The sequence below is a fragment of the Pavona decussata genome, unplaced genomic scaffold, assembly GCF_977016875.1.
Source record: "Pavona decussata unplaced genomic scaffold, jaPavDecu1.1 SCAFFOLD_59, whole genome shotgun sequence".
NCBI lineage: Eukaryota > Metazoa > Cnidaria > Anthozoa > Scleractinia > Agariciidae > Pavona > Pavona decussata.
In genome coordinates, this window is record NW_028145481.1 from 171,859 (window position 1) to 242,757 (window position 70,899).

At 40.4% G+C, this 70,899-nt stretch overlaps 7 protein-coding genes across 7 annotated transcripts in view; 6 read left to right on the forward strand and 1 right to left on the reverse strand.

The window, feature by feature from the left end:
* Positions 1 to 3,202, forward strand: part of LOC146479262 (uncharacterized) — a 3,463-nt gene extending 261 nt beyond the window's left edge. The window contains exon 1 of the mRNA XM_085110893.1: positions 1 to 3,202. This exon is cut by the window's left edge and continues 261 nt beyond it. Coding sequence (XP_084967019.1) covers positions 322 to 1,065 — 744 coding nt within the window. The 5' untranslated portion in view covers positions 1 to 321 and the 3' untranslated portion in view covers positions 1,066 to 3,202.
* A 2,574-nt stretch (positions 3,203 to 5,776) lies between these two features.
* Positions 5,777 to 7,361, forward strand: LOC146479263 (uncharacterized). Its single transcript, XM_085110860.1, has 3 exons — positions 5,777 to 5,932; positions 6,371 to 6,436; positions 6,720 to 7,361. The coding sequence occupies exons 1-3, from the start codon at positions 5,777 to 5,779 to the stop codon at positions 7,317 to 7,319; spliced, it is 822 nt and encodes a 273-aa protein (XP_084966986.1). The 3' UTR covers positions 7,320 to 7,361.
* A 1,036-nt stretch (positions 7,362 to 8,397) lies between these two features.
* On the forward strand, positions 8,398 to 21,119 carry LOC146479264 (uncharacterized). The gene is made up of 2 exons (XM_085110894.1): positions 8,398 to 9,231; positions 19,112 to 21,119. The coding sequence occupies exons 1-2, from the start codon at positions 8,479 to 8,481 to the stop codon at positions 19,115 to 19,117; spliced, it is 759 nt and encodes a 252-aa protein (XP_084967020.1). The 5' UTR covers positions 8,398 to 8,478; the 3' UTR covers positions 19,118 to 21,119.
* A 2,967-nt stretch (positions 21,120 to 24,086) lies between these two features.
* LOC146479265 (uncharacterized) lies at positions 24,087 to 26,416 on the forward strand. Its single transcript, XM_085110895.1, has one exon. It carries the CDS (start codon positions 24,192 to 24,194, stop codon positions 24,993 to 24,995), a length of 804 nt encoding a protein of 267 aa, XP_084967021.1. The 5' UTR covers positions 24,087 to 24,191; the 3' UTR covers positions 24,996 to 26,416.
* A 2,191-nt stretch (positions 26,417 to 28,607) lies between these two features.
* Positions 28,608 to 31,148, forward strand: LOC146479266 (uncharacterized). Its single transcript, XM_085110898.1, has one exon. The coding sequence runs from the start codon at positions 28,898 to 28,900 to the stop codon at positions 29,780 to 29,782; it is 885 nt and encodes a 294-aa protein (XP_084967024.1). The 5' UTR covers positions 28,608 to 28,897; the 3' UTR covers positions 29,783 to 31,148.
* A 1,541-nt stretch (positions 31,149 to 32,689) lies between these two features.
* LOC146479267 (PIH1 domain-containing protein 1-like) lies at positions 32,690 to 42,248 on the reverse strand. The gene is made up of 5 exons (XM_085110897.1): positions 41,908 to 42,248; positions 38,448 to 38,702; positions 37,578 to 37,711; positions 34,974 to 35,117; positions 32,690 to 33,330 (listed from the first exon to the last, which is right to left on the reverse strand). The coding sequence occupies exons 1-5, from the start codon at positions 42,218 to 42,220 to the stop codon at positions 33,292 to 33,294; spliced, it is 885 nt and encodes a 294-aa protein (XP_084967023.1). The 5' UTR covers positions 42,221 to 42,248; the 3' UTR covers positions 32,690 to 33,291.
* A 42-nt stretch (positions 42,249 to 42,290) lies between these two features.
* LOC146479268 (centriolar satellite-associated tubulin polyglutamylase complex regulator 1-like) lies at positions 42,291 to 53,120 on the forward strand. The gene is made up of 10 exons (XM_085110896.1): positions 42,291 to 42,458; positions 42,572 to 42,600; positions 43,903 to 43,976; positions 45,214 to 45,344; positions 45,921 to 46,005; positions 48,067 to 48,152; positions 49,466 to 49,697; positions 50,414 to 50,523; positions 51,734 to 51,788; positions 52,550 to 53,120. The coding sequence occupies exons 1-10, from the start codon at positions 42,410 to 42,412 to the stop codon at positions 52,617 to 52,619; spliced, it is 921 nt and encodes a 306-aa protein (XP_084967022.1). The 5' UTR covers positions 42,291 to 42,409; the 3' UTR covers positions 52,620 to 53,120.
* Positions 53,121 to 70,899: the final 17,779 nt, after the last annotated feature.

Genomic DNA, 70,899 nt, shown 5'->3' on the forward strand with positions numbered 1-70,899 from the left:
ATGAATGAATTAAAACATCGCCGTGCTGCGCGCGTGCGAGGGTTGTTTATACACACATAAACTGTGATTGAAGAATATCAACCATTACTAAAGTTGGCGGGCAACTTCCGAAACCTATTTTCGAAACAGCACAGTGCTGATTGATAAGTCTATTATTATTTGCATATCTATTATTTCCTGTTATTAACACCTGCGTGGTGCGAAAACCGCTTTGTTGCCACTTGTCGCGTTAGTGTGTAAATGAGCAAAAGCGTGTGTGTTTACTAAAACGAATAACTTCATGGAAAACCATGGGTGGACGAAGCTTATTAATATCACAAGATGATGGCAGCCATTGAAGCCACAGCTTTGACGCTTCTGTTGATTTCAAGCGGAGTTAGGTCAGAGTTGACCTGTTCTGAGGAGCGCCAATGTCCTTACTCGAGAACTTGTTGCGGTTCCTTCTGTATCGCAGTACGGATTTGCAAAGTCGCGTGCACGAAGGACGATGACTGCGCTGTCTCGAGGAGCGGCGAGAGATGCGTTGATGGCTTTTGCGAGTGTTTATCGCGTTCATCTTGCGCCAACGAATCTATCAGGGGCGACTTTGGCATGAGTAAGTCATGTGAAGTTGATTCGGACTGTTCGCGTTCTGTCATGAACACGTCGTGTGTCAACCAAACATGTAACAGCTCTCTTGATACACCTACAGACGAAACAGAGTCAGTTTTGCCGCTAAACCCGGCTCTTCTGGCAATCGTCACAATCATCGGCGTCCTTATGTTCTCGTGTCTGTTTTGTTGTTGTTTGAGCAAAATGAAGAGCGAACGAAAGTCGATGAAGTCGCGAGAAGCTAAAGGCAAATTAAAGAGCCTAGGAATTGAGCCTTCTCGCGTCGAAAACGAGAAGTCGTCGCCACTATTAGAAGCCGAAAGCCAAGGTATTCCTTTGGAAGACAGGTCATCGTCAGGGAATCCGACAAATCATTCAATACGTCGGGAGAGAGACGGGGATATGCTTATTTCGGTTGTTATTGAGACAGGATTGCCTCCCATTAGCGAAGAAGATGAAGAGGAAAAAGATTGAATATATAGAAGAAGGCTGAGTTTGCGACAAAATGCTTAGAACAGCTGTGTTTACTTGACTGGTGAAAAATAATTACTGGGCCGTCAAATCGAGGTGAAAACTCACTTGATTTGTTGCCTTCAACGATAAACTCCAGTTAATGTCGAAGCTATGTTATAAACAGGAGAGTTTCCGTCGCGTTACAATAAAATATTCGACATTTGCGTGCGCTGTAGCACGGAATTTCATTAAAACTCTCTCTGATTGTCAATAAGGCAGCTTTTTGGCTGCGGTCGATAAGCATTGATTTTGGCAAACCACCGAAACAAAGTTCCCGATGCCTGAGGAATAATAAACCGCGTTTTTATCACTTGTTCGACCGCCGAGTACGTACTTAATATCGGCCAAGTACGGAATTAAAGTTGCGGTTAGGATATACATTGGGACACTTCCGTGTGGTTGCAAAAATTCCTGCATTGGTTCCCAAGTTTTTCAAAATTCTATTTATTGTACTAGGCTTAGCCTTACTTGCCTCTCGGGCAACAGCGGATACTGAACTGATAATTATTATTTTCTTCGCAGAGAAGAAATTTTCATGGTAGTAATTATCAGTGAACATAAGCTCTATGCAACATTTTCGTTTTCTACCCAGATGCTTTGGTCGAGTTCTTGCGATGGATCGGTGAAAACTGAAGATGGAATGAATGGATTTAAGTCGACTGAAAATATCAAATTTTCGTTGCGCAGATTATCAGCTGCTCGGCAAGAAATAGTAATGACAATAATAATAATATATTACAATAATCGTGTATGTGCCAACAGAAACGAGTAATTCAATCTATACGAAACGGATTTCGCTTATTGATAATTCCAGTGCCTTATCAATATTTCAGAAACAAGTTAAAACCTTGTGAAATAATTTCTTCCATGTAAAATATTTTCTAGTCATAACAACAGCTAAATCGATGCTGCCCATCCAATATGCGTTTGTTGCATCAATAGCGGAACTGATGTCGGTAACGAATGAAAAATTTTGACTTTAATACTTATACAAATGTCGTGAAAGACGAACGACTTTCAACAAACTAGACGAATTTATTAATTTAATTTTAAATACTACTGTCAATTTAAAATTCAAAAGATTTTTAAATTAAAGCCACTATTCATTAATACTACCGAGCTGTATATGATATTGAATCAGTTGTTTTCAAAGACTGAGAAAACCACGTTCTTTCTCAATAATCAACTACCGTATAACTTGACAACCAGTAAATAAAACGCCTTGTTACTACAATTCACTCTTAGTGTCATAAATCAGATAGATGGTTATAATATTCGTTGTGATTCATCACAATGAATTTCCCATTATATGTCTATCGTCTTCATTTGTTTATATACATGCAGAAAACTTCCCAGTCGATCACTTAATTTCTGTAAAATCTTCACTGAAATTAACAGAGTTAAACATTACGTGGAAAGCTACTCGGAAAAGCGTTCGGAATTTGTTTGGCCACACAAAATAGGGGCTGGTTTTATTCACTCAAAATTAAGTTTCAGTTGCTTATTCAATTTTTCCTCCTAAATTAATTTTATGGTCAACCGAATGTACATGTTAGAACCACCTGCAGCTTTGGCCTGAGCATAATATAATACACAGCATCACTGGAAAGCAATGCTGTTTTATTTATCTTTTATATCAGTAAGGTCATTCTTCAGTACCCAGTCTGGAGACCCAAACGTATAACCACTTGACATGTTGCGAGCAATCTATCTCTGCTCCTAAGTTTTGAAGCGCGCATACAGCATGCAATTCCTTCTTGTCTTCTGAGGTATTAAATTTGCATAATTTTCTTTACACATTTCAGTTCGCGCGTTGGGATGTAGTTAGGAAGAAAAATAAGTTTATACATGACTCACTGAGTGGGCTCAACCTTTCTACTCGAGAAAAAGTAATAATTAAGGATTAGATTCAATCAGTGAGCCAATTCATATTCATAATTTTCAATTTTGCTTATCATTTTCCTTGATTCTTTTGTACGTATTGAAAGACCCTTGAAACAGTATAAATTTCAAGTTCTAACTCTTGACTCTGAGTTCTCATCGGCTCACTCGCTCACTCACTCAATGAGCGGAATAAAAAAATCATCATTTAGATACACACTGTTTTATTTCTTTATTTAGTTTTGGCACACGTAAGTCCGGTCTTCACTGGTAATACAAATCAATCGACAAGCTGCGCAAGTAATGTCCAAGCCTTTCTTGAAATAATAATAATAATAATAATAATAATAATAATAATAATAATAATAATAATAATAATAATAATAATAATAATAATAATAATAATAATAATAATAATAATAATAATAATAATGATAATTTTATAATAATAATTATAACTCGAAAACCTGAACTCGAAAACCTTTAGCCTGAGGTTCGACTCCTGGGAGCACTCGGATTTTTTTTCCGAGAATGCCTGTGTCACTTACTGAAAAAATACATCATTCTCACTGATTTATTCCCCAGGCTTAACATATTCCATTGCACGTATGCCACACATGACATTCCAATCCTAGCAGTATGCACGGGATGTTTGTTCCATGAACCTAGTTTAATGGCCTTAGCTCCCACGAGTCTCCTGTAGCTCAGTGGTAGAGCATCCGAACTAGTTCTCGCAAGGTCTTAGCCGTCGACTCCTGATGGGAGCATTCAAACTTTTTTCCGAGTATGCCTGTGTCACTTACTGAATAATACATCATTCTCAATATTTATAAAGTCACGAACAATTCTTCAACATTTTATTATAGATATACCGGCTGATGTAATCACGATTACACAGTAAATTGTGGTTGCTATCATGGCAACCGCAAAATATTTTGCTGAATCTGAGATACACATCCCGGTGGTTCTTTCCGTAGGCTTTCGTGTCTTTTTCCGATGCTCGACACATCTTCGTTACTCCCAAGGGAGATTCGGTTATTCGTAGACAACAAGTTGAGTTGGGGGGTATCGTTTCGAAAGGAACTTCGGTGCTGCATCGGTGGGGAAGTGGTTTTATCAACTAAGTTGATAAGTAAATGTAAGAATATGAAACATATATTTTGGACTGCGGATGAAAGATAAAATAGAAGAAAGATCCTCGCAGTTACTACGCAACTTAAGCAGTTGTGAAGAGAAGTTGAAGTTGCGTAGTAACTGCGAGGATCTTTCTGCTATTTGATAAGTTGATCAAGGTAACTCGGCCACCATTCTAGAGCTGAGGTTTTAGCGTTGAATTGCCTTTCGTCAGAGCTAATCCAGTTGACAGTATCAGAATTATTTAGCCTGAGTAGCCTGAGGTATCTGTAACAAAAGTTTCGAACAGTTCACAAACATTTTGAGGCATGAGATGGGTGTGTTTTCAGTTCAGTTCAGTTTTATTTTGTCATTCTACACACATTACAAAATACTGAATATAAAATACAGGTTTTCGAGTCGAAGGTAAAAAATGGCGAGGAAACCTTAACGAAACCACGAGGCTTATATGAAATCGTATCAAGAAATGGTCTATTGTTCCGGCTCAACTTTGGGCATTGTGCCGTTAGACAATAGTCCTTTGTCCTTGGTAGCGCTGAGGGACTTTGACCGAAGCTAAGCGGAAAAGCTCACGACTGATCGGGAAATTGTCGGCGTGACAATTTAGCTGTATTGGGGTAGTGGGCAGAGTAAATTTGCACTCGTCAGGTCAATTGTCACTGGTGTACCCCAAGGAGGATTGACCACCGGTGCGCGCATACGCGCATCGGACTGATTAGAAAGTCGAGAGTTGAACAACAACAACAAAAAAATGTCCGCATGAGTCTCATTCAGATCGACCACCTCTCTCTTAATAAAATGCCTGGTATAACTCGAAGCACTAAAACATTTATATTTTATTGCGCGTAATCGAAAGCTTAAAGGCGATCAGGTGAACAACGCCCGGTGTATGACTTGAGGCGCTCAGCTGTGCTAATGGGTCTGTGTATCAATCATCGAATTGGAATTTGGACATTTCTCCTTCTTAAAACAAGCCTTATGCTAGCTGATTACATTTGATGATTAAGAATATTCTGATCAAGCATTTTTCCTTGTTTTCACCGAAGCGCTTGCAGTATGATGAGCTTGCGGTCGTTATGAAAAAAAATTACAGGTCTTGCGCGTGTTAATCTCTCTCCGAAAAACTGTCATAGTTCTAACAGTCTATGTAAACATATACTGTTCAAAAATTTTTTTTCTTGTTTTCGCCGAGCGTGCTGATTATGAGTTTTCCGTTTGTTTTCAGTCGAGCGCGCGGCGCTTCATAAAGGAAGTGTGATTTTTCTTCTTTCAATCAAGCGCGCGGCACGCAACTAAGGTGTGACTTTTTTTGTCATTGATTGCAGAGTAAGTCGAATAATACGTCTTGCTCGCTGGTAAATAGGTATCCAATAGCTTTTAAAGTCTTAAACCGAATCCTAACAGTCATTTTAAAAGAAATGGTGTTTAATTTTTGTTTTTTCAAGTTTTCTCACTGCGCACGCATTTACGCAAGTTGCATTGTGGATATCACGCGTCATGTCTGACACGTTAGTAAACATAAATAAACTTTCACAATAGAATACCGCATTCTCAGCCAATAAGCAATTGTATTTCAAAACATATTATTATGTGTAAGTTGGTGATGTGATTATCATTTATAACTGACCTTCGTGGAAGTTACATATCTGTGCTAAAAATGCCGAAGTATTACGAAGTTTCGAAAGTTTTGGCCGTGCGAACTGTCGATGGACATAAAGAATATCTATTGAGATGGAAAGGCTACGGGAGCAGAGCTGATAGTTGTTCTTTTGGTCTGTCTTTAAAGGCTTCGTACTGGGGAAAGAGGCGCGAGGTTCGCAGCGCTTCCAGGCATTAATCGCTGGCCAAATGCATGCTTTCATCTCCAGTGCACTTGCCACGCGTAGTGCGCCTCTGGATAAAGCGGTTGAATAGTTCTTTTGCCAGCAAACACTGGCAATGTCATACTTGTAACCTACACGGCAGCTTTTACTTTTGAGTACAACCCTCGCCCTACCAGCCATCCCACAGTAGCTATTTGCATCGAGATAATTATACCAGTACCACCTCCCTCGGGGAGAATTTGTCTTCCGATCGTTCAAATTTCCCGCTCGTATGGTAATCGGAAAATTTTGAAAAATCGCGCGAGTCTTTAGAAGCTGTTGCCGCCATTGTTCCCGTCATTGTTCCTAAAGGCCATATAGGGTCATTTTTAGGTCGTATAACAATGCCTATTGTTATCAAAGTTGATCCGCTTTTCTTGATACGTTAGGTTTCCTCACACTGGCTGAATGACAATGCAGGGATGAACAAGAGGCAGAAGATCGGAGAACAAATTGTATGTTAAAAAATTAATAGTTCTTAATAAAGAAAGACGCCAGAGATGTAGAGCTAGTGATCTCAGAACTGTGTTACGAAGTTTAACCAAAACATTAAACATGAAACAAACAATAGTTCTACGACTTTCACGGCGTTTGCTCGTTTCGACCTTTTCCGGTTATATGTGTATGCCAGGAGCTCATTACTGTAGATATGTATATTCCAATAAACTCACTTCAAGAAAAATTCTCCGAAATCGTGAAATTAATTGACAGGAATCTTTCCCTAGTTAATGTTGCAAGACTCTGAGAGCTGTCTACTATGCTCTTGTACGATCCAATTTAGAATACTACTCTCTCATATGGTCCCCTTGCCCCCAAAAGGGCATTGAAAAGCTGGAGAAAGTTCAAAAAAGGGCAACCAAATTTATCTTAAAGACTGAGGACTGCTATGCTGGCCGCCGAAAGAAATTGAATTTGTTATCAATGGGAAAAAGGCGATTGTTATCAGATGTTACTTTTTTATACAAAGCTCTTTACAGAATAATTGATATTGATGTAGGATCATCTTATGTAGATTTCTATAAGGAAACTGATCACTATTCGTTTATTAGACACAATGATAAGTTAACACTAAAGATGAGATATGCAAGAACGAATGTTCTTAAATATACTTATTTTCATAGAGTTGTGGGAACATGGAACTCCCTTCCCCTTTCCATTCGTGAGGCAACAGGTGTAAATTCTTTTAAAGCCTTAGTTAAAAAGTTTTTTTATGGATTAGTTCATTCTCGTAGTGTTTTTATTGTTATAACATTTAATATTTATTACTACCACATTTTAATTTGCATCATTATTTTCATCTTAGTACCATTGTCGATCTGCTTTAATACGCGGTCTTAGATTCTTTTGCATTTCATTTCTTGGCTTCTGTTTTTACGTGCGATAAATTTGTAAATAAATAAAAATAAATAAAAATTGCACTACTGCGTTTCCCGTCACTGTCCACTGGGGATCGAGTCATCACCGCGCCGGATGACTGCAGCAAAAAAGTGGTGGAACTAGTTAAACTTTTATCTGAAACAGGATACAGAGAGAGAGAAAGAGAAGGAGATAAAGAGGAGAAAGAGACAGGGGAACTGGACGATAGAAAGGAAGAAACTAAGAACGAAAGAACGAAAAAAAAACGAAACTAAGAAGGAAAAGTCTGGTTTCCATAAACACGTAACAACGTCGCAAACACCTTCACTTTGTGCGATTGTGTTTGCAATTCTGTTTTCCATATGCGTGATTGCTTTACCCAACCTTATCTCGTGACATTGTGAAAAAGGGCGCGAAAATCAAAGATGGCGGTTGTAAACAGAAGGTTTTTGCTCTTGACGGCACTTATTTCCAAGCATTGGCCTCTTCATTCTTGTCTTTAAAATACTAAGATTTTCTGTCATTTATGGCGGGGTATTCCCTTATGACATTCATTGAATTATTCACACTGTTTTGAGGAGTATCCTCGTCAATGACACAATCATACTCGGACGCCATTTTCATTACTTATACTTGCCTCTGATTCGTCAAAACGAATCACGTGGACAAAAATCGTCGCCGATTACTGTTTACGATTCCTGGTTTACCATTGTGTTTTCATAAAGTTGTTGCATCGCTTCCGCGTTGCTAATCGTCGCAAACAAGACGTAAAGAAAGAAAATTTTCTATCTCTTGCGTCTTTTTTGCGATCATTGGCGAACATCGGCGATTGGTTGGGGATGAACGTAAAAGGTGTTTCCATTTATGCAAACTGTTTGCGATCAAGCCATCGTGAGCTGTTTGCGATTGTTTACGACGGAGTTACGCGCATATGGAAACTAGGCTAAAAAAAAAAAAAAAGCAAAAAGCGCGGAGCTGAGCTTCAGAAGAGCTGAGCGAGCTGAGCAGGCTTTGAAAACCTGCGTAAGGACTGGGCTCTAACATAAGAAGCGGATTCGTCCCAGGTCACCGCAGTATGGAGAGAGTTCATCTTCTCTGATTTTTCCGCAGCTTTGCTTCATGATCAGTGTAGTCGTAAGATATGTACCGCAGACCTATTTTGTTTACTTTAACCCTTTTTCCAGTTCTTCAGAATCTTCTCAAGGTTGAAGTTTTCGTTTTTGCGTGCACGGATGACTTAGAATGTTACCACAACTCTTCATACACCGCCATTTGTTGTTCAGGCGTGTGTGAGCAATGGTGGAAATGCCCCGGCGGTTGTATTTCGGACGATACATGCAGTGGTGGGAAAGTCTGCTTCCGCCGTCGTTGCGTAGACGGTGACATTGAAGTTCCAGCATATTGTAGTGTTAATACAGATTGTTTGGAGGGCGAGGAATGTGAATCTGGACAATGCAAGCCCGCTCCGCTACCAGTCACGGACGACGAACCTAAAGAGGTCCATGTTAGCTTTCATTTCGATGCTGGTGTTGTTATTATTATTGGGGCCATCATTGGCGGTTTGATCTTTCTCATGGCAGTCAGTTATGGCTTGTACCGCTGTGCAAAACGATACAGAAGGCGAAGATCTTCACGAGGGAATTATTCACAACCGCGCTATGCTATTTCGTTCTCACCATCAAGGAACGAAGCTGCAGCGCTTGCACTTTACAGGCAACAGATCAGGGAACGGGCAGATATTTCTGGGAGAACTACATATTCTTATCCTCAAACACCGCCCCCTGAGTATGATTCACTTACGCTGGACAGTAATTTGGAAGTGGATTCGTCATCTCCCCCACCTTATGATCAGGAACAAGGAGGAGATACTTCCTCAAGGACATCTGAAGAACAGGTTTGAAAGTGGTTCATTTTGTTGTTAGTTTTTTTGGTTTGTGCGGGTGGTGGGGTTGGGGGGTGGGGTGGAAGTGAAGGAGCAGGAAAATGTGAGTGCCTGTATTGTGTTTTCATCAGAAACATAAGCAAAGCCTTGTGTAATGCTTGTGTAAAATGAGGATGTCAATAGCCGTTTTTATGCTAGAGACGTTAAAGTCGTCTAGACGCATTTAACATCTGAGACGTTAAAGCCGTCTGGTATAAAAACGGGACGCATAAAAGTAGACGACCTAACAGAGAAATGTCACAAAAATTTCAGGACTAAACGCTAACTGTGCTGGCCAGTCGTCTGTGGATGAGTCAGGGCTAAATGCGTCCCAGTAAGGGCTTCCCGTTTTTACACTAGACACATTTTTAAAGGGATACTCTAGACCCCAAAACAACTTTCCAAATTCAGAAAGCTTATGACCCAAATAAAAGATATTTACCAAAATTGGAGTTCGATCTCCGCTAGTTTGCCTAGAAAAACGAAAAGTTTCTCGCCATGGGATTCGAAGCGACGCTTGGGCCGAAAACCGGAAATGACGTAGAAAGAAGAACTCGCCAAACCTTTTCCAGTTAGATTCCCCTGGATTTCTTTAGCAAGATTCGGTAAATGGCTTGATTTTAAAATTCCAAAATAAAATGTATAGTTCGCTTTTTGAGGAAAATTCAATAACACCACATCGATTTATAGTTGCTTGATGCTTCATTCTAGTAACAACGGTGAAGGTCTTCATAATTGGCATTTCTTTCTGGTTTTGTACGGATGGTTCGGACACACGCGATTCAATTTGTTTGCTAACCCCACGACCTCTGCTCACTTTTCTGAAGACTGTTCTCAACCACGAATTATCATAGCTGTGTCTATGGAAAGATGAAAAGCTCACAAAATGCCATTTCAACCTTGTTTTAAAGAAGGACTATCAGAAAATAAGAGCATAGGCCCGATGGAGGACAGCACATCCAATGAAGTCGCTCGCACCAGACAGATCACAAAACAAGCTACTCCACTAGAACTAGGGTTCACTGTATGTTTGAAAAAAAATAAAAAAATTGTTATTGCAGTGCAGCCTGAAGAAAACAAGCATTAGCCGATAATGATACTTAAGCTTACCTTTCGAACACACGTAGTATTGCAGTTATTTCATTAACCTTGTTCAGTTCAGGTATGCGACTGTCATATTCGCGGTATACGCGGCGCAACAGGGCAAAATGACCAACAACGGTGAACACCGTTTTCTAAATCAGCATAATATCAAAGGTGACAGGCCTTGTTTTGCTTTAAAATGGAAAACAATGGAAAATTACCAGTCACATTACTTAGCGGAAAAAATCCCTGTAAAGTGAGCTCGAATGCAGTACTATAGAACGCAATATGGCATGAAAGGTTAAACTCGTTTAATATCCCAAAAGGCCCAGTACAACACAATCAGGATGAATCCAGAATTTATTTATGTGCTTAGTCTTCGTCGTAGTATTGCTGTTTGTACAGGTACCGATTCTGTAAAGTGTGAATTGTTATAATGAAAGCTGCCCACATCTCCAAGCTTTCGCTGAGCTTTGTACGCTGTGTCTCTATTAACTGCTATTAAACAGGCTAAAAAATATAACTAAATGACCAAACTAAACTAGATTTCAAATAACAATGCCGTACCATAAAAAGGAAACTTTAATGCTACTCAAAACTTATTCAGTCGCCAATGAAATCACATTGCGGGTGTGAAATACACCGAATTTTCGATAGAATGCATACCTGGTCGCTTACCAATCCGCTCTAAAACACCTCTTCGCACTCGTTTTGTAGAGTCTGTAACCAAGTTCACTTCGCTGTTGCACGGCTAAACACATGCGGAAGAGCGCCCTCATAGCTCTGCTAACGTTGCTCCGTCGGCAATTTCTATTGTACTATTTTGTTCAGAAGAAAAACAAGCAAAAGAACTGCGCTAATCCCCAGAATCCATATTGTCTTCAGTGTTGTAAGCAAGAGCGGTTCTTCATTCTGCGTCATCGATCACGTGCTCTACCAAAGACGATTTTACTTCCGGTCTTCAAAACGCAGAAAATTTCGCCTTTCTCTGGCAATTTTCGGCCTTTTACTTTTTTCTTTGGTACTTTTTGTGCCGTTTACCCTTTATTATAGTTTAAATGCTACCTTTTAAGCGAAAGTTGTTTTGGGGTCTAGAGTATCTTTTTAATGTCTGAGACGTTAAAGTCGTCTGTTAAGTGCCTCTAAACTAAAGACTTTAAATGCGTCTGTCTCATATACCGTTTTTATACTAGACATTCAAGTTGTCTCGAGACGACTTTAACATCTCAGACAACTTTAACGTCTCTAGCATAAAAACGGCCAATATCAAAAGCTTGGTGGGGTGAGGGGGGGGGGGGGGGGGCAGGTGAGGAGAGGGGGGAGGTCGAAAGGCACAGCATAAGTTAACCAGAACTTAAAAATTAATATGTCTGTGTGCTTATGCTTACATGTATGTAAATAGTAGACTGGAAATCAGTCTTTTTTTTTTTTCTTTTTTTCTCTCATGTTTTTCTTGAGATAGTATAACCCTCACTCTAGTTCCTTTCCCAGCTGCCCCATTTTATCAAGTAACCTTAATTAAATTAAACTTATATCAAAGTTCACATTAACCCAGGATTAGCTTAACTGGGCTTTGATCAACTGGGCACAGTTGTACAGGACGAATTGAACCTGTGTGTAAAAAGCCTAACCCAAGAAAGGAATTGAGTCCAAGACAGGCTGTATTTTTGTAGTTATGCTTCCTGCAAGCTACTTAGTTTGTTTCCTTATACCAGATTTAGGAATGTATTTAATAGCTGGTGTATAATTATCCATTTCCCTTTCCATAACATGATCATAGACTGGGTATTTTTATCCGTGCACCTATAACTTTCTAATTGCTGTTAAGGACGGTGCCTACTAATAAAGAAGTATTTTTGTGCAGTTTATGACTCTGGGGAAAGCAGATCTTAGCAAGGGCTATTGAAATCCAGAAAGAAATTTAGGGGTCACCACAAATGTTTTAGAGATAATTAAGCAACAATTATTCTAAAAAAGCAGTATTATACTAAGCAATAGATGGCGTTTCTTTTCCAAATAATTGAAGCTTTATTATCTCAGAAAAATGCATGGTTATGCCAATTTTTCTTTTTGGATGCCAAGAGCACTTGCTAAGTTCTGCTTTCTCCGCATAGTTTTAAACCACACAAAAATATCCCCATATTAGTAGGCACTACCCATAGGAAACCCAAGTATCTCAAATTGCACAGAAGGTATGCACAGTAACAAAAGTAGGCACCATCCTTAATGTGACCAGAATACAACTAGTTGATAACCTGGGGCACCCAATGGTCTGTACTGGTGGGTATTGCCTCAGAAATTTGGATGATTTTAGTCATAAAGAAAATCCACATGTTTCTTCTAAATGTGATCAACTTGCTATTACGACTAAATAATAATAATAATAATAATAATAATAATAATCAATTTATATAGCGCTTTTTATATAATATTCAAAAGCGCTTACAATATAAAAACGAAAAATCTAGTCAAAATCAATAAAATATAAAATTAAAGAATAATCAATCAAACAAAAAGTAAGAAATAAAATAAACAAAGTAAATCCCCCACAACTAGAAGAATCAAGGTGTGTAGAAAACTTTTTGAGATGTTATTGAATGTCCAAGCTATATCAAGGGACTTTCATTGCTGTTATGGGTAAAGTAGGGAAGTTGCTCGACTGTCTTTGAATCAGTGAGCAATTCAGGTGAACTGGGTTTTAAGTTGAAGAGGTCAGTTGAAAAAGGGCATGTGTGTTGATTTTGCTAATTGTTGCTCAGAAATTGCTGAATTTTCACACATATGGGCTTGTTTTACTATGGTAAACCTTGATCCAATTTTGGTTTTTAGCTAGAACCTTTGTAAAACACGCAAAGAAAGTTTGACCAGCAGAGCATGGAATTCATAAACAGTCAAATTTTATAAAGGAATCAAACCAACAGAGTGTGGAATTGAAAAAAACAAAACAAACCAAAAAAGAGTTACGCTTGTTAGTTAGGATGCTTTTCCTTCAAAATAATCGCTTGCGTGGCGTATTATTTAGTAAACAATTCTGCAGTACTAGTTGTTGAAGATAACAACTTACTATGTCTTAAGGCAAGGATGATTTGATTAACTTACCGCATAAGTAAGAGGGACGAAATTGAATCAGCACCTTGTACATATACGATGATGTTAGCTATTACCCTTTGTTTCTGGGCAGTAGACATAAATGTTGAGTTGTTGAGCTCGAATTTGTGGGTAGCTAACAAATTCCCAAAGAAATGGTGTTGATGAAGCTTGTACAACTTACAGTTATAGTTGTTAAAAATGTGGGGTAATCAGACAGTTGTCTGATTACCCCACATTTTTAACAACTATAACTGTAAGTTGTACTTTACCACTGAGGTGTAAAACAGAACTCAATAATTACAGTTGGAATTATTGAGTTCTGTTTTACACCTCAGTGGTAAAGATGAGGCACTGTGGATATGGCAAATTTGTCTCCCTTTGGAATATATGTCTACCTAGCACACAGTATACAAGTTTAAAAGGGATGGCATTTGCATGTAGCATTAAGCAAGGAGTTGGTGCATGAATTTGATCTTGGAGATTAAACTGTACTAAAAAGAGGCTATGATGCAAAATGTTTGGTCCAGATTAAACTTGTTCTTATTATCACACCTGAACGGTTACTGACCATTTGTTTCTCCAGCTGTGAATGTCATTCTAATTACATGTGTATGTATTTTGAAACCAATAATAAAAATATCGTACTATTCTTATGCATTTGTGACATAGAAATCTAGCTATGATATGAATGTTTCTCAAAAACAATTTGTAATTTTATTGTTAACTGAGAGAACCTGTTATCATTGGACCTGTTTTGTTAATGAATACAGTAATGATTTCTTGTTGTTTTAACTCAAATATGCAAGGTGTAGTGTTGAATTTAATCTGAAGGTTACAAAATTCTAACAAGTTATTTCGTTATTATTATTGCAAAATTTTATTTTTAATGCAAAAGCCAAATTACACAAAATCAGATGTCACAGTCATGTTAGAATTTTGAATAATAAGTTTATTTATCCTGAATAATTGGTAATTTGCATTCAAAATTAAAATTTCCATCATATGGAAAGAATAGTCACATGCAAATTACTGCAGTGGAGGTGACAAAATCAATATCATTGTTTTACATTATCCAAGATTCAAAGGGAGGGTTTCACAATTTGGTGCATGTGCATGAATCTAAATACTTTTTTTTCCCTGTTTCCATATCAGTTTGGTGACTTTAAAAATCACATTCACATGTGCTTCATACTGTAATTAGTCCAAGCAAAATGACAGATGACCAAAATTCAGAGAATATGTCAGTGGATGACACTGATACTGTCAATGTTAAATTTAGTGTTGAGCTGGTGATGATTTTACAGGTATTTGCATGCAAAATAATGTAATTATCATCTGAAAAATCATCAAGTGAACTGTGAAATTTTCACAAGCAAATTTGCCACCCGAGTCACCTATTTGCTTCCGAATGGTTCATAAGCAATAATTAAATTACCGGAAAATGGGCTTGCATCAAAGTGGGCAAGGGTGAAAGAGTGCTTTGATCCGTGCACCGAACCATGAAACTCTCCCTTTAATTTTCAATTGTTCAAGTTGCTACTAACAAAAAGTAACAATAATTATTCCTGATAAGGAAAAAATTTCGAAAAGCGAACTTCACTTTACCTGTACTTAAGTATAAAGTATAACCAAGTGAATTTGACAGAAAAAAAATTGAGGTAAAGAATGTTTACTGACATGAAGAATAAAATTTAATAACCTGGAGTATCGTAAATTGTCAAGTTTGTTTGAATTAACAGTTGTTATTTTGTCATCATTGAAGTCCAGTTTGGTTTTTATTAAATCCAGTAGTTAATTCATTTCTGGCGAAGGTAATTTTTGATTAAATCGTTCATGCTAATTACGTACTGGAAGCCCAAAGACAATTTCCACTTGAAAAAATCCAAACTTTCTCCAAATTGAAGCGTTTTCCACCAAGGTTGTACATTGTATGGTTTTTGTCAAACAAATTTCATTTTTAATTAAACAGCCATGGGGGAGCATGTAATTATTGAGTTCAAATGGCTGTACTTTTCATGTAACTTTCATGTTGTCACCTATACTTCTGGAGGAATTTTAGCTTCAAAACAGCATCTCAACTCGCAACAAATTTTACCACCAAACGTGAATTTACAGGCCGTAGTTTCACTTAACAAAACATATAAAATTGACAGATAACGAATATTTTGTCTCTCACTATTTATGTTTGCCTTGGTGACACCTCAAAGTATACTAATGTTGGTTGTTGAAAGACAATTAATTTTTCTTTAAATAAATTATCCGTGTTTTTGTGCACCTGTTAAGTAACTACTGGCATGTTAAAGTCCTCATATTTTCTTGAGTGCGTCAAAATTGCATAAAATGTGTTCCAGACTCCTTAACATTTCTTAAATTCCAGTGAAAGAGAGATATTTTTTAGAACTTTTATTAAAAGTAAATGATGACATGTCAAAGTGTAAATTATATTGGCTTTTGATGGATGGAATCACCCCAAGTCCTTGCTTTCTAGGGAAAATTTATGCAAGTAATAAGTTCCCTTTCACTGAGCCAGTGAACTTTGGTAGCACAGTCGAACCAGTATTAAGCGGCACCGTTTGAAGCAATCACCCTCTATTAAGCCGTCAGTTGTGAAAGTCCTGAAAATTACGGTCAACTCTCCCAGATAATCCGGGAGTCTTAAGATTTGGAATTGTATCTCCCAGTCTCCATACTTATGTCTGTAATCTTCAGATTTTGAGCCGTATCTTCTGGTCTCCAGATTTATTTCTGTAATCTCCCGGATAAGTGACGCAGTTTGCTATAGTAGACTTGACTGTGTGACTGAAGCCGTGAATTTGGCGTTGATGCGACTTTGTTTGCTGGCTCTTTCATGTAATTTTAACAGAGAGATCTCCAGTCAATGTTGGTTTTGCACTTTAATTTTTTTTGAAGATACCCTCTGTTAGATTTTGGTTTTTGTTTGTAGGCGAGTTACGCTTTTAGAAAACTACTGTTTTGTCAAATTTCGCGAAATTCTAACGAGCAGTTCCCTAGAAAACAGTCCATTTCCATTAAAAGAACCAGTCACAATTTTTTGGTCAAAATCACATGCGTGGCTTTTACTTAGGTTTTCTCAGCAAAGGAGAAAAGCTTGCAAAAAGGCTTAGCGCTTCATGAACTCACTTTCTTTGTTCCGTGATATATGAATAAGGATTCACAAACTTGTTCCGTGATATATGAATAAGGATTCACAAACGAGAAACTGAGTTATTTTAAGAACAAATCTCACCTTTCAGATCTATTTTGTATAAAATCAAGGGATCGATATAGTATTTGCTTACCACAACCCTAGCGCACGTCACTAACAGAATCTGTAAAGCGCGCGCAAACTGTACAATCATGGCATTAATGTTTTACTAGTCCGTTTCAATACCATGCTCTCCTTTGTCATACCATTTTATTGCCGAACTTTCTGAACCAAGTAAGTGATGTATTCTGTGCAACCTGTATTAAGCGGTCACTTAGCCATTCCCCGAGGGTAACCGCTTAATACAGGTCCAACTGTAGTACATTCCCAGTACAATGAAAAATTCTAATGAGCAGGTTGTTATGATATTACCATAAGATATATCTTTATGATTTATGAAAAAAATGCTGTACATTCCCATGCGTAAACCAACACTGAATGTGCAAACGGATTCCATCCGCGCCAAGGTGTTTGTTTAGGCCGTTTATTCTAATTTATGCTTATCTTGTACCTTTCCTTATTTGCATGCTTTTTAACTAGTCTCTTGATAATGGAGTCACGATGACCCCGAAATGTCGAGCAATAAATGTTTCCTGGTTTTTTCTATGAAAAAAAATTTCTGTCAAAAATGACAATTATTAAAAAAAAAACTGTAACAAATACTGCCAGGAAGAAATAAATAACAAGACATGAAGACTGAGTTTGAACCCTGAAACCCTCATATCAACAGGCAGATTCTCCTTACTGTTCATAAGATATTTTATGGTGCTGTAGTTAGGAGAATTTGTTTCAACATCGAGACATAATGTGTCTTTGGTGATTATTTCCATGTTGGTGCTTGAAAGTACAGTGGTATAAGACTTCAAAATGAGCTGATAAGAAATAAGTTGAGACTAAAATGCAGCAATAAAGTATTGTAGGGCAAAGGTTTCTTTGTAGTGTACGTCCTTGTTTAAAAAACCATGCTGTTAACTTACATGAGATAGTGTCTTACCACCCCTTGCTTCCAACAGATATATACCAGATCAAGTAATAATCCTGAAAGATGTGAAAGTGCGAGCATTAGCATTAATTTTACAAAAAACCATGCTGTTAGTGTACATGAAATAGTGCCCTACCACCCCTGGCTTCCAACTGATATTTACCAGATCCATTTATACTGCACAAACTAACAATCATAGTACATTAATTATTTTTGACAAAAATTGCAGTTTTTCTTCACAACTTAACAGGCCTTTGTTCCTGCAAAGCCGTAAATGGCACGTAGTCACAAAAACTATCTGTGAGTCAGGAAATGTTATAATATTATTTTGGTTTTGGTGGTTAACTGTGATGGTGTAACTATCTGTGACTTCTGTTTTCATAAGTCTTACAGTCAATCTACCTCATGTATGACCAGTATTTTAGAGAATGAAATGTACATTTGAATTGGTCTTTGTAATGTCTGGCATTTGAATGGAATCTTGACCATTTTCTGGAAATCTTTCCGAAAAAGATGCATTAACTGAAAAAAAAAATCAAAATACTTGGGAAACAATAATTGTTATTTAATTGTTATTACACAGGCAAGTAAAAACTAGTGGTATAATGTTCCGACGTTTTGGCGACATCATGACGCCATTTTCGAGGAACGAATAATAAAACGCCAAAACGTCGGAACATTATATCACTAGTTTTAACTTGCCTGTGTATTTCTAAAGCATTTATTAATTGTTATTATTTTTGTAATGCAAAGAAAACTTTCATAGGTTTATACTGTCAAAAACCTAGGGTAATTTCGACTGGAACTCTGAAATCTTACTGGCAATCTTCAAAACTGAGATGTAAATATCAAAACTCCATTGATATGTCACGCATGATGTAGGTTGACTTTAAAAGTGGAGTATATATTTCGGTTAATTTTTAACATTGACTACTCAACTCCTCACAGCTCTGTGACGAAACTGCAGGTCATCAGTATTGTTTTTACTAAATAAATTTCTAAAGAGGCACAAAGTTTCCGCTATACAGACAAGAAAACAACAAAATGTGAAACTAATCAATTATAGTATCTTACCCATACTGCCTTTTAGTCTTGAAATAGCTGTAAGCAATATAATGATTTATTTTTAATTTATGAACTCAACAATCATAACTGTAAGTCTAACATTATAGAGTTGTGTAAAAAAAATTCTGATTCCCAGACTCCACATCATATGGGTTGAGTTTGTTGTTGGTTCTTGTCCTTTTCTCCGAAAGGTTTTTTCCCGGGTTCTCCAGTTTTCCCTTCTCCTCAAAAACCAACATTTCCAAATTCCAATTTGGTCCATACTCTGATGGTGGAATTATGCACTATACAAATTTACAAATTTATTTGTTATAATTACTTATTTAAATAATAACTTAATCCCGTACAGTTAATCAGCTAAAACAGTTACAAAGAATACATTGGTCATTAACATTAATACTTACAACAGATGTTGTTTCATCTTGCAGGTGTAGCTGATGTTTCTCTATTACAAGAATGCTGATGAACTTAAACTGCAAGAATCAAACTTGTAAGGACTTGTTAAGAGTATCTCAGTCACACATCTATTCAGTCATTTTACAAAACTTTAAGTTAATGACATTTCTCCCTTGAATTTCTCAGCTAGCCTCTCTAAGTTTCGGTTGTATTTTGTATTTAAAAGGCAAAATGTATTTACCTCTTAATTATATTATATATAAAATAATCAAGAAAGCAAAAGATGTAGTTAATGTTCAACATGCACAAGTTTGAGTTAAAAAATATCTTGACATGATCTTTAATTACAAAAATGTTTATTAATTACTAAACAATTGTAAACTTGCATCATAAACACTGCCTGCATCTATCTCAAATGCACATCTTGAACAGTAATCCATTTCTCTTTTCCAGCTAATCTGTTGAATAACAATGATGACTTGTATAGGATACCTTGAACTCTGTTCTTGTTGTGGTATATGGTGTGCATGGCTAGGCAATCAGTTTCCTTGCTTTATTTTCTAAAAGAAGTTAAGTGCTGGAGGCAATTGGCTGTCAAGTGGTTACTGTAATAATTACAGTAACCACTTGACAGCCATGGGAAGGGAGAGAAAATTAGGTTGATGCCTGACCCCCCCCCCCCCCGGGACAGACTGTGTAGAAATGCCCCACTAATCCACCCCAGGGGGCATGGGCACTGCTGGGATTCACTGATACACAACCCTTGAATGGACGAGCATCCTTTTCAGAATTTAGCTTTAACATGTTATTGTAGCCTGCTCACAGACCTTCAATTTTTTTAAGTAAAGTAAAAACTTAATTTACCCTGTAAAAATTAATCAGCTTTACAGACACGGGGGTGTGTGTTTTTGTGTGTGTGCTTGTGGGGGGGGGGGGGGGGAGGGGGATTCTGCCCATGACAACTCTTGGCCCGCAACAACTTTGTACCCTGGCTGGTTCAAGATAGGGTTTAGATTGTTTAGTGCAGAAGTTAAGAGAAAAAGAACAACAACGCCAGCAACAACAAAAGATGTCGCTAGAAATGAGTGTGAAAAGCAGGTTCTTTTTACACTGTGCATCTTGTGATGCTTCATGTTCTTGTACATTTGCTTCACTCTTTAGCCTTTTCCAGACATTCAGATAGTGGGCAGCGGCACAAACAAAATTGCTATGCGAGCAAATGATAATCTGGTGGGGAGACTTATGTCTCTTTTCGTTTTTTCAGCTCATTGTTTGCTGCTCTCCACTATCTGAACACCTGGAACAAGTAATACTAATAAAAATAGCAGCACTAGCTGTGGACAGACTTTCATCAGTGTTTGTTACAGAAAACTAGCTTAAGCTTGGGTTATGTGGTCCCATGGATTGAGTGCAACTGAAAGTGTCTAAAGTGGAACCTCGATTTAACCAAACTCTATATAACAAAGTCCTCAGCGCAATGAACGACATTCTCCAGCCTGGCCTTTTAAAATGTATGGAACAGAACCTCGATTAACGAACCAATTTCCCTTAGGGCTAGTTCCTTGGCACTTCGTTAAATCGAGGTTCCACTATAGATATACCAGCGTTTATGTGAAGATGCTGTGGTTTACATACTTTTCAAGTCAACTGTTTATGTTGCCCTTGTGTAACTCGTGTCAATATTTACAGCATTTTGTACCAGCACTTGGACGCTGAATCAAGAAATCTTTTCTGTAAATATGTTCGTTTAGTTGTTTTAGAGATAATTATTTTATAATATGGAACTTGGGCTTTCATAAAACTAATGATTTTCAAAGGGCAAATACATGTGTTACAAGTACATGTACATACATCCTTGGAGACCCAGGGGCTAGTTGGGTCTGGAGGAAGTCAAGGCTAGTAAGTATTAAAGAACAAAGGAGTGAGCTTGTTTGCTTACCAGTTTTGACTTCCTCCTGACCAAACTATATGCCCCTGGGTCTCCGAGAATGTATGTACATACAATCACAAGTTCTAAATAAATATGAACTCTAAGGGGCAGAGTGAAGTGTCGATGTTATTGATTTGGAGATTTTATGAGTCTTATCAGGGCTCAAAGTTTATTTTTGACTTTGGGAGCACCTGTGCTACCAGGTGTAAATTTCTAGGCGCACTGCCGAAATTTTAGGCGCGCAGCTAAAAATTTTAGGAGCACAACTTAAAATACTGGTAGCACCAAAAAGAAAAACCAGAAGCTTCAGACATTTTATCAGTGAGCATTGATAATGGTGTCATGAAGACACCTAAACGTTCATTTCTTTTGCTTATTTTCGCTTGCCGATCGTTTATCGGCACGTTAATGTTTTATTTCAATCGTGTGTTTGTTTCTTTCAGTCTCTTACTGTACGTTTGCGATAGCAATAACACTGTTACAGTTTTTAGAATATTACATGTTATTTTACGTTAAACAAGATAATAAGACAAAACGAAGGTAAGGAATAACGTCATTGAATCCTCTCGATCAGACGAAATCCTTCAAGTCCCACGGATCACCCGACTGAAATTAATCCATTTGGCTACTTTCTGTAGGCAAAATTACTGTCGCCTTGATCTCTGCCCACTGTTTAACCACTTCACAACTGCTGTAGTTGGGTCAAATGTACTGGAAGGCAGCAGCCGGCTGTTTGAGAATAAATTGTCTTTTTGTAAATGAGCGTTTCGAAAAAGAGAATAAATTACATTGTTGACTGCGCATTGACTTAACTGAAATAATTTTCATTGTCTCACAGGAAATACAAAACACTTGTGCTAGCCTTGAAGAAAACAGTCTCTTAACCCAGATTTTTTAGACATTCTTGACTCTTTGATATCGGCAAAGCGAACTAAATTGCGCGTGTAGCACGTGTTTCAGAAGGTTGCCTTCACTCGTACGTGTCAGCGGTGCGGTCACAAAGCCGAGAAGAGTCTGGGTTGGGTTGAAACACGAACAAGAAATGGACTTGGGAAAACAGCAAATAAAACACACACTGATGCAAGAAAAATGGTGTAACTTTATTATGTGGAACCTAATTGCGTTACATCCACATTTGAATTTATTATTTCAAGCTTCTGTTTCGTGTTTAATCATGCAGAGTACACAAGAATTGTCAGGTGAGGAATCAAAGTGGCCCTGATTCAGGCGCACTGAGCTTGGGCGTTTTAGGCGCGTGAGTGCGATCACATATAATTTTTCAGGCGCAAAATAAAAAATCCAGTCGCATATGCGACCAGCTGGTCGCTAACGTTGAGCCCTGCTTATTCTCACCCAGAGAGCTGTACACACCGTGTAGCATGAAAATTTTTCGGGTTCTAATTTTTGCGGATTGACCTCGATCTGCAAAAATTAGTTCCCGCCCAAAAAATACCCCGCAAAATAAAACGCCGCAAAAATTAACTCCCTTCAGTCAAATTAAAAAATCCGCTTTTACAATAGACTTGTGCCGCTGGGGCAATATACATTGGATTTAAATAGAACATTAACATGATTTTCCATTGGAAAAAGCAACCAGAGCTTAGATACATACGGTAAGCTTTTTGTTTTGCTTTGGTGTTGTTGTTAAGTAATGCACAGTAAGGTATTAAGTGATATGTCTCTAATATGTAAGTAGAGTGAACTGTGACTTAACATACCGTACAGTAAAAGTTGAAAATAGTAAGGTTCCTTCCACTGAAATGTTCTGTTGCTTGAACAGAGAATCACAAAAATTAGTTCCCAGCAGAAATTTCAGTCATCTCGAACCGCAAAAATTGGTGTCCTCAAACCACAAAAAATCGCCAATCCGCAAAATAAAACTCCCGCAAAATTTTCGTGCTACATGGTACATATCTTGTGAACACCAATCTTTAACTGGTTTTGGCTAGCCACCTTGATAGGTGGAAATCTTGATGACCACAGTTATATACAAACTTACGTTTACGTTTGTTTGGTAGATTCCGTACCTGACTGTAAAAGTAATCATTGATTAATAAATGGGGGCTCTCGTAAAAGCCCGAAACGGCCTTAACAATGATGTATTTATAAACCTGGGTTATTAATCGTAGTAACAAGGAAAGAAAGAATGGGGACTTGTGTTCGATTTCCCACTTCAGGGCTAGTTCACGGGTTTGATCAACAGATATTGAATTTTGAACGGTCGTTCGTAGCAATCTCTGTATATCTATAAGACCAGGAGGGTCCCCAGTAGGTTTTTCCGGATCCGGAATTTGGCTCTTTTCAAGATCGGGATTCGGGATTTTGGAGGAAAAGGGGAGCGAGATTTGGGAGTGTAGTTATGAACGGCAATTTTACGAAACGGGATTCGGGAAACGCCTCTCAATAGCTGTTTTAAAAGGGTTACAATGCCACTCAGAATAGAGGGAAACAAATCTGAGAGGCTTCAATTTTTCAAATAATCTAAAAAAGAGCGAGACTGATTTCACAGGTAGGGAAATATATTTTTCCAATACATTTCGAAAGACACGGCCTTTCTTCTTCAGGGTACTTTTGAGACAAAAGGCCGTGCCTTTCGAAATATTGAAAATTATTCTACACATAGGATCTGGTACTTTTATCTTGTCTGTTGCTTACACAATGTTTCAAAATTTTCGAAGCCCGAGCGTGCCCCCAGACACCCTTTATAAAGCAGATCTTTTCCTCATCCTAAAAACTGCTCCGGCAATTGATTTCAAACTTGCTTTGTTTCGGTCTTAAAGCGAGGGAATCTGGACAAGCCACGGAAAAGGTATTTTTATTCCGTTGAAGTAAAGGATGCATGACCGGGATCGGGATTAGCCCATAGATTGCGTGTCGAGCCAAAAGAGCGTTTGATCGGATTACAAAATTTTCATTTGAAAAGGAAACAAACGAAATGAATTCTGGTAGTTGAATGACGCCTCGGGGGCTTTACGTCACCACCTCTGTGATGAACATTTCGTAATGTTCCAATTTTAACCACCATTTCTATGGCAACTATGACGAATGAAGGAACGGACGAATCAGCAAGCTCACACGAAGTCTAGTGTTCTTCAACGAAGAACGTGTTTACGTTTGACCCTGCGTTTGAGGAAAACTTTTTCATATTCTGTTCAGTTTTGGTAGTTGACTGTGCAGGTTCAATGTATAATTGGTCACTTTGGTTGAGTTTGGCCGTTATCTGTTACAGTAGTGTCCAATCGCAATCATGCTATCGGGGTTCTCAGTGTAACAGTGGAAAATGTTGCCGTGGAACACGAAAGTGCGCGAAGGAGTTTAGTTCTCGTTGCGAGTGTCAGTACAACTTCGACTGTAAGACTAATGAAGAATGCCGTGACGGCTTCTGCCTTCCACCTTTACGTACGTTCAATTTTCCAACGTTCAGGCCTTATACTTTCAAGCCACCCACCGGTGACGATTGTTTTTCGGACAGTGATTGCTCCGGAAGCCGGACTTGTGTAGGGGGACGCTGTTGGTATTACAGTGATAAGTGCGTTTGGGATAGCGATTGTACAACAAACAATTGTGAAGATGGAAAGTGTGTGGAATACAACAGTGGTAATGGAGGAGCGTTTTCTTGGAGCGGAAGCAGGGTCTTAGGGATAGTTCTATTCGTGGTTGTAGCGTCTATAGTTTCCTGCTTGTACCACGTTTGTAAGAGATCCAGAAGACAAGCCATGCCTGCTGTACGGAATGGAAATGTAAGCGCCCCGCCAACGGGCATCACTGTTAGAACAAATGAGCATGAACTACGACCCGAAACTGCGGCTACCAACGCATTGGCAGTCGAAGTTGAAGACGACTGTCCGTTACCCCCAAATGCCCCGCCGCCGTACAACTCGCTGCAATTCGAAAGCCAACAAAATGGAGACGTCAACGACTTCCCAGACCAGCTTCCACCAAGCTATGATGAAGCTGTCAAAAATTCTGGAATGCCTCCAGTCTAGAAGCATTATTCGCTACCCGATTAAGGAAGTAACTTTGGATCGGAACATTTGTATTATAATAGCAAAACACTGAGATTTTGAGTAGTGAATGTTCCTTTGTAGTCGGAGGGCTCAGCTTGTTCGGAGAACTCAAGGGGGTAGATAAACTCTTTAAGGTGAAACTACGGACTACAGGATCAGTTTTGAAAGAGTGTTATGCAAAAAAGCACAGTGGCTTTCAGTTACTGGTAAGCTGTGAAGTTTACCAGGGACAAAATGCATTACTTCCTTGTTGTGTAAAGGAAAGCAAAGCCACTCATTCCATCCGGGAACTTAATTGACAATCTGCCTTTAAAATCTCCACAATCATCATAATTTCTATGGATAGACATCATACTTAAAATTCTTTGTTCTTTAATACCATGAGTTTTAAAATATTTTGCCTTTAGTGATGAGCTGCAGAGCCAGTGTTATCTTAAGTTAAAAGTTGCCCTGTGTCAGTGTAGTTTCTCTGGTCTTCGAGCAGAAGGATCAATATGCTTCTTGTGCTGCTCATGCATTTCTGAGTAAATCTGTGGCAAAGGCCAGGGAGTGCTTTTAGGCCCTGTGACTAGCTAGTGGTGGTATAATTGATTGGTGGGTGCCTTCGAGTGTTTGGCTTGAGGGTGTTGTTATGGACATCCTGCATTTGAACTAAGCGGAAACAAAGAAATTGTTTGAGTTTTGGGTGAAACTTACACTGCAAAATGCCATTCTTTTTTCCTTGGTCCCACACTTGAGGAGGAATTGTGTTGAAGTTATACTTACGCATTTGTCTTGGCTGCTCACTTTATCCTGAATGCATACCATGTGTAAAATTAGGCAAATAAAAACTGCTTGCAGACCAGATGAAACAGTTAAATTTAGCAATGTTAGACATGGTTAGTAATTACCATGCAAATTATTGTAAATACTGAAAATGCAAATGTTTAAGCCACAGAACATAAATCATTATTTTATTAATTAACCTGTTTAGTATTGTTAATGCTCTCTTTATTATATGTTGTACTTTATAATATAGTTTGTGCTATGCATGTTACTTCATTAATAATTATTGGCATATAGCTAGTTTCGGGTCATAACAGATCTTTCAGTAAATCCCTGGGTCACAGGATTGCTAGCAGTAAAACTGTATATATTAATGTGTATATTTTCCTCACCGTACTTTATTTCTTATGATACTATTTGGGAGAATTTGTTTAAACATCAAGACATTTCATCTTTAAAAACATCAGCTTAGATAAAAAAGAAAACAATAGGCTTAAAAATCTAAATATTTTTATATAGGAAATTTTTGGTTTTAAATTAGGTCCTTGTATTTTTTACTTATACCTTGCTTGTCAAGTATAAACATTGACTTGAATTAAATGATCAGGCATGATATTAAATGTCATTACACTGTATGTACCATGAGTGGTTTATTTCCCAACTTACTAACTGCAATTCATATTTTTTGCAGCAAACTGGTATTTCCTAATAATGATTATGCAACACAGATTCAAACTTACAGCAATTTATTTCTAATTTTGGATGATCTCTTGTGATTGTTGTTGATGGTATCTGGTCAATTCGCTCTCCATTAGATCTCACCCAACTTGTCATTCAAAATGACAATTCAGACAAAATGTCTTCTTCTAACAATATTTTCACGCATTGATTTAATAAATTTCTTCATGTGTTTTATTTTCTGATAATCGTAAGCAGACAGCCTGCGTGCAGACGCCTCCTATTTCCTTTGTTCCACTCGGAAGACAAGGAAATGGAGACGTCTGCATGCAGGCTAAAATTAGAATTGTAAAGGTGACGTGACTTTCGGTTATACAGGAAATACCTCACTATTGAAACCCAACAAAATTCCACTGGAAAGTTTGTTAGGTAGCATGTTCATCATCGATTTGAATTGCCTTTATGTGTTTTCATTTTTGTTCATTCTATTTTCATATCGTTCATAATCAACGTTTCCTCAGCTTCGTGTACAGCAGACCATGACAATGCTTCCCTTCAGGGGGAAGACTGCTGTCTGACTGGGTGCTCAGAGAGAAAATTCCGCGGGAATTATTGCGATTTTGCAACAGAAATTGCGACATTTTCTAAGAGAGAAAACTGCGCTGGACAAAAGTGTACGAAAGAGGGAAGAACTTTAAGGCCTGGACATTGCAAATATAACTGCGAATGCGATACATTGAGGGAAAATTACCATGAAGGAAAGTGCAAGAAAATTGAAGGGATGAACGGGGTAACGCAAGTCCCAAAATGGAATCGGGAAATTGAACGGGGTTACGTCTAGCGTCCGTTCTCTAGCTATGATCGTTTTTTTTTTTTTTTTTGCTGTTCTTTGGAAAAGGAAACAAAAACCCTGAATGTTAATTACTGTTTCCGTTCAAAGGTATCAACAACAAAATGAAATGCAGACAGTATCCTAACTCCCAAATGTAAAACTTTTTACACACGGCAAGGCTTTTTATTTTGTTACAAGCATTTTAGTTGTGATAGTTCTTGATTTATTAGAGTAAGTGGAGTAATAAATGTAATGTAATTCTAGTATCTATATGTTATCTATTTTGATTAACAATTATAAAATCTAAAGCACACTTTTCCTCGATGGCAGCCTGAAAAAATTACTGGCCCAATTTTCTGTAAAACGGCTATTCTAGTGCACGGAAGCTACTCATAAAGTGGGCATGTTCTCCGTTAATATTGCGGTTCTTTCTTTCCCCTGAAAATTCACTTGCTTTGTCCGAATGATTGATCTTAACGCGACTCGCGTGTGAGCAAGGTATTTAAATATGAATTTAGCAAATTTTTGATCGAGAAACGCGATAATCTCCCCCGTAAACGGTACTTTATGTGGTATACTGTTTGCTCTGAAATCATAGCCAGGATTTAAAAAAATTTGATCATTTGTTTGAATACAGACTGAGTTGGACTCCACTCAGTCCTGCAACCATTTTTTTAACTGAGAAAGAAAATTTAATTACTGTTTCCATACAAAGAAATCAATCCGATTAACGCGCCCAAAGTATTTTCTACAGAACAATTCCTTCCGAGACTGATATATCCCTGACCACACTGATTAAAAACAAGCTGGTTAGTAAGAAAAGTTTATCGGATAAAAAATAATTTTAAAACTTTTAAGGCTGCCGAGAGCCCGCCGAGAGCGGTTGAGTACTTTTTGCGTGAGTTGCGTGACAACCGATGGCGCGTGTTAATTAGTGCAAATATATTTTTAATTATCACACCTTCAATATAAAATGTGGAAAACTCTTGGCGAATGGATATTCTATTGTTAAAATTGACAGCGGTTGGTTAACTTCAGCAAAAATTATAGTCGCAATATTTACATCATGTGATTCATGATTCCTGCTGTTTTTGTCACGCAACAACTGCTGTGGCCCAACGGTCTTGAAAAATGACAAAGCATGACTTCGCATTTCATAAAATGGCGCTTGTCTAGCGCTTAGCTTCACTGTAGCCTTAACATCAGATAATTTATTAAATAACTGCCTTAAATCATTGAAAACTTTTTTTCAATTCGCCCACCAGGAAAACCGCTAACCGAGATCGCGTGTCGCATGCCTCGCGTGTTGACATTTTCAATTGGGACAATAGTCGAATTGATAAGCGCGACAATACAATTGACATCCAGTGCTCGATGTTTTCCGTTTCCCGAACAAGGATTCACGCGTATTCGTATATGTTGTCTATGATTTCAGTGGGCTGGGTGCTTGAGCGGCAGTTAAAAAGGATCATGAACAATTAACAAACAATGGATTCATGTCATTTCATGGTTTGTAATTCGAAACTTGCGTGTATAAAATTTTTTCGCAGTTGACATCCCTTCTGTGTTGATTGAATCGGAACAAACCTCGATCAATTTTATAACGATGAAAGGGCATCGTCGATTCTCGGTCATTCTTTTCGTCGCTGGTGTTTTATTTGTAGAGTTTGCAAGCTCACGTTGCTATGAAGAGACTGACTGTCCACATCCAGATGAAATTTGCTGTGCGAAAGATTTCACATGCAAAACGAAACAGGGATGCCATAATTTGTGTCTAATCCAGAGACATTGCCCTGCAGGAAAACGCTGCGTCAATTCGCGTTGTGTGTCAAGCAGTCGCGATACACAATTTTGTAATTCACACAGAGATTGCTACAATAATACTTTTATTACGCAAAACTTGAGGTGCTGCGAGGGAAGATGTGTAGTTAACGATTTTTATTGGTGTTCGACAACAGCCACAGCGACTCGATCAGGATCGTCGTGTATAAACGGCAACGACTGCGCAAATGGGGAGCGATGCGAGGAAGGGAGATGTAAGGAAAGTTCAAATACTATGCTTACGAAGGCAGGATTTCTATCTGCGGCCATTTTGACTGGGTCGGTATTTCTACTTATCCTATGCTGCTGTTTTGTGCGAGAGAGTAGGTATAGCAGACAGAGATACGCTGAACGGCAACGCAGAAGATCGAGAAACCGACGGAGATCTAGACAAAGTAGGAGACGATCAAGCCAAAACACAACTGCAGTGGAAAATAGAGCATTTAGGACAGAAGACTGCCGTGATGGCGAAGGGGGGTTCTTCATACCTCCCCCGGAATACCCTGGGGAATTGACTACCCCTGATGGTACTCAATCCCCCCCGCAATCAACAGAGGGGCAATCTCCTTCGCCACCACCTTATTACACGTTGTCTTTTGAACTCCCTCCACCTTATGAAGAGGCAGTTCCAACTGAAGAGAACAGGGGTACTTTAGCTGAGGTTGCGTAGCCTGATAGTTAAGGTGGCTGTCATTTTGCAGATTTCATTTGGTACATTGACTTGTATTGCACTCTGTTCTCACACAATGGACACAGCACTGGTTTGTGGGGTTACAATTCGCTGTCGCACACAATGAATATAGCATGTGGTACTACAATCTGTAATTGCATGTAATGGAGCATGAGCGGTATATATGGGTTACGTATGGAGTGATCTGTAATCACTGCTGTTTTATTAGAAAATCTTCAAATCTACAAGAGAGAGAGAGAGCTCTTATACTGCTTGTCAGGATCTCAAGCTGTTACTGTCCTGTCACTTTTGACTGTGGATTTTCAGCCATCATCAGAACTAAGGTGGAATCAGCCAATGTTACATTCCTTGCGTGGGTTCCTGCTGATAAAGCTTGATGGATTCTCATATCCCAGCTGACTGGGCCTTGCTTCAAAAAATTGGATGTGGTTTATTCTTCAGTGGTGGTGAGGGCAGATTAAGGGGGCTCTTCATGCATAGGCAGTTTTGGATGATCCTCTGTTTGGCCTGTTTTTAGAATTTTGGATTAATTATGTTTATCTAGAGATTAGCAGTTCATATCATTATGCACATCTTTTGTGATCCTTTTGTCAAAATCAGCCAACTTCAGAGTTCAAAATCTCAGAAATTGAGCCTTCCTGCTAAGAAATAAAAACAGATCAAGGTTTATCATGAAGAAACGAGGCCTTATGTGAAAATTCAGTGATTTTTGAGTGCTTTTTTTCCAAGCAAAATCATCACTTGCACCCTTTTTGCACCGAGCCATTCAATTATTTAAATTATGCAACATTTTGTGCAACTTTGGGTATATTGTATTGAAAATATCAACAGTAAAGAAATTTTACCATGAAATCTTGAAATAGGTTATTGTTCAAAAGCAGATTTAGTTTCTTAATACAGTATTAAAAAAATGTCATTCAGATGAAGATTAGGTGGGAGTATTTGTTTTTCAAAACTTAAACATTTCTGGTTTTTCCTGATAAAGCAAACAGGTTTAACAAGTAGTCAGCTCTTCCTCCACCCATGTGATTATCATGAAGGTTCTACAGCATTGCCATTCAGCAGGATAAAAAAAATGTTTCCTAACTTTCACTGACAATAAAACCTTATTTTGGTTGATTATGACCAAGACAAATCCTTTGGCTATTAAGCTGTCGATGACAGATGAAGCCACAGAAATAAATGCCTTCATATATATTTTTTGAAACAACACTACCTTTGCCAGCAAGGAAACTTCGACTTTTGTGGCTAGACAAGAATAAGATTTCCTGACCTTTCACAGACTTAGAGGTAGGGTTTAGAATTCCCCTGAATTTTTGCCAAGTTCCCTGACCTTGAAAAACAATCTGTTTTTCCACAACTTTGCCTGCTGTGGCAACCCCGCTCTAACTTCATCCTGTTTTCGAAGTCACATTTTTGCTAATTGAGTTGGAATATTATTGACACAGTGAATATGAGATAGTAGCATTAATACCCACTTCTTGTTCATTTTTAGTTGAAAATTCAAGACCTGACAAAAGCAAGGTCACCTCATTTCATCCACCTATGAAATATGCTCCACATTTTTGGGCTGTGGAAATAAATAGCTCCCTTCCTCTTAGGGGACTTAATATCACTGTTGCAATAAATAATCTTAAAAAAGTTCATCATCAAGTGACATTTACTTTATTGAGGGGACCTGGTGGAACATGGTGGCCTTGGAATCCAAATTTCTCCAAATTTGCTATAATTTGGCCTGTACAGACTGAACATTGTGCCATTGATTATTGTGATTTATGCACTTGAATTAGCCCAACAAGCTTATGATGTTCTCCTAAAAACTGAACCAACCACTCAGTAATGCTTGAAATGATTTCCTTTCTTCTCTGTTTAACACTAAACAAAGCTGCTCCAACTGGACCTGTGAAACTAAGAAACGCGTGAACACTAGAAATATTTTTGGAATGTTGACAACAACAACAACACTTTATAAAAAAAAAAACCAGACAGTTACAAGCTGGTTATATACCTACCCGCAAATAGCTGAAGCTAGTCGAGGCGGGTAGGTGTGTCTATACTAAACTAAATACAAATAAATTTGGTGTTTACAAATTGACAGCCACAACTAAAATAAAAGTTAAATAAGTAGTAAACAAACAAGTTAATATACAAAACAAAAAGGATTCGCAAGCTGATAGAAATTAAAGGATTGTTACAAATTTACAAGCTTTTCATTATTTCAAGAATTGAAGAAGGTGTAAGGTAAGCATTTTCTTTTTTTTAAAATGTTGATTAGTATTTCATGTATTTGTTTTTTGAATAATTTTCTGCTGTCAGACTTTCTAATATTATCCGGTAAAGAATTCCATAGCCATGTGCCAAATCGAGAAAATGAATTCTTTAGTTGAACAAGACGTGAAGACATGAAATTTGTCGGCGGTTGCTGACCTGGTGTTGTAGGAAAGTGTGTTCAGAAAGAAAAGCAATCAGATAGGAGAGGAAAAAACTGCAAGATGTAACAGGAATTACGTTTGTGTTTTTTTCTTGCGGTTTGATTTTGCCTTTGATTGGTCACAGAGCAATAAACATAAAAATAATTCTTAGTGTTCATGGTTATCTAGTTTGACAGTAATGCTTGTTCAAAATGATTTCCTTTCTTCTCTGTTTAAGGCTTAATAAAAAGGTGATAAAACAAGCAGGTAGGCCAAAGTAGAGTGGGTTTTTTTTGGAGAAATTTGGATTCTAAAGGAGAAACCATCACTTGTCCCCTTCTTCCACCAGATGCCTTAATTTAAGGGCTGCCTGGAAAAAAGCCCTAAGTGACTGCTGATAAATTGCTAGATTCTCCTACCAAATTACCTGGTATTCGCTTGTGAAACAAAAGGAGAATTTTACCTTACATCAATTAATAAGACATGCTTAGGCCAGAATAGTTGTTTACATTTGTAGATTACTTGAAGTTTATTAAGCTCAAAGTGGACATTCGCGAAGTGTATTTTTAGTCACAAAGTTAATAAATAGTTATTTGTACATAAACATAAGAAGTACAACAGAAAATACTGATCTCAGCACAAAAAGATTTTTTTACTAATAAGTCTTTTTTGAAAGTGGTTTTTTAAAAATGAAGATATTTTATACAATAATATTACATACAAGTGCAATGGAAAGGTCAATAGCTAATAAATAATGTTTTTCTTCAAGAAAGACATAAATCTTCGTCCTTTCCTAAAAACTTGTTTTTGAGATCCCCTTCACTCAAAATTTCCAACGCCTCTCTGTTGGAGGAATGGATATTTTCTGGAACCAGAAATTTTTATTACTCAGTTGAAACTGTGATCATCTGTAAAACATTGTCAGAAGATCTCTAAAAGTTGATAAAATTAATAAAACAAAAGCTCCTTGGCAATGCTTCAGTGAACAGTTATGATGTGAAGCACAACAACATTATTGTTATTTGAAATAAAATAATAAATTAATATTATGGTACAAAATTATGAACACTCTGGCTGTCAGCTGTTGCTTAGAACAGGCAAAGTAATCGTCAGAATCTGGCGAAACGAAAGTAAAAATAAAAGGGATTTCAGTTGGCATGAAATATTGACTTAGGACTACAACTACAAAGTAAAAAACTACCACGTTTAACGGACAATGATTTTATGAAGTATCTGCTCATTTCTGATCTGAAAAGCTGTAAAAATTTACACAAATCTCCACATGTCAAATGACTACACAGTATAGGTTCATCTTCCTGGCCATATAACAAGCATTTCAAAGGTTAAAGAACCTCAGCCATCCAGGTACAGCTGTAATAGGCCACTTGCAACAGTTCATCACATGACCTCCTTTTCGTAAACACAACGATTCAGCCAGTTTCAACAAGGAATTTTCCCAGAAATGAAAATAGCGGCTTAAAACATGTTACCATGCAGATTCTCAGACTCGTATCATTTAAGAAGAAGTTAGAAGGATTCGTATGGGAGGAAGACGCTTTGCCATTCAGTCACCCTCCAGTGATCTTTCATACAAATCCTTATATTTTTCCAAGTTTTCAAACTGCCGTAAAATTCTTCCCTTGCAGTTTGCAATTCCGAAAATTTCATCCTTGTTAATTTATCCTTGCATATTCTGCCTCTAATAAGAATAAGAATCTGACTTGTTTTTGTAGTACTCAATTATGGAAAATTTCACTGGAGGGCAAACACTTCTTGCTTGTCAGTATACGAAAGTACTGAATTCTTGAGTTTACAATGAAAATTTACATTCTGGCTAAGTGAAACATGATCTTTCCATTTCTGGAATTCATTTTCTAGAATGCATACAGCTTTAGCTGCAAGTTTACCAAGTTTAGTCACATGATCAATAATTATTATTGATCATGTGACTAACTGTTGCAAATGGCCTTTTGTGCTTTTTCAGGGATATGGCTAAGAGCTTCGACCTAATCATTATTTGACATTTTACCAGCAAAACAATTAGACAAAGGTGAAATTGCAGCTTTAAATGAACAGTCAGCTCTATTGTCCACCTTTAGGACAGTGTCTCCTAATTCACAGGTATTTCTGGGCAGCTTATGACTGTATGACAAAAGCACATCTTAGCAGCGACTACAGGAATCCAAAAACAAAATTGGGGGTAACCAAGCATTTTTCAAAAATACAGTGTAATATTACCCTTAATAATAATTTGTAATTTTCATTTTGGATTTCAATAACCCTTGCTAAGATCTGCTTTTAGCGATATTGATAAACACTGCAATTTACCCGGTAAATATCTCTGTTTTTGGTAAGCTCTGTACTTCAGAAACTACAAGACTGTTGGACCATCCTCAGATACACAACGTACATGTATGTAGCAAAAGAAGACCAAGGATCAGCCACCCTGATGGTGTCTGCCTTGTTATGGTGGTGCAAACTTTCAAAGAGTCCCCTGTTTTAAAGTTTTTTTCCTGACTAAACCTTGAATTATTTTGGTGTTACCTAAATCCAATCTCAGTGAGCCGTGACAAAAACTCAGACGTCAGACCCAAAATCTTAGAACCTCTGGGTGACGCAAAATTTAGGATCCAAGAGCAAAGGGTCTTAGTCTTTTGGGTCTGAGTTTTCGAGACACCCAGGGGGGTCTGAGTTTTTCGGTTGAATGTCTGAGTTTTCAAGGTCTGTGGTTTCATGACATCCATTCCCAGTGTCCCTACCTTTGTTTTTCTGTTATATTGCGCACCACAAATCTCATTGTCAACATCAAAAGGTAAGTCCAGATCGAGATGATACTTGGAAGGATTTACATGAAGAACTAATCTGTCTTCCCCAACATCTAGTGTTGTGTCTTTTGTTGATTTCTGCATAAATTGAGGAAATAAAATTTGAAGTCCTACATTTTTCAAAACTAGCCTGATCATCAGTAATCACTTTGGCAATATGAGTTGGTGGTTATAGTATATTTAAAAAGTAATTACAAGAAATTAGAATGCCTGGCAGTCAACTACCAAAGTAGCTGGTATACAGAGAACTGTGCCAGGGCAAGCACTTAGTGGGGGGGGGGGGGGGGGGGCAGATGAAACATTTTAAAAACTGTCTCAAAGTGTTCCCCAAAGACCTGGACATCAATCTCAACATGTGGGACACGCTTGCCCTGGACCGTCTAGAAAGTAATGATATTAAAAGTAATACTGTAACATAATTTATAATGTGATCTAAAAGTTATATCCACTAATAATTTATAAATTAAAACTGGGGCGGATCCAGGATTTGACGAAGGGGGGTTCGGATAAACGCCCACCGAAGGCGGTAGCCCCTAGGGGGGAAAATTTTTAATTTTAGGGCCTCCGAAAAGCGATTTCCAGCGTTTTCAGGGGCAATTTGAAGTGGTTTAATTGCTCTAAAGTCACCTCCATTTTTGTGCTAACTACAGTAGTTTACAGGATGGATTTTCTTAACACTGACAATAATCGAGACGGATAAACATTTTAAATTCATTCAAATTAAAAATTCATGATTCCTTAAAAATGGGATCAGCCAGCAACATTCTCCGGGGTTGCTGTTCTGCAAATTTCTGGACAACATCATATTAATCCACGGGTTTCTTGTGGTGAATATTCATGAGCCCCAAGCCAGACAATCTTTCTGTCGTCATGGTGGTCCGCAGGTAGCCTTTAACCAGCTTTAAGGTACTGTTTGCCCGCTCGTTGTCAGCTGAAGTCACTGGAATAGTGCATGCAATGCGCAGCAAACAGTGGATGTTGGGGAAAATGTCTGCATCATTTTCAAAGATATATTTATTAGCGCACGCGTTTTCCGAGACCAAAGGACAAGCCTTCTGCTTTGCAGTGCCGAGGTGTTGTTTACAAGGTCGGTTGCATTGATTACAACTTCGTGTATTATGGACAGACTGACAGAGCCTTGGAAACAAGGTTAAAAGAACATAAACGAGCAGTTCGGGTTGGAGATAATAACTCCAAAATGGCGCAACACGCGAACCAGTTTGTCCATAATATAGACTTTGACCATGCGACAATTGTAGACAAGGCTCGTAATTTTCACGAGAGACTTTTTTTCTCGAGGCTTGGTATTCACAAAGTGACAACCACGCGGGAAACGAACATATTGCTATCCCGGATGTCTACAAAACCCTCATGTAAACACGCGCGGCTGCCGTTCGTTGTGTTTTGCTGGCGTAGCACGCGCAGAACTGTGAACCGTTGCAAAGCCGTGATTCAGTTGGCTTTTCAAAATAACCGATGAAGGCCGAAGTTGTTTGGCCGAAACGTCTTTGATGCTTAATTAACGTTGTTTCTAACGTTAACAATAGTCAGTGCCAAACAAAAAATTATTAGTTCTAATGTCTATCCCTGACTGCAATTTTAGTATTTTTTCTTTTGATTTATTAGCTGAGTTGGTTCATTTTTTTTTAACCACGCGTTTTTTATACGTTTTTACGTTCAGTTTAGGGGGTTCGACCGAACCACCCGAACCACCCCTAGATCCGCCCCAGTAAAAGTAATTTATTCTTTGAATGTGTCAGAATATATTAATAATTGTTCTTGAAGAAATTCATCAGGCTAGATAACTGAACAGTCGATTTAAATGTTCTTACAACATAGCCAGTCTTATATTAAAGTCTTATTTATGCTGACAGTTTTGATGACTGTCACCCATCTTTATCAAAACTTAAAAAGCATGAAAAGTTTCAGAAGCCTTAAATAGGCTTTTGAAGGCGTTGATTATTGCGATAAATGCGCAAAGTCACTCATTAGACGCCCGCTCCCCCCCTGGTTTGGGGGTGGAGATCACTTGTGTCCATATAGGAGAAAGCTGATAGGCTCCCTCGTCCCTGTTCATAGTAGGAGTGTTCGATCTAATACATATGCTTTCTTTAATCCATCGCTTAAACTTGTCGCCGTCCTGCTCAACTATGTCACTTGCTTCCCAATTCATAATATGATTGTTCTGACAGACGTGGTCTGTTATGGCTGATTTATGGTGTTCATTGGCAGAAGCTCTGCGGGTGGTCCTTGTGAAATTTCTTTTATTGTAGTATAATTAATATGATTTTCAAAGTGTTCAAGGTTCTAATTAAGCACTCACAGGTGTCAAATTATGCTTGAACATGCAGCCAGAATGCTAAATAAATGCTTTAGTGTGATGCCAAGTACTAATAACTAGTGACACAATCAGTAATTAAATAGCATTCACGAGTAGCAAGTAAGTATCAACAACAAGTATCAATATACCTTTAAAAAAAGCTCATCGCTCATTCTGTGTAATATGACTAAACAAATTACTACTACAGAGGCACTCACAATTCCAGGTAAGGTGATTTCTATGACAAGAAACTCTGGCCTTCCCTCTGGCGGTTCCCTTATTATTTTATACTTGGGTGCAGCAAACTTGGATTTAGAGTTGACTTCTTCTATCTTTGGTGACTGTGACGAGGCTATGACCAAATGATGCAACATATTAAATTAATGGGTGTTTTTATGTACATGCCAAGTCTTTTATAGGCAGTTCAGTAACTGAGCTTTTCAACAACACACAAAAAGTTTTAAATTTTAAAATGTAATACTGGACTCAAAAGATAGCAAAGAAGCTATATACTACGGGGCCTGGTAGAGTGGATAACTCTATCCAGCAGGTAAGTCTCTATCTGGCTGATAAAATGTATTGGTTGGAGTACATTTTTATTCATTGAACAATGATTTACATGTACCCAATGGATAGAGTTATCTGCTCTTAAATCAACCAGGGCCAGCCCTACAGTGTGTAAACAGGCATGGTGATCCGCTCCTTTCAGTAGTACCTCAAGCGCTTTGAGCCCATATGGCACGCTGGAGTTTAACCTGGTTTTTGTAGCATTATTATTTGCATCACTTATACACCCCCTGAATGGGATGCTTAAGTCTATGACAGGGTTACCCCCAACAGAATGTCGCCGGTACTTATTTATACACCTGTGTGAAGAGAGAGAATGTGGAGCAAAGTTTCTTGTCTAAGGAAACAACACGACAATTTCGAGAGAGCCACTGACCCTCTGATTGAAAATCTTACTACCTAACAACTACGACACTGAGCCTCCACCTTAAAATTGCCTGGATGGATGATCTGGCAAGAGTAAAAAGCTATAAAAGGATGCAGAAAATACTTCACAGTAAATGTTTCTCGCAAAGGTTTACCTTCTCTACTGGCTGATTTGGAATCATCCTCCATCTCCATGATAACAGGTTTGCTTTTGCTCCGAATGCAGTGAGGGTGAAGACTGCCCATACATTTTTTATTCTTGAGTACAGTCCATTTTCTTTCCAGTTCCAGGTCATATTTGCTTTCTAATCCCTCCAAGACAATGGTGAGAAAAAAGCTGTGGAAAAGTTCACTTTTTTGTATCTTGCTGTAAAATGTTGGATTGATGACCACATCATATGCAGTGCAACCTAAAACATAGCAGAAAAGAGTTTTATCACGTTCAAAACCGACTAGTTGTTACTGCCAGCAAAATGATCATTGAATTAGTTATAGCAGGGACTTATTCAATTCATATAGAGGTGTCTATCTTAGAGCTGCCTGTGTACTCCCAGCAATTTAAAAATATATTTAAATATACAGTATTATGTGAACTTAGTCAGACAATCACATGACTGTGAAAATTTATTATTTTGCCATCATCAGAGATGTAACATTTTTGCTAAATTCAGTTTTTTAAATTATTTGGTTGTAAATGGTTTGAACCCAGGAGTCATGTCATAAGTACGTAAATTATGATCATCCGGGTGAGTGTAGTCCTGAGAAGGACTGTTTGTGGTGACTTTGACTGACGTTTCGACAACCTAAGCGGAAGTCATCTTCAGAGTCAAGTGAATTGTGGAACGTCAGTAAGTGGTATATACGTGTCTGGTTGTTAACCTGATTGGTCAACGAAGTCCAGATGTTATTGGTCCTTTGTCAGTAAGCCGTGATGTTATTGGCTGTGAAGACTGTAAAAAGTGATTGGTGCGTTTCGATCCGTCTTTTGTTAGGCAAAAAGTCCGTGGGTCTATTGTTAGTAAAATGTCTATTGTTGGTCTGTTTCGTTGTTGTTGTCAATAAGTCGTTTGTATGGTGCAGGTAGTTGTAGGCAACGGTTGAGTGGCGTTTGTTCTAAGTTAGTAAACCAGCTTTCCAGAGTGAGTTGTTGATAGTAATTTGTACAGTAGGTAATACACTTGGCAGAGTCCCAGTCGATTCTGTGGTTCGTTTGTAAATGGTGCTCAGCAATGTGATTGTTGATATCACCATTTCTAGTTGCTCGTTTGTGTTCAGTCAGTCGGACGTTTAAATTTCTGCCGGTCTCACCAGTATAAGTGGCCTGGCAGTCGCAGCATTTGATCTTGTAAATTGCTCCCTGTCTGCGGTTCGGTTCGTCTTTGTCCTTTACTTTCGTCAGTAGTTGTCGTAAAGTGGTTATAGGTTTGTGAGCTACACGGATATTGTAGGGTTGTAGAATCCGTGCGATAGTCTCAGAAGTGCCCCTTACGTAAGGTATAGTAACAGTGGTTACGGGAGTCCAACGTTGTTTGTGACGTTAGGTTCAGTGTTCTTGTAAGTGTTACGTCTAACAAAGTCCTTGTTGTAGTTGTTCTTGTTGAAATCGTTGTCTAAGTAGTTGTTTTTGTCTGCGAGTCTGTCAGGTGAGTCACAAACCAGTTGTGCTCGCCTTGTTAAGGTCTGTATAGTCGTTGCTTTGTGAGAAGTAGGGTTGTAGGATGACTGGTCCAGTAGTCTGTCAGTATGTGTTGGTTTCCTGTAAACCGTAGTACTTAGTTTGTTGCCGTTGTTGTTACGGGTAACTAAGCAGTCTAGAAAAGGTATTTTACCATTTTCTTCAATCAGTAAACTGTATATCAGGCGAGCGTTCTGTCTGTTAAGGTGTTCGTGAAAATCGTCGATTTCGTCTTTGTGTACTGCTGTAAAGGTGTCGTCTACGTACCGTAACCAGAGCGGTAGAGTCCGTTTGTAGGTTGCTAGGGCTTGTTCCTCGATGTTCTGCATGACAATTTCTGCTACAACAACAGAAACTGGTGAGCCCATAGCTGTTCCGTGTAACTGTTTGTAGTGCTTTCCGTTGTACTGGAAGTACGTGGACGTTAAGCAGAGGTTCAGTAAGTCCATTAAGTCATCTGTAGACAGTGGCAGTTTTGCGGTGGAGTTCTCGATGGCGGTAGCAGTACAGTCTAGAGCCAGTTGAAGTGGAATACTGGTGAACAGTGATTTCACATCAAAAGACACAAGTTTGTAGTCGTCAGGTATTTGTACCGTCTTGATAGCGTCAATAAAGGTCTCTGTAGACTGCAGTTTGTGTCGGGATTCGTTTGTCAACGGTTTCAGTATAGTAGTCAAGTATTTGTTCGTAAGTCGGGGACCCACAGAGCGAGACTATGGGTCGCATGAGTATGTTAGGTTTGTGTAGTTTTGGTAGTCTGTAGAGTTTAGGTGGTTGCGGTACACGGCACCTCGGTCTGTTGTAACGTTGTATGTCAATAACGTCAGTTTTCTTAAGGTCAAGTAGTTTACTGTTAAGTTTAAGTTGAAGTGATGGCGTCGGGTCTCGTTTCAGTTCTTCGTATGTCTGTTTGTCGTTAACTAGAGTAGAGTGTCCATTTTGTCGTAGTAGTCTGTCTTGTCCATAACAACAGTCACTCGTCCTTTGTCAGCGGGGAGTATGACAATGTTTTCGTCAGTTTTCAGTCGTTTCAGTGTTTGTCGTTCGTCTTTAGTCAAGTTACTGTCAGTTAGGGAGGATGATTGTATAGTAGAAGCAATTCTACTTCTGATGTTATCCTTGGCCGATTCTGATAGTTCTCTCTGACGATACAGAACCGCCTCAACACTAGATACAATAGCCTCAGTCGGTATGTGTTTAGGCGTCACTGAGTGTTTCAGTCCGTAGGAGAGTACCTGGGTTTCAGTCTTGTCTAAAGGACGGGAAGAAATATTCCTGACCCAGTTGTCGTCTGTCTTGTGTCGTTTTTTGTCTTTAGTACGTTGTAGTCGTGTAAGTTTCTGTTGACTTTGGTTGCGGTGTTGTTCTTCGGTTTTGTCAGCTCGTTTGTCGGCAATAGCCAGTACAGAGTCTTTGTAACTTACTTTTAATTATAATTTTCTTGGGGAGTTTCTTACGGAAACCTCAAAACTTCGTTTTGGACATCTCTTTGAAATGAAGTTTTATTGAAATGCTCCCATTTATCACTGAGAAATTATGCACGTTATTGATAGAATATTTTACTTCAATGACCAGTGAAAACAAACAATGCTTGGATATATTTTGCCTTTTTGGCTATATGGCGTATAGCTCATTGGTAACATTAATATACTTGGGCTCTCTTATATTTCAGTGAGGTTCGGTTTGAGAATCAATCCATGAAGATGTTTCTTGTCTCATCAAGAATTGTAGAGTTGCGTGGCATCAATGAGAGGTCTATGGTACCGTGGGGGGAGGTATTCCCTCAGATGACCGTACCCAATGGACTCCAGTCGTGATTTCGTAAAGTACCACTTCGTTTCGTTTTGTTTCGTAAAGTACCGTACAGCCGATTTTTACTGTATCCTGGGGCTGTCAATTTGTCTAATGCATGAATTGTTTTGCAAATATTCATACTTCACCTTGGCCTCGATTATCCAGTTCTACATGAGGCTCTCCAAGGCTCATGGGCACACGATACTGTGTAGCATCCACAGACTGTAAAATTTCCGTCAGCTCTTTGTCGCTAACGTCTTTCGGCGCAGGAATTTTCTCTGAAGTGCAAACATTTATAAACACCTTTTCATCTTTACTGTTCTTCAGTTTCATAACATATCCAGGCTTAGGAACGAATTCATGCCAGTCGGGATTCAGATTTTCTGGCTTTTTGGTCTCTCCTAACAGCAATTTTCTATAAAATTCCTCTTCATCGAAATTTGCAGAATCGTCCGCCATCTTGAATTGCCGCCACTCGAAGTGGGCATGTCATTTTTGTTGACCCCGCTGGTCGATGGTACGTGGTTTCGGTTTTCAAAATGGCGGTCCGACTTGACAACAGACGACAAAACAGACAGCATTTTCACTTGGAACATTGTTGTAATGCGCAGAGTTTAACGAAAATTTAACTGTAATTAAGCTTATAAAATGTCTGGAGAAAGTGATAGGTTTGCTATGTCAGCTGAGCAATATTTAGGTAAGCTTACTATTTCACATTTTTTAACTATAAAGTAGAGTAGAGTCTGTTGCAGAAAACGCAGGAAAACGATACGCTCTACCCATATCTCACTTAATTTTGTTCTTTTTCAGCAAAGTATCATGTGTTGACATACCTTGAGGTGAGGTGTTTTTTGGTTACATGCAAAAGTTACATAAGCTTACAATTAATTAGCTTACCTACACAAGCTAACATAATTTTGAAGTACAAGGTACAAGATTGCCGATTTAGATGTAAGACGAAGAATTAAAAAAAAAACCCTCGAAAATACCTGAATTTTAAAGGGAGATATCAGACTAGCAGACAAAATTGGGAAGGATTTATACTTGCACCACTGTTAACTAACCCTCTTACAAAAAAGGCAAGCACAAATAAAGTTTGAGCTGCAAATGTATACGCAAATGGGGCTGTGCGGAAATCTTTCTGAGAAAAGCAAGAAGGCAATTCAAAATTTGCCCAGTCAAAGCCAAAGTCAAAGCCACAGCATATTGTTGATCAAAATAGTATCAGCTTTAATATTGATTGTGTCATTCCAGAAAATAACCATACCCTTCCTGTCCTATGGAAGGTTTTATTGAGTTGGACCCCCTCAATCTAGTCTTCTACGTAGGCATTATTATTTAGGATTGAGAAGCGTTGACAACTCAAATAACTACTGTGTAGGAGATTAGACTCCCTCCCACCCCTGTGGAAATTCCAATTTAGCTTCACACTTTCCTTTTAAAAGAGATTCCCCTCCCTTGTGTATTTCCATTAACATTCCATTATGAGAGAGGAGGCAGGAGTGAATATTTCCTGCAATTATTCAAATAAGAGCTCGGCATTTATACTTTATATTTTAAACAGTTATAAATAATTAATGTTTTAATTTATTTTCTTATCAGGAGATAAACTAGAAAGGGAAAACCTCATTTATCTCCTTTTCACTTGTATTTGTGAATAAACGACTATACCGCTTCAGCTTACCTAAGCCATGACATAACACAAGAAAGTGCTGTTTATAAGAGGGTAATAAGCCTACCTCACTTTTTGGCACATTTATGCAGTAAGTTTGCAACTTAGCTTTAACTGATGCAGCTTATTTCTCTCGTGCAAACGGCCCCATTATGTTTTGCCCGAAAATATCCCTACTCCTCCCACAGAAAGTTGTTTTTGGTTTGATTCTCCCCACCTCTCTGGAAACCCCAAGAACCAATATCAATAAACATATTCTGGTTGCTTATTTTTCGTATTGGACTAGTTAGGAGTATTTGTTAAAAAATCAAGACCTTTTTGTCTTTGGAGATCATGTCCTTTTTTCCTCATAACCCGAATACTTGATCAGGTTGTGATATTGTGAGGAGGCTATTACGAGAATATTATGAGGAGAATTACTTTTGTTGTTTGTATTTTGATCAGTGTTTGTTTCTATGTAAATTTACAGGATGCAGTCGCTCAGTTATTGGAACACAAAGAAGAGAATCCCAGAGTCATTCCAGCTCGTTTTCTAAGTGACTAGTAGGTCATTTAACATGTTAGACTTTTTCAATGATTGTATACTTCTGATAATTTGCAATTTTGTGTACTATGGGCAAATGGACAGAGCCTTGACAACAAGGATTAAAGAAACAGAAGAGCAGTCCGTGTTGGTGACAACAACTCAGACTGCACAACACGCAAATCAGTTTAGCCATAGTATAGATTTTGACCTGAAGCCACCATTGTCAACAAGGCGCATGATTACCACAAGAGACTTTTCCTTGAGGCCTGGCATTCTCTGCGAGACCGAAATGTGGGCAATGAACATATTGATGTTCCAGGAATTTATAGCTCACTCACGTGATTTGTTCTCTCACGCTGATCGCTTGTTACTCGTCGTCTGCTCGTCGTGATTGTAGCTTGCATAAACTGTGAACCATTAGATAAGCATTTGCTTATTTGTCACTTTGAAACCAATGAAGGCCGAAAATTTTCGGCCGAAACGTCTTGCTAAGTTTTTTGTCCGTTTTGTTTTTAACCGTTTTTACGAGTCAGAGTAATACACATTTTTGATTGCATTATACTTCCGTCAACTTATTTCACAGTTGCTGTGATTTGGCCATGTAAATATGCTATCTTTAACCTACTCAGCCTGGAAAGTAAGGGGAGTGGAGGGGGTGGGTTTAGAAGAATGTTCCCATCAATTTCTAAACAAGAACCCTTTTCTCTAAAAGTTACATAGCAACAATAATTGTTGCTATGTAAGTATCATATCTTATTGTTCAACACGACTTCATGTCTACATGCTGTCATGCATGGTAACCACATTTTTATGGGCAGGTTGTTGACGGGAGGTTTTAAAAAAACAAGTTCTTAAATCTTTGTCATAACTTTTCATATTGTTTTTTATATCAGTTTAGTATATTTTTATTATTGTTTTTCATTATTGGTGAGCAATTTTGATAATTTTCTGACAATTTTGGAATTCGTAGAGAAGAAATCCAAGCTAACATTGCAGATGCCATATAATGTCTGTTCAGAAATAATGATTCCTTCACCATGTCATGTTATCATTCTATTTTGTTTCCTCAATGTGAATAGTTAGTGGGGCCCGAGGGGGGAGGGGAAAATTCTCTGACAGACCCAAAAAGTCCAAACAATAGGGTTTAATAAAAACACATGTCAAAATAGTGTCTATCTTAGAAGGAACCATATACATGTAGTTCGTTATGATAGCTGACAACTGGAAATTTGAGATTGTTTTTTCTTTTGACAGTTTTAGAAGTGTTGTGCAAGGGAACCACACCCTATTCAGAGAGTACAGTTACATCCGGAAGACACCACATAACACTGCATCTTTCATTAGAGTGTTCTGGAAATGTTTCAGACATATAGGAAGGAATGGAGGTAATTACCGGTAAGGGTGTAGGACAGACAAAATATTCAAAATGTTTTGAGGGCAATGCCTCCTCTTGCCACTGCGCATACATTCTGTGCATTCCAAGGAGGTCCGAGAAACTTGGGTTTTTTAAGGACGATGCCTACTAAAGCAGATCATATTTTTGTGTGATTTATGAATGTGGGAAAAGAAGAACTTACTAAGGGTTGTTGGAATCCAAGAAACGCATTTTTTGAAATTTGGAGAAAATTACCTTGTGGCTTTTCAAATGATTGCTGCTCAAATATCACTGATTATGCGTGGTTAGCCCCAATTTTCCTTTCAAATAACAAATCCCTTGAGCTAAGTTCTGTTTTTAATGCTTAGCCGTAAAGCATGCAAAAATACCTCTACATCAGAAGGCAGTGTCATTAAATGTTCATTCAAATTGCAGTCTAGTCTTAGCCTTGGTTACTATGTAAGCCTTTAAGGATTTCTCAAGATTTTGACAAAATTCAACTTAAAACATAAGACTTTAAAAATATCCTTGGTTGTAATATACTTTGCAGTGTAGAGCTGTGGGCTAATTCAAATCCTTTTTTTAGATTTGTTATCTGCAAAAGAATATCATTCCCTTATTTGCCTTCTGTGTCCTGATTTTCCACTTGAGCCAGTTCAGAAGACTGCAAGGTAAGCATACTTCATTGATCAGTACTTATATTGGGGATATCTTATATTATTTAATTCTCAGCCTCGGATATTGCATTTCTAGCATTCTGATTGGTTCACTAAATCTCGGTTATCAGCTCATATACCGTAGTTTGACCTTATATGGAAAACGAAAGCCCCAGGTGTCGCTAAGCTAAATTTTTTTTTCGGCGGGAAGCAAAAGTTTCTTCAGAAAAATGTAGAAAAAAAAGGAAAAGAAAGAAATACCAAACAATGCCATCTTAATACAACCTTAATAAAAGCCATAAAGCTCGTTATGACACTATTTAATGGTACGTATCTCTGAAGTTTCCTTTAAAATCTTCAAAATTGCAAGATTTTACGATTTTTTAGATCACATAACAACAACAATGACAACCGGTTACCTTCAAAAATTTCAGGATGTCTTGCAAATCCTGGCGGTAAGAGATTAAAGCCAATCGAAGAAATTTCTCAGGAAGAGCTTCATGCCTGCCTTTATGTTTTTACGAATTTGCAAGGACTTCAGATGGTTAATCTATGAAATCCGTACGAGTGGCAGCCATATTCGTTTCCGTCGCTCGGCACCACTCAGCAAAACATTTGCATTAATGTGCACAGCTCTTACGCTTCTCAAATAAGCTTGAAGTTTAAAAACTTTCACTGAATGCTTGTCTCAGTGAGGTTGTACCTCTTACACTTGGACTTGCCTGAAGTGTTTTAAATCATCCGCGAGGAATTCAGTTCAGCATGAAAAAAGCCATCCTTGCCCTGATCTCTTCCTTCGCTCGGCACCACACAGCAGAACATTTGCTCAAATGTGCACAACTATTACGCTTCTCGATGAGCTGGGACTGCAAAAGCACTTGTCTATGAATGCTAGTCTCAGAAAGGTTATAATTCGTACATTTAAACGTTTCTTGAATTTTAGATGTCCGACTGTGTCCGATTTTCTTCACTTTCGATTTTTCATTTAACTCCGTTTGCAAAGCGCTGCACGTGTCATGTGACCGTTTCGCGCGCTTTGGTCGGAGGTTGCCTCAACATCCGGTCGTTTAAATTTGAAAGAAATTTTTTCTTAAAATATAAAAATTCAGTAAACTTCAACAGCAATGTCTGAACGCGGAGAATTTAATGAAACAATTATTCCATTCGCGCTTGTTGGATATGAGATTAGTTATAGCCAACTCGGCGCTTCGCGCCTCGTTGGCTATTTACCATCTCATATCCAACATGCGCTCATGAAATAATTGTTAAACAGCTGTAGCTACTATTACCTCATTATGAAGACAAAAGTGACAGGATTGTATGATTTAGGATAAAAGATAACCTCTAGGTCAAGGCGTACATATGATAAAAGCAGAACTTTTGCTCATAATGATAGGTTTTTATTGCAAAGGAAGTGTAAAGCAGGGGATAAAACATTGGGACAACATTTCCTGAAGGAATTGAAGGCCAAATTATGCAAAAAATCCAGTGAATCTGAGCTAAAACTATAAAAAGTGGTCTGAAATGCACTATATATAGGTATAGGTCAGTTATGCGCCATGCCCTTCAAGTGATGATATATTTATTGTTGCACAGTTTTGTGAAAAGTAAAAGGCCCAAGAAAGGACATGCTCAGAACAAAGTAACAAGTTTAGTGATTAGTGTATTTGGAACTTGTTAAGGGGTCTCTTTTATCTTGCGAGACCTTGGTTTGTAAGAGAATGAAGTCTTTTGAGCTTCCCAACTGAAACTAATGAACATGTGAGCCTTCAATAGGCAATTTTCACGATGATGTTATTTTACTGCAATAACCAGAATTCTCTTCGATTTTCCTTTCTCATTTAAATTTGTAATCCCAGTAAGGTTTAGATAACAATATCCCTAATTTGCAAGAGAAAACAACAAATGCAAGGATGCTAGTAGTTGTAGTAAAATGATGCCATTGTGAAAATGGCCTGTTAATGACTGCACTTGACATTGATCACGATCTCATATAGCACCAGCTTTAAAACTGTTTAATATAGAACCATCACTGGTTGTTTATTTCATGCTATTTATTGTGTTTCACATTTTCAGGATTATTTTGATGGAAGATGCTATTGACTGCCTTATGTCATTTCCTGATTTCCTTTATGCTTTTCAGACACAGTTCTTTTATGAAGGTAAGCAGGGTTTTAGCTGATAAGCTAACTTTCGTGTCTTCCTGATGTTGATATTTTTGGTAAAAAAATGGAAAAGGGCATACACGTCAGCAACATGATTAATCCCTCCTTATATCGTCGCCACCCCATTTCATCACTGGGTAGTCAATGCCGCTTAACGCCATGTCGTTTGAGCGCCCACTTTACTTCTGACACCATGCAATAGCCGCTAGCTATCAAGGTACACTCGTCTGGCAACTCTGGAATCTAACATGAACAAGTTTTAATAACTGAACCAAAATGGTGTGAGCCAAAAATTACATAGGATGTGCAAGGCATCAGGGCACCAGGGCCCAGCTGCTCGAAGCATGGTTAGCGCTAACCCTGGTTAAATGCCATGACAACCCATAGGTTTTAAATTACCTCTTAACCAATGGTTAGCGCTAACCATGCTTCGAGCAACTCAGCCCAGAAGTGCTTGTGTAACCGTAAGCCGATATACCAGAAGTGAAACCTGAGTATCATAACACTGTACACCAGTTTGAACAATGTTGAAACTTACTCCTAGTCATTCATTTGATTTTGGTGTGTTTAGTTAGTACAGACTCTGATTGGGTAGCCCTTTCGTTCCCAATTAGTTTATTTAGTGACCAAATTCTAGTTTCTCCTAACACTGTTTGACTCCTTCATCAAACACACAGGTCATGAGAATAGAGTAAATGATCACAAATGATTAATGTAAATGATGTGGAAGCAAACTCTCTCAACTTGTACTATTTTGGGGCTTAAAGGGTTACAAAAGCTCTAGCCCCCTTCTCAACAAAAACACTCAATAAGTAAAAGCATTCATCATTACATTGATCAAAATGATCTGAAATGCAATATAAGTCTGTTATACTCTGAGCCCTTTGAACTAGGCCCAGATTGTTAGATTCTTTAAAAATCAGGAAATTGCTGATAAGACGTTGCTGCTATTAAAATCATAAGCGATAGGTAGCGAAGAATTTGCTAAATTAAGTTGGTACCAAAGGGAAGTTGTGTAAAAGTAGCTGGTGTTGAACAAATGTTTCATTTTATCAACAGAGTTGATAAGAAAAACGGCCACAGTAAAAAGACTATTTTTGCTCTGCAGGAAGGGCTAATTGCTTGAAACATCACCACTCGAATTTCTTTATAGTGGGCAAATTTTATCAACTGTGTTGATAAAACCAAATATTTGTTTCCCGCTCCCCACCAATGGAGCACTACTGTTTTTTTGGAAACTAACCTCCTTAATTCTAGTGTTTGAGTTAGTAGGAGTTGACCATGTGTACTCTTATCAACATAATTTGCAGAGTTTATAGAGAAGCTTCAGAGCACTTATCAAGCCCTGTTATCAGGGACTTACAGACCAGGTCAAATCGTGGTAGCCGTACCCACGCTGTCCAGGCCAACACAGCACAAGTCACAAACTCCCGCTAATGCTACTCACGATGCAGCGGCAGCCAACTCTGGTGATGGAGTGGATGTGCATTCCTTCTTGGAAGCTGTGTTGCAAATCATACATACTAGTAATGATGCTTTCAGGTATAATCTATGTGCTAGGCTCATTGTTCACTTCCACAACCAACCCTTGTGTGATGGTTGTGTTATGTGGTGCTCATTTTGAGTTTTTAGGATAAAATTTGCTACTGATCAGTAAATTATGCTCTCCAGTCATGCTTTTTGTTGTTTTACGTAGTGGTTCTAACTGTAAAGTCTGTGGCTAAAATCCTAAAGTGCGACCATTCAAATGAACGCTACTGAGCAGTACTTTATTATGCTGTGCAAGGTGGTTCTAACTTTTGAGTTTGTGAATGAAATCCTAAAGTGTGATCATTCAAATGAAAGCTACTGGGCAGTACTTTCCCGTGGTGCTGTTCATTATGCTGTACAAGGTAGTTCTAACTTTTGAGTCTGTGGATGAAATCCTAAAGTGTGACCATTCAAATGAACGCTACTGAGCAGTACTTTATTATGCTGTGCAAGGTGGTTCTAACTTTTGAGTTTGTGAATGAAATCCTAAAGTGTGATCATTCAAATGAAAGCTACTAAGCAGTACTTTCCCGTGGTGCTGTTCATTATGCTGTTCAAGGTGGTTCTAACTTTTGAGTCTGTGGATGAAATGCTAAAGTGTTATCATTAAATGAAAGCTATTCAACACTGCCTTCCTGTAGTGTTTTTTTGTTTGTTTCAGCAATTTGAACAACTCATACAAGGGAACTAAAACAAATTCTGTTAAAATGTTTTTTTTTTCATTGCAGTTGTCCACCAATTGAGGTGATCAAAGACCTCTTATCATCTGTTGATAGAGTTACTTTCTATGGCTTTCTCATTGGCTTGGCAAAACATGCTGGAGTCAATGAAAGTATTGGTAAGTTTTGCAGATGTGCTTTGAACAATTTTCATTTAAATTAGTTGATTGTTAAAAGGTCTTCATAGCAGGAAACAAGTTATAACAATATTTTGAAGACAGGTTTTCAATTATTGATTGTTATTTTGCATCCAACATAGTGTTTTTTAAATAAATAATAATGCATTCTTTGCTGCCTACAGCAATACCAGAAATATTATTAAGTAATGTTTATAAAACAACCAGGAGTGTTTTATCGGCTTCAAAACCATGAGGTGCAGCCAAGTGGTTTTAGACCCGATAAAACACCTGCTGCAAGTTTTTTGAACGGCTTCAAAAACATTCCTGGAAAAGCGTGTGTCAATAGAGTTAATAACAAGTATAATTTGGGAACATTGGAAATTAGCATAATTATGAGAATAACACTGCATAATTATGAGGAGTGTTTTATCAGCTGATAAAACACCGCATACTAATGAGGAGGAGGTTTATCGATATAAAGTCACTGCATGTGATGTATTATCAACCATTTGATAGGTCAATGGACTTATGAATTGTTAATGAGTTTTTGAATGATATAATAATCAAATACTTTGATGAGGAAACAAAGCATGCTATCAAATCATTCAAAGGAGATATGGTTTCCTGTTGAAGGGCTGGGAGCGGTAAACCGACCCAAAGGACTTTACAGATTGCTTTTTGTTGTTTTAGTTCAAATTCACCGGAATTTTTGCTTGTGGTCTTGAATTCCTTCAGGAAACGCTGCTCCAATGCTCGAAACGTCAACTCTCAAATCCCTTTATGGTGGCCAAATTACCTTACTAGAAACACGTGACTCGCAAAATCTCGCAAAGCTAGGGCTGGGTGGACAGTTGATTTGACGTGAAGGAATGTGCTAAGGCAGCTAGAAAGTCTGAATTGTCTCGTTCTTTATGATAGTGATATAGGATGGTGTGCCCTTTGAATAGCCCGACCCCTTGTGCAAGTTGTGTGATCACACCCACTCTGTGCGATGTCACTCCCACAGACTGTGGGAGTGACATAGCAGGACGTTAGAGATGCACCATTAGAAATGATTTTGGTCGTGAAAGGGTTAGTAAAAGTGTACAATACTTTGCAAATGATAGTTAACAGAGACCTTATAAAGTTATTAACTCACTTGATAAAACCATACCTTTTGTCCATGAGTGATCAGTTCATCGTTTATTTTCTATTTGTATGTTGATGATAGCAACTTTACCAGACAAATCTGCCATTATGGAAGAGACAGACCAGGAACTTAGCAGGTGAATATTCACCCTTTATAGCCCAGTATCAACACGCATTTTCTCCCCAGTGCTCTCCTTCTATTTCCTATGGTATTAGTTAGGATCTAATTTCTTGAAGTATATATCAAGAATGTTTATCTGCGACCCAAGGCTGGCAGGTTGTGTTCTCCCCTTTATAAGCTTTAAAGGTATGTGTGGCGCCAAAGGGTTTGGTTTTTGAGCTGTTTTGGTGTGATATGGGGCATAGCCTTCAGCCTTATGTGCCTACTGGCGCGCGGAGATTTGATAATGATGATGGGGCATAGAATTAAACCATTTTGGTCTGAAAGTCGGGAAATGAGTATGGATTTTACTGAAACAGGTGAGGATGGCCTACAGACTTGTTATCACATAAGATTATAACTTTTCTTTAGCTTTAAACAGAAAAGAAAAGAAATCAATTCAAGCATCGCTTAACAGCTGGTTCAGTCTTTGGCAAATTTCAGCCCTCAAATCACAAAGTAAATATCCAATTATGTTTCTGACACAAGAACCAGTCTGCATGCATGCCAAATTACATGTAGAGTGAATTCAGAGACATTTTGGATGCCAAGGCCAAATCATCATTTTTCAAGTCCTATTTACACTGGGCACTTCAATATTGGGGGGTGGGGGGTGCTTCTAAATTTTGTCCCTTTCTTGATAAAATTCCCCAGAGAGTGTGATAAGAGAAATTAAAGCCGTTGAAAATTTTGTAAAATTATAAAGTATTAACAGCCTGGAAATGATTTTCTTTTCAGCCCAGCACCAAGACCCAAATCAGGAAGACCTAAAAGTGGCATGTCTAATGCTGTTAAGAAAGCACTTTAACCTGACGTGCATGTAACAGCAGTGTTGTAGAGGTGTGTGTCAGGGGTAGGTAAGATCTGAACCTGGTAAAAAGAAAATGAACAGGACAGAAACAGCATTTGAATACATGTATGAAACGGTGGGAATTGGAAGAAAGAAGAACAAGGTTTACAATGGTGCATAATACTCTGGATCAGATCCCCTGTGCATGGGCAATTCAGAACCCAGTCTACGGGAAATTTAGATCCCTGTTTTCTGGAAAAGTTACAAACTTTTTATAAAACATTTATACAGTCAACTCTCTCATAGCGACCACTTCTCGTAAGCGACCGCCTCCCGTAAGCGACCACTTCGTAAATAACCGTTTTGATTCTCAGTTATATACTGTTTCAAGAGCTCTCTCGTAAGCGACCACCACTCAAATTTCTTAAGGGACCGCGACCACTTTTTAGGCCAGAAATTTAACATCTTCTTTAGTTTTCTGTTTCCGGTAAGCGACCACTTAACATAATCACGTATGATCGTTAGTAAATCATTACTCAGAAGTAACAAAATTTCAATTTCTAATCACGCTACCCTGGACTCCTGGCAGATAATAACAGTTTACAGACAGAGAAGATGGCTATAATTAGATCTCCTGGTAAACGGGAATTGGTACAGTGATCTGTTACACAAAGTTTCATCAGAAGAATGAATAGATGTGAAAAAATCAAATAAAGTAGTTTCTATTTGCCTTATTTTAGCTGCTAAGGTAATATTTTCATGTAATTAATTTATCAATCCAGTATTAGGTTTATTTTTTTGATCTTTCCCGTAAGCGACCACCTCCCGTAAGCGACCACTTTGTCGTGCCCCAAGGGTGGTCGCTTACGAGAGAGTTGACTGTATCTTGATATTTACTCAGAATTTGTCTTCACTGTCACGGCCATTTTGCTGTATTTTGGTCAAAACTGTTTTTCTAACATGAAATTGCTATTAGAGCACTAGGAAGAAAATATTAGGGGATTTCTCGGACAAAAGACAAACTATAATCAGGTTTAAATGACTTTTCTACAATACGCAGGAAGAACTTGAAAAAATTGGCAAATTTTTTGAAGTCGTAATCTATTTTCATCCTAGCCATCCACGGCCAAAGATAATTTATACTAGTTTCTGTGCACTAGTAGGGTTATTGTTAACAAAACTGAACCATTATATAGGAAAATTCACCACTTGATGAGGGAATTCCACGTTAAATTTCACGCGAAAAACCGATATCGCACGAATCGCGAAGCGATGAAACCGATATCGCACGAATCACGAAGCGATGAGTGCGATATTGATTTTTCAAGTGAAATTTAACGTGGAATTCACGAGTCAGGTGGTGAATTTTCCTTGAATCGCATAGCTTTTTAAAAATGAAGCTGTTCATCGTTCTTTGGGCGAATGTTGCAATATTGGCAATGGGCGTTAAAAAAAGCCATTTCAAATGAACTGTCACGACTGTCAAGAGCCAGCGAATAGGAAGCAAGCCAAATGCACAAAACTTTATTTGAACCTAGTGTTTCACAAATCACCGTTTTCTGAACTTTTACAGAGGCTGCAAATTACATTTATATTTTTACGTTGAAAACAATGTAACTGAATGTGCTGAGAGCTTTTATCATCGAGTACGTATTTCACGTTCACGAAGCATAAACTCGAGGAAAACTCTTCAACAACGGCTGAAAGATGGGCAACGTGCATCCAAACTGAGAGCTCAACAAATCTGCTGGTAAGTTGCGTGCCTCCAAATAAGAATTACTGTATTCGAATCATACGTTAAAATACAATGGTCATTGCTAACATGAGTTTTTGGAAAGGAAAACAAGCGAAAAGTCAAAAAACTAAGTAAATAGTGTGTTCGTTTCAATGCTTAGAACTGCTCTTGCCGCCGTCGGGATTGACATGCGACTGAAAATTGATGGAAATATTTACTTGGGAGTTGTTGAACGCTAGCCCGGTAAACAGTCCGCTCAAAGCTTTCATTGGATATTCCGAATAACTGCCTTCGTCGTGAACTCTCTTCTGTACAACCGCCGGTAATGCAGAGGCTGAGCTGTTACCAACAATTTCTGGCCAAAGCTGAGGCGAAGTGCTGCTTGTGTTGCCCGCGTCGTTTGCACCAGTTGTGGTAGCACTTGGTGTAAAACCAGCCAGCTTGTTAGACATTCGACGTTGCTTTTCAGCGGGATTGTGGCTGTAGCTAGAAATTGAATTGGGGTCTGTATGGCCTGTCAGCTCCGAGATTTAAAGTGGGTTAAATTCTTCACCAAGGGTTTGGATGGCTGTTTTGCGCCGGGCGGCTTGAATTCGTGAATTTTCCGACCAAGGACGCGATGGAGGCGACTTTTTGCATCATTTTTGCAAGGGTGTTTCTACCGACGGGAACTGTGTGTTTTCGGAAGCCATATTTTCTTTGAAGGCCTCTAGTTCATCTTCTGTGAAAGCTACAATTGAAACCGACACTTCCTTGGTAGCTGAAGTGCTTTTGCTTGTTTCTCTTCCTTCCGTCCTTTTTTTCCTTTCGCGATTATTACACTGCTGCCGATTTCTCGTGGTCGTAAGCGTAAGCGGCTTCTTAGAAAATCTCTCGAGGAAGTCAATTTAAATTAAAACAAGGAAAATCTTCTGTTTCCTCACTTCGGTCAGGTTTTTGCTTTGTAAACGGAGACAAAGGTTTTGAGAAGATAATTGTTTCCAATTTTGCCTGCGTTGCTTTGAGAGGCTACGCGTTGCTATGGTGCAATATCGGTCAACCTCGCTTTCAAGTTGCAATTCCTCGATAACAATGAGATGGCGAGAATTCTAATAGCTATGCGATTCTTTTGACAATTACATCGATTCAAATATATTTTTTGGCCTACTCAAAGTGACACAAAATAGGTGACACTCCCCCTTCAAATGCAAATGGACACCAGTCTTGTATCAATCCATTTTCTATTGAGGCGTTATTGTTTTTCTGCCGTAGGACTTGATCTGTCACAAATGAATTGAAAATCTTGCCTGTCCATCCCAATAATTATGGTATCCATGGGGACAACCCGAATTTATTGAACTCTTTGTCAGCCCATCTTTCCGAACCACATTTTGTCTCCCAGAAAATGAGCTTACTTACTGGTTATAGTCCAGCTCACGGGAAAACATCCCGTTTTTAAGGTTTTCAAGGTTCAAGGAGGCACAACTGACTGCACGTCCAGGACATAGTCCATGATTAGAGAGAATATAGAAGATAGTCCGTGATTTAATAGAGGGATTTTAGAATCACGTTTACGGTAAACGGCAACCATGAGATTAGTGTTCAAAAAATGAATACCGTACATAGATACCAATACTGCCAAATAATTCTGGCCTTTGATGCTGACGCAAAACTTCTCAATTTTACAGAGAAACTGAAAACAGCGAGCGACAAATATGGAGTAAACATGATCACGTGGTCATTTCTGCCGTCTGTCGTTCGCCGTAAACGTAGTTCCAAGTGTTTTATTATAAAGGAATTTTACATGCAAACGATCAACAAAGACTGCACAAGAATAAATTTTCATTCTATTGGTCATTATTTTGTGATATTTGTGTAATAAAGTCAGCTTATTTAATGTATCTTCTATCTTTATTTATTGTATTTTTATTTTAAAATAAAAAATCTTGTAAAATGTACATTTGAGCTCAGGTAAAACACATTCTGAATACTTCAACAAATCGTAAAAATGAACAATATTACACTAGACTAGAAAGACTATTTTAGAAAAAGCTACTTGTAATTTAAGCATCGTTCGGCAAGAACGCCCCAAGTATCTTTTTTCGTTAAAAACATTGCCTTCTTGTGTTCCAAGAAAGAAAGAAGGAGAAGAAAAAAAGAGCTAATTTTAGTCAAAATATTGCTAAGTCTTAGTGTTTAAAACTGTTCAATATCAAATAAGCCAACCAAAACCAATTTTTAAAATGTCTTGGCCTTTAAAGTCACTTGGGGCGTTTTTACACAGAGCGATTTCATTTTAGAAAGGGCTATTCCATGGCTACGGCTTTTTATAGGCGTAGATTTGAATTGTACAAGAAGGGTTGACGGGACGGTGCCCCCCCTCCCCCCCCCCCCCGTTTCTCTCTCTCTTTCCCCCTCCTTGCACTCCAAGTTTCTCTGAGTGGCAAGGATAATGTAGCACAAGTTCAGTAATTTGCATGCAGCTCGCATTATATCAGAACATCAGATAACGAGGATTACTATTTACTCAAAGCTGGATCATTGTATAATGCAATTCCAGAGATTTGATTGGCTTAGCGGCCATCGTATATGAACCATTATACCATGCCCAAGGAATGGCGACCATTAAATTGTCTTCTGGTCGTTCTTTCAAAACGAAATCAACAAAATCTAGCAATAATTCTTGATTGTTTTTAATAAAACAATTATTCCTCTCGCCCTTGTTGGATATGAGGTGATTATAGCCATCGGCGCTACGCGCCTCGTTGGCTATAATCATCTCATATCCAACACGCGCTCGAGGAATAAGGCCATTTCCGAGTTGTTTTGAACCTCATTATGAAAGCGAGGCTAAGTGCAAAGTTTTTGTTATGAAAATTAGTTCTCATTCATATGCCTCGCTTTCATAGTGATGTTCACAGCAACTTGGAAATGGCCTATTGTTAAATATCATTTACAGATCATTCTGAACTCCTTGTCTTTGCGTTGCTATGTAACAATTGTTCCACAAACCGAGATATAAATGTCCTACTAGGAAACAATTCTTTAGAGCAAATCAAGGCACGCAGCTGTTCAAAATCTGTTCTTGGACTGTCTATGTAACAGTGTAATAAAGCATTGTAATATGTACCTAATGTAAGCATCACTTCTTATAACAATAAAGGTATATTTTATGAAATCCGAGAAGTTCTAATAAATATGCTATTATATTTCTTGTGTCTTCCTTTATTAGCGTTTCATTTAGAAACATGACCTTGGGATGCTTAAGTAATTTGTCTCTTGTAAAAATTTTTCTATTTGTGTGACCTCCTTCGGTACAAAGTCCTTTGTCAGCAGTCTCTGAGCCTTTAAGCAACACTCTTGTTTAACGCTCAGAAAGTACCACTACGGTCTGTTTGGAATTTGTCTTTGGTTGAGAAGAAATGACTTTTCCCTTCATATGTTCTTGGCCCTCAAATATCTACAGAAAAAGAAGAAAAGAGGAAAGTAAGCTCTTTCGATTAGAATACCGATCGGTTTTGGTTTTTAATGAAGGCCATTTCACCTTCATCTCTGCGAGCTTGACTTCCGACTTTTCTGGATCTTTTGGGTACATGCTCACGAGTGTGGGTTTCTGTTGCGCAATGCAACCAGGGGTGTTATTTCTCCTCGACTCCCCCCTTGGGTATCCTATGACATAAGCTTGGGTGTAATGTGATGGACAAGCATCCTACGACAAGAGATATGTAATGTGTCGGGCTGTGGCGTTCGTCAGAGTTGACATAATGCGGAGGAAAGTGCCTTCAGGACTCGAAATAGCGACAGTTTGGTAAAAAGTACCGTGCCCTCCTAACCTGAGGATCATGGCACAAAATAACATCAGGTCAGACCAGATTTTTATTTTTATTTAGTTCTCTAGTATAAGCTAAGTGGGAACACCATGTCCAAAACAAACGACTTTGTACTAAGCTCTCTACTCTTCACACTGTTAAACGTTACCTCCTTGTGGACTCATTTTCTCCTAAAAATACAGTGCACGATCCTTTATTGATCCTGTATTGAATTCGTCTAGAGCGATTGCTTCGTTGTCGTATATATCCAGATCGCCTGACAGGTCAACTGCCCTGGTTTTGTATCTTTGTTTAATCTATTAACATAAAGAAATATTAGTTATGGATTGTCAAGTATAAATGTTATTCTAACTGGTCCCCCTTGCGATCTTATATTTTCCTGTTCAGATGGACCGCTCGGTATCACTTAATTTGTTTTCCACGCTGTCTACAAAAAAAGTGAACTCTTAAGCCTGCCGCACACGTGAGGAAAGAGCTGAGCAAAATGCCTCGCGAGGCAGATAGCTCAGCCGTTTCCTCTCGTGTGCGGTGAAGTTTTGGTGAGAAATTCGCCTCGCGAGGCGAAATCTCAAATATCAAACATGTTGGATATTTTAGTGTACCTTTTGGAAAACGAAAAATACAAATTATGTTTGAATGTTTCGTATTTGCAGCGCGTACATTTACTCCCATAGATAAGCTCGACGAAGGAAAAGGCAGTCGACACAATGATCTATAATAGGTTACGATTGTTTCAATTAATTCATGAAAGTAGATGTATTGAACACTGGTTCGTCTTCCAGTCAAATTTGTCGCAAAAAGCAAATTCTCATCCTCGGAGACCCAGTGGTAGATAGTGGAGGACGAAGACAAAGTCAAAGCGGGCGGGAAAAAAATTTCACGAGCAATATTTTCCCGCGCTCTTTGACTTTGTCTTTGACCCCAGTATCTCCGCGGACTCAAATTTCTGAACGGTTTTGGCAAATGTAGATTGTAGTTCTTAAAGGGACGGCTATAGGTATATCAAGTATTATAAAATATATTCTACATTATATACTATGGGTATACCCATATTATTTCAGCTCTCCTCTCCTCGAGTTTGTTACATAAGGAATACTTTAATTTGTTATATCTCAGGGGACAACCAAACTATCGTCACTGCAGATCTCATGAGAGATCCAGCAATAATACTTATTTGAAATTTAACAGGCATTATACTTACCAAATAACTCATCAAGAATATGAGGATCAGCATTACTCCACACGCTGAAATGAGAGCAATCACCCAAGTTGGCCATTTTTTGTCCTCAGTTCCCGTTTTCATCACTTTTTCTTTATTTTTCTCCACCTTTATTTCCCCAAAAATGTATTCGCCCGTTTCTCCGTCACTGCTCGCTCGCATCAGAATGTTTATTATTTTCTCCTCTGTAACTGAAGATTCTTCATTTGTGATGTCAGTGACAATGTTAAAAATGCATATAATGCTTCCTTCACTGAAACTTATTACCTCCACTCTCCGAAAACCCACAAGCTTACTTTTAAGAACTTTAGTCAATTTCGCGGTCAGGTTCCATGATAAAGTCTTAAATTTCTCGCTAGAAACGTCACTAAGCTCCTTAGTATATTCCTTGTTTGTTATTTTCGCCGTTACTTTGAAGATATCTTCGTCTGTAGATGATTTCGTCGTGGGTTCCAAAGTAGTCGAACTGTCGCTCTCAACAACTGTAACGTCGGTTATTGTTAGGTTACCAAGGCGACTTCCAAGAGCTTCTTTGATCTGTTCAGCTGTTATGGAAGACGTTTTCAGTACGGAAATTTTTAGTTGGCATTCAACGTTTTCACTTTCACTAAATTTTTCCACCATGGGATTTAGGAAGTCTTTGGGGAGTTTCAGTAATTTCGTGCGAACGTTCATTTCGACTTCTTCAGCCAAACGTTTAAATTCTTCACTTTCTTTATTTCCAAGACCATTACTGTAATCTCTATTTGTTATTGTCATTGTCACCTCAATCGTCCTAATTTCTGGTTCTGGGGTGGTTGGAGCAACAACTGCTGAAGATGTAACAACTGATAAAGTATTAACAGTGGAAGGTGAAAGGGACAATGTAGCGGAAACGCTTGCAAGCTGCTTAGTCGAAGATAGTGAAACAAAAATCAAAGTACTCAAGGGACTCGAGCTCAGGACACACGTGGCTTGGCTTGGTGATGCAACTGGCGGGCTAGAGCTCAATTGGACTGGTGATGCACTCGGTGGGGAAGAGAAGGACTGGCTCATTGAAGTACTTGAGAAGACAAAAGTAGATTTAATTGACGAAGTAACTAACAACACAAAGGTGGATTGCTTTAGTGACGTAATAGAAAACCCAGAAGTGGACAGGATTGGTGACACACCTGACTGGATAGTGGTTGATTGACTTGGAAACACCCCTGTTGGTATAGAAGCAGATTGAATTGTCGACAGACCTGGTAATAAAGAGGTAGATTGGCTTGGCGACACAGCTAGTGGAATAGCAGTGGTTTGACTTGGAGACACAGCAGGCGAAACAGAGGTGGATTGGCTTGGCGACACACCTGGCGGAACAGAGGTTGATTCGCTCGGCGACATACCTGGCGGAATAGAGGTGGATTGACTTGGCGACACGCCTGGCGGAATGGAGGAGGATTGGCTTGGCGACTGATCAGGTGGAACAGAGGTGGATTGGCCTGGCGACACACCTGGTGAAACAGAAGTTGATTGGCTTGGCGATACCACTGGCGGAAAAGAGGTGGATTGGCTTGGCGACACACCTGATGGAATAGATGTGGATTCACTTGGCGACACAATTGGAAGTAACGAAGTGGATTGACTAGGCGACACAACTGGCGCAATAGAGGTGGATTGGCTTGGTAACACAATTGGTGGTATAGATGTGGATTGACTTGGCGACACAACTGTCGGAATAGAGGTGGATTGGCTTGACACAACTGGCGGAATAGAGGAGGATTGGCTTGGCGACACAACTGGCAGAAAAGAGGTGGATTGATTTGGCGACACAACTGGTGGTATAGAGGTGAATAGACTTGGCGACACTACTGGTGGTATAGAGGTGGATTGGCTTGGCGAATGATCAAGAGGAACAGGGGTAGATTGGCCTGGCGACACACCTGATGAAACAGAAGTTGATTGGCTTGGGGACACACCTGGCGGAACAGACGTCGATTGGCTTGGCGACATACCTGGCGGAACAGAGCTTGATTCGCTTGGAGACACACCGGGCGAAATAGAGAAGGATTGGCTAGGCGTCACAACTGCTGGTATAGATGTGGATTGACTTGGCGACAGATCAGGCGGAACAGAGGTGGATTGGCCTGGAGACACACCTAGTGGAACAGACGTTGACTGGCTTGGTGACACAACTGGCGGAATAGAGGTGGATTGGCTTGGCGACACGCCGGATGGAATAGATGTGGATTGACTTGGCGACACAACTGCTGGTATAGATGTGGATTGACTTGGCGACACAACTGCTAGTATAGATGTGGATTCACTTAGTGACGCACCTGGTGGTACAGACGTGGATTGACTTGGCAAAAAAACTGGCGGAATAGATTTGGATTGGCTTCGTGACACAACTGGGAGAAAAGATGTGGATTGGCTTGGTGACACACCTGGTAGAATAGAGGTTGATTGGGTTGGCAACACACCTGGTGAAGTAGAGGTGGTTTGGCTTGACAAAGCTGGCGAAATAGAGGTGGACTGGCTTGCTGCACCTGGCGGAGTAGAGAGGGATTTGCTTGGAGACAGATCTGGCTGAAGAGAGGTTTCACTTAAAGATACAGCTGGCGAAACAGAGGTCGATTGGCTTTGTGAGACAATTGGCGGAACAGAGGTGAATTTGCTTACTGACATCCCTGGAAGAAAAGAGGTGGATTGGCTTGGTGACACAGCTGGTGGAACAGGGATGGTTTGAATTGGCGACACAATTGGCAAAGTAGAAATAGATGGACTTGGCGACACACCTGGTAGAAAAGAGGTTGATTGGGTTGGCAACACACCTGGTGAAGTAGACGTGGTTTGGCTTGACAAAGCTGACGAAATTGAGGTGTATTGGCTTGCCAAACCTGGCGGAACAGAGCTGGATTGGCTTGGAGAAAAACCTGTCGGAACAGAGGCGGATTCACTTGGCGAAACTCCTGGCGGAACAGAGGTGGATTGGCTTGGAGAAACACCTGACGAAACAGAAGTGGATAGGTTTGAAGACACACCTGGCTGAACAGAGAAGGATTGGCTTGGTGACACACCTGGCGGAACAGAGGTGGATTGGCGTGGAGAAAAACCTGGCAAAACAGAGGTGGATTGGCTTGGAGAAACACCTGGCGGAACAGAGGTGGATTGACTTCGAGACACACCTGGCAGAACAGAGGTGGAATTGCTTCGAAAAACACCTGGCGGAACAGAGGAGGATTGGCTTCGTGACACACCTGGCAGAACAGAGGTGGAATTGCTTCGAAAAACACTTGGCGAAACAGAGGTAAATTGGCTTGGAGACACACTTGTTTGAACAGAGGTGGATTGGCTTTGAGACACACTTGGCGGAACAGGGGTGGATTGGCTTGGTGACACACGTGGCGAAACAGAGGTGGATTGGCTTGGTGACACACCTGGTAGAATAAAGGTGGATTGGCTTGGTGACACACCTGGCGGAAGAAAGGTAAAATTGCTACGAGAAACACCAGGCGGAACGGAGGTGGATGTGCTTGGTGACACACCTGGCGGAACAGACATTGATTGACTCGGAGAAACACCTGGCGGAACAGAGGTGGATTGGCCTCGAGACACACCTGGCGGAACAGAGGTGGATATGCTTGAAGACACATCTGGCGGAACAGAGGTGGTTTGGCTTATAGACACACCTGGCGAAACAGAGGTGGTTTGGCTTGGAGAAACACCTGACGGAACAGAGGTTGATTGGCTTGGAGACACACCTGGCGGAACAGAGGTGGAATTGAATCGAGAAACACCTGGCGGAACAGAGGCGGATTGGCTTGGTGACACACTTGGCAGAACAGAGGTGGAATTGCTTCGAGAAACACCTGGTGGAACAGAGGTGGAATTGCTTCTAGAAACACCTGGCGGAACAGAGGTGGATTGGCTTGGAGACATACTTGGAGGAACAGAGGTGGATTGGCTTGGTGACACACCTGGCGGAACAGAGGTGAACTCGCTTCGAGAAACACCAGCCCGAACAGAGGTGGATTGGCTTGTTGACACACCTGGCGGAACAGAGGTGGATTGACTTGGAGACACACCTGGCGGAACAGAGGTGGAATTGCTTCGAGAAACCCCTGGCGGAACAGAGGTGGATTGGCTTGGAGGCACACTTGGCGGAACAGAAATGGATTGGCTTGGAAACACACCTGGCGGAACAGAGGTGGAATTGCTTGGAGAAACACCTGGCGGAGCAAAGGTGGATTGGCTTGGAGACATACTTGGCGGAACAGAGGTGGATTGGCTCGGTGACACAATCGGCGGAACAGAGGTGGATTGGCTTGGTGACACACCTGGCAGAACAGAGGTGGATTGGCTTGGAGACAAACCTGGCGGAACAGAGGTGGATATGCTTGGTGACACACCTGGCGGAACTGAGGTGGAATTGCTTTGAGAAACACCTCGTGAAACAGAGGTGGATTGGCTTGGAGACACACCTGGCGGAATAGAGATGGATTGGCTTGGAGACACACTTGGCGGAACAGAGGTGGATTGGCCTGGTGACAAACCTGGCGGAACAGAGGTGAACTCGCTTCGAGAAACACCAGGCCGAACAGAGGTGGATTGGCTTGTTGACACACCTGGCGGAACAGAGGTGGAATTGCTTTGAGAAACACCTGGCGGAACAGAGGTGGATTGGCTTGGAGACATACTTGGAGGAACAGAGGTGGATTGGCTTGGTGACACACCTGGCGGAACAGAGGTGAACTCGCTTCGAGAAACACCAGCCCGAACAGAGGTGGATTGGCTTGTCGACACACCTGGCGGAACAGAGGTGGATTGACTTGGAGACACACCTGGCGGAACAGAGGTGGAATTGCTTCGAGAAACCCCTGGCGGAACAGAGGTGGATTGGCTTGGAGGCACACTTGGCGGAACAGAAATGGATTGGCTTGGAGACACACCTGGCGGAACAGAGGTGGAATTGCTTGGAGAAACACCTGGCGGAGCAAAGGTGGATTGGCTTGGAGACATACTTGGCGGAACAGAGGTGGATTGGCTCGGTGACACACCTGGCGGAACAGAGGTGGATTGACTTGGAGACACACCTGGCGGAACAGAGGTGGATTGGCTTCGTGACACACCTGGCAGAACAGAGGTGGATTGGCTTGGAGACACACCTGGCCGAACAGAATTGGATTGGCTTGGTAATACATCTTGCGGAATAGAGGTGGTTTGGCTTGGAGAAACACCTGGCGGAACAGAAGTGGAATTGCTTCGAGAAACACCTGGCCGAACAGAAGTGGATTGGCTTGGTGACACAATCGGCGGAACAGAGGTGGATTGGCTTGGTGACACACCTGGCGGAACAGAGGTGGATTGGCTTGGAGACAAACCTGGCGGAACAGAGGTGGATATGCTTGGTGACACACCTGGCGGAACAGAGGTAGAATTGCTTTGAGAAACACCTCGTGAAACAGAGGTGGATTGGCTTGGAGACACACCTGGCGGAATAGAGATGGATTGGCTTGGAGACACACTTGGCGGAACAGAGGTGGATTGGCCTGGTGACAAACCTGGCGGAACAGAGGTGAACTCGCTTCGAGAAACACCGGGCCGAACAGAGGTGGATTGGCTTGTTGACACACCTGGCGGAACAGAGGTGGAATTGCTTTGAGAAACACCTGGCGGAACAGAGGTGGATTGGCTTGGAGACATACTTGGAGGAACAGAGGTGGATTGGCTTGGTGACACACCTGGCGGAACAGAGGTGAACTCGCTTCGAGAAACACCAGCCCGAACAGAGGTGGATTGGCTTGTCGACACACCTGGCGGAACAGAGGTGGATTGACTTGGAGACACACCTGGCGGAACAGAGGTGGAATTGCTTCGAGAAACCCCTGGCGGAACAGAGGTGGATTGGCTTGGAGGCACACTTGGCGGAACAGAAATGGATTGGCTTGGAAACACACCTGGCGGAACAGAGGTGGAATTGCTTGGAGAAACACCTGGCGGAGCAAAGGTGGATTGGCTTGGAGACATACTTGGCGGAACAGAGGTGGATTGGCTCGGTGACACACCTGGCGGAACAGAGGTGGATTGACTTGGAGACACACCTGGTGGAACAGAGGTGGATTGGCTTCGTGACACACCTGGCAGAACAGAGGTGGATTGGCTTGGAGACACACCTGGCCGAACAGAGTTGGATTGGCTTGGTAATACATCTTGCGGAATAGAGGTGGTTTGGCTTGGAGAAACACCTGGCGGAACAGAAGTGGAATTGCTTCGAGAAACACCTGGCCGAACAGAAGTGGATTGGCTTGGTGACACAATCGGCGGAACAGAGGTGGATTGGCTTGGTGACACACCTGGCGGAACAGAGGTGGATTGGCTTGGAGACAAACCTGGCGGAACAGAGGTGGGTATGCTTGGTGACACACCTGGCGGAACAGAGGTAGAATTGCTTTGAGAAACACCTCGTGAAACAGAGGTGGATTGGCTTGGAGACACACCTGGCGGAATAGAGATGGATTGGCTTGGAGACACACTTGGCGGAACAGAGGTGGATTGGCCTGGTGACAAACCTGGCGGAACAGAGGTGAACTCGCTTCGAGAAACACCAGGCCGAACAGAGGTGGATTGGCTTGTTGACACACCTGGCGGAACAGAGGTGGAATTGCTTTGAGAAACACCTGGCGGAACAGAGGTGGATTGGCTTGGTGACACACCTGGCGAAACAGACGTGGATTGGCTTGGAGACACATCTAGCGGAACAGAGGTGGAATTGCTTCGAGAAACACCTGGTGGAACAGAGGTGGATTGGCTTGGTGACACACCTGGCGGTACAGAGGTGGATTGGCTTGGTGACAAATTTGGCAGAATAGCGGTTGATTGGCTTTGTGACACACCTGGCGGAACAGAGGTGGAATTGCTTCGAGAAACACCTGGCGGAACAGAGGCAGATTGGCGTGGAGACACACTTGGTGGAAAAGTGGTGGACTGGCTTGGAGTCTCACCTGGAGGAGCAGCGATGGATTGGCTTGGTGACACACCTAGCGGAACAGATGTTGACTGGCTTGGAGACACAGTTGGCGGAAGAAAGGTTGATTGGCTTTGAGACACACCTGGCGGAACAAAGGTGGATTGGGTTTGTGACGCACCTGGCGGAACAGCGGTGGATATGCTTGGAGAAACATCAGGCGGAAGAGAGGTGGATGGTGTTGGTGACACACTTGGCGGAGCAGAGGTGGATTGGCTTGGAGACACAGTTGGCAGAACATAGTTGGATTGGCTTTGTGACACACCTGGTGGAAGAGAGGTGGATTGCCTTGGAGGCACAGCTGGCGAAACAGTGGTGGATTGGCTTTTAGACACAGTTGGCAAAACAGAAGAGGATTGGTGTGGAGACACACTTGGAGGAACAGGGGTGGATTGGCTTGGTGACACACCTAGCGGAACAGAGGGTGGCTGGCTTGGTGACACACCTGACGGAACAGCAGTAGATTGGCTTGGTGAAACAGTTGGCAAAACAGAGGTAGACTGGCTTGTAGACTGATCTGGCTTAAAAGAAGTGGTTTTACTTGTCGAGACACCTGGTGGAATAGTAACAGATTTGCTTGTTTGAATAGAGGTGGCTTTACTTTCAGACACACCTGGCAAAACAGAGGTGGATAGGCTTGATGACACACTTGGCGAAAGAGAGGTGGATTGGCTTGGTGGCACACCTGGCGGAAAAGCGGTGGATTGGCTTGGAGAAACAGCTGGGAAAACAAAAGTGTATTGGCTTGGTGAAACAAATGGCCAAACAGACGTGGATTGGCTTGGAGACACGATTGGCAAAACAGAGGTGAATTGGCTTCGTGACACACCTGGAGAAGCAGCGGTGAATTGGCTTGGGGACACACCTGGCGGAACAGCGGTGGATTGGCTTAGAGACACAGTTGGAAAAACAGAGGTGGATTGGCCTTGTGACACACCTAGCGGAACAGATGTGGATTGGCTTGGAGACACACCTGGCTGAACAGCAGTGGATTGGCTTGGTAACACACCTGGTGTAACAGCGGTGGATTGGCTTGAAGATAAACCTGGAGGAACAGAGGTGGATTGGCTTGAAGATACACCTGGCGTAACGGCGGTGGATTGGCTTGGAGATACACCTGGCAGAACAGAGGTGGACTGAATTGGAGATACACCTGGAGGTACAGTGGAGGACTGGCTTCGTGACACACCTGGCGTGACGGTGGTGGATTGGCTTGGAGATACACCTGGAGGAACAGAGGTGGATTGGCTTGAAGATACACCTCGCGTAACAGCGGTGGATTGGCTTTGTGACACACCTGGCATAACGGCGGTGGATTGGTTTGGATATACACCTGGAGGAACAGAGGTGGATTGGCTTGCAGATACACCTGGCGTAACGGCGGTGAATTGGCTTGGAGATACACCTGGCGAAACAAAGGTGGATTGGCTTGAAGATACACCTGGCGTAACAGTAATGGATTGGCTTGGTGACACACTTGGCGTAACAGCGGTGGATTGGCTTGGTGACACACCTTGCATAACAGCGGTGGATTGGCTTAGAGATACACCTGGCGTAACAGCGGTGGATTGGCTTGGAGATACACCTGGTATAACAGCGGTGGATTGGCTTGGTGACACACCTGGCGTAACAGCGGTGGATTGGCTTGGTGACACACCTGGCGTAACAGTGGTGGATTGGTTTGGTGACACACCTGGCGTAACAGCGGTGGATTGGCTTGGTGACACCCCTGGCGTAACAGTGGTGGTATGGCTCGAAGAGACACCTGCCATAACAGCGGTTGATTGGCTTGGTGACACACCTGACGTAAGAGCGGTGGAATGGCTTGGTGACACACCTGGCGTAACAGCGATGGATTGGCGTGGTGACACACCTGGCGTAACAGCGGTGGTATGGCTTGAAGAGACACCTGGCATAACAGCGGTGGCTTGGCTGGGTGACACACCTGGCGTAACAGTGGTGGATTGGCTTGGTGACACACCTGGCGTAACAGTGGTGGATTGGCTTGGTGACACACCTGGCATAACAGCAGTGGATTTTCTTGGAGAAACACTTGGCGTAACAGCAGTGGATTGGCTTGGTGATGCACCTGGCGTAACAGCGGTGGATTGGCTTGGAGACACACCTGGCATAACAGCCTTCGATTGGCTTGGTGACACACTTGGTGTAACAGAAGTGGATTGGCTTGCTGACACACCTGGCGTAGCAGAGGTGGATTGGCTTGGTGACACACCTGGCGTAACAGCGGTGGATTGGCGTGGTGACACACCTGGCGTAACAGCGGTGGATTGGCTTGGTGACACACCTGGCAGAAGAGCGGTGGATTGGCTTGGAGATACACCTGGCGTAACAGCGGTGGATTGGATTGGTGACACACCTGGCGTAACAGTAATGGATTGGCTTAGTGACACACTTGGCGTAACAGCGGTGGATTGGCTTGGTGACACACCTTGCATAACAGCGGTGGATTGGCTTGGTGACACACCTGGCGTAACAGCGGTGGATTGGCTTGATGACACACCTGGAATAACAGCGGTGGATTGGCTTGGAGATACACCTGGCGTAACAGCGGTGGATTGGCTTGGAGATACACCTGGCATAACAGCGGTGGATTGGCTTGGTGACACACCTGGCGTAACAGCGATGGATTGGCTTGGTGACACACCTGGCGTAACAGCGGTGGATTGGCGTGGTGACACACCTGGCGTAACAGCGGTGGTATGGCTTGAAGAGACACCTGGCATAACAGCGGTTGATTGGCTTGGTGACACACCTGGCGTAACAGCGGTGGATTGGCTTGGTGACACACCTGGCGTAACAGTGGTGGATTGGCTTGGTGACACACCTGGCGTAACAGCGGTGGATTGGCTTGGTGACACACCTGGCATAACAGCGGTTGATTTTCTTGGAGAAACACTTGGCGTAACAGCAGTGGATTGGCTTGGTGATGCACCTGGCGTAACAGCGGTGGATTGGCTTGGAGACACACCTTGCGTAACATCGGTGGATTGGCCTGGAGACACACTCGGCGTAACAGCGGTGAAGTGGCTTGGTGACACACCTGGCATAACAGCGGTGGATTGGCTTGAAGATACACCTGGTGTAACAGCGGTTGATTGGGTTGGTGACACAGCTGGCGTAACAGTGGTGGATTGGCTTGGTGACACACCTGGCGTAACAGCGGTGGATTGGCTTGGTGACACACCTGGCATAACAGCGGTGGATTGGCTTGGAGATACACCTGGCGTAACAGCGGTGGATTGGCTTGGAGATACACCTGGCATAACAGCGGTGGATTGGCTTGGTGACACACCTGGCGTAACAGCGGTGGATTGGCTTGGTGACACACCTGGCGTAACAGCGGTGGATTGGCGTGGTGACACACCTGGCGTAACAGCAGTGGTATGGCTTGAAGAGACACCTGGCATAACAGCGGTGGATTGGCTTGGTGACACACCTGGCGTAACAGCGGTGGATTGGCTTGGTGACACACCTGGCGTAACAGTGGTGGATTGGCTTGGTGACACACCTGGCATAACAGCGGTTGATTTTCTTGGAGAAACACTTGGCGTAACAGCAGTGGATTGGCTTGGTGATGCACCTGGCGTAACAGCGGTGGATTGGCTTGGAGACACACCTTGCGTAACATCGGTGGATTGGCCTGGAGACACACTCGGCGTAACAGCGGTGAAGTGGCTTGGTGACACACCTGGCATAACAGCGGTGGATTGGCTTGAAGATACACCTGGTGTAACAGCGGTTGATTGGGTTGGTGACACAGCTGGCGTAACAGTGGTGGATTGGCTTTGAGATACACCTGGGGTAACAGCGGTTGATTGGCTTGAAGATACACCTGGTGTAACAGCGGTTGATTGGGTTGGTGACACACCTGGCATAACAGCTGTGGATTGGCCTGGAGACACACCTGGCGTAACGGGGATGGATTTTCTCGGAGATACACTTGGCGGAACAGAGGTGGATTGGCTTAGAGAAAGAGTTTGGGGATTAGAGGTGGATTGGCTTGGAGGCATACCTGCCGTAACAGCAGTGGATTGGCTTGGTGACACATCTAACGGAATAGACTTTGCCTGGCTTGACGAGACAGCTGGCCGAATCGAGGTAGGTTGGTTTATCGACACAGGATGAGAAATATAGGTTGATTGGGTTGGTGACACACCTGGAGGAACAGAGGTGGATTGGCCCGAAGGTACATCTGGTGAGGCAGAGGTGGTTTGACTTGGAGACACACCTTGCGAAATGGAGTAGGATTGGCTTGGCGACACAACTGGTTGAACAGAAGTTGATCGGCTTGGAGACACACCTGGTAGATCAGGGGTTGAGTGGCTTGACACACCTGGCGGAACCAAGGTGGCTTGGCTTGATGACACATCTAGCGGAATAGACGTGGATTGGCTTGGCGACGCAGTTTGCGGTATAGAGCTGGATTGGTTTGGTGACACACCTGATAAGATAGAGGTGGGTTGGTTTGTGGACACTCCTGTAAACATAGTGATTTTCAATTCATTTTCTTTAAAATAGTAGCTTTA

What these genes read in the sequence shown, in the direction of transcription:
- LOC146479264 (XM_085110894.1), top strand. Translation starts at nt 8,479, where the DNA reads ATGTACCGCAGACCTATTTTGTTTACTTTAACCCTTTTTCCAGTTCTT.
- LOC146479265 (XM_085110895.1), top strand. Translation starts at nt 24,192, where the DNA reads ATGTATAATTGGTCACTTTGGTTGAGTTTGGCCGTTATCTGTTACAGT.
- LOC146479268 (XM_085110896.1), top strand. Translation starts at nt 42,410, where the DNA reads ATGTCTGGAGAAAGTGATAGGTTTGCTATGTCAGCTGAGCAATATTTA. An exon ending in ACATATAGGAAGGAATGGAG is followed by an intron (nt 45,345 to 45,920) that starts GTAATTACCGGT and finishes TCCTTTTTTTAG; the next exon opens with ATTTGTTATCTGCAAAAGAA. An exon ending in CCAGTTCAGAAGACTGCAAG is followed by an intron (nt 46,006 to 48,066) that starts GTAAGCATACTT and finishes TCACATTTTCAG; the next exon opens with GATTATTTTGATGGAAGATG.
- LOC146479266 (XM_085110898.1), top strand. Translation starts at nt 28,898, where the DNA reads ATGAAAGGGCATCGTCGATTCTCGGTCATTCTTTTCGTCGCTGGTGTT.
- LOC146479263 (XM_085110860.1), top strand. Translation starts at nt 5,777, where the DNA reads ATGCCGAAGTATTACGAAGTTTCGAAAGTTTTGGCCGTGCGAACTGTC. An exon ending in ACTGGGGAAAGAGGCGCGAG is followed by an intron (nt 5,933 to 6,370) that starts GTTCGCAGCGCT and finishes TTGATACGTTAG; the next exon opens with GTTTCCTCACACTGGCTGAA. An exon ending in AGAAGATCGGAGAACAAATT is followed by an intron (nt 6,437 to 6,719) that starts GTATGTTAAAAA and finishes TAATGTTGCAAG; the next exon opens with ACTCTGAGAGCTGTCTACTA.
- LOC146479267 (XM_085110897.1), bottom strand. Translation starts at nt 42,220, where the DNA reads ATGGCGGACGATTCTGCAAATTTCGATGAAGAGGAATTTTATAGAAAA. An exon ending in ACTGGATAATCGAGGCCAAG is followed by an intron (nt 38,703 to 41,907) that starts GTGAAGTATGAA and finishes GCTATGTTTTAG; the next exon opens with GTTGCACTGCATATGATGTG. An exon ending in AAATCACCTTACCTGGAATT is followed by an intron (nt 35,118 to 37,577) that starts GTGAGTGCCTCT and finishes CAATTTATGCAG; the next exon opens with AAATCAACAAAAGACACAAC.